This window comes from Gossypium raimondii, chromosome 1, assembly GCF_025698545.1.
Source record: "Gossypium raimondii isolate GPD5lz chromosome 1, ASM2569854v1, whole genome shotgun sequence".
Classification (NCBI taxonomy): domain Eukaryota; kingdom Viridiplantae; phylum Streptophyta; class Magnoliopsida; order Malvales; family Malvaceae; genus Gossypium; species Gossypium raimondii.
This window is the reverse complement of record NC_068565.1, coordinates 38,852,717-38,915,595: the sequence shown is the minus strand read 5'-3', so window position 1 is coordinate 38,915,595 and position 62,879 is coordinate 38,852,717. Positions and strand designations below refer to the sequence as shown.

General features: G+C 32.2%; 1 protein-coding gene across 2 annotated transcripts; it reads left to right on the top strand.

Annotated features, from left to right (window-relative positions):
• Positions 1–38,663: 38,663 nt before the first annotated feature.
• Positions 38,664–47,977, top strand: LOC105785783 (phosphatidylinositol 3-kinase, root isoform). Of its 2 annotated transcripts, XR_008197936.1 has the most exons (18): positions 38,664–38,960; positions 39,231–39,327; positions 39,457–39,553; positions 40,268–40,426; positions 40,517–40,726; positions 41,718–41,896; positions 42,171–42,318; positions 42,884–42,979; positions 43,960–44,095; positions 44,644–44,765; positions 44,987–45,181; positions 45,280–45,450; positions 45,538–45,675; positions 46,092–46,246; positions 46,398–46,541; positions 46,699–46,846; positions 46,939–47,324; positions 47,530–47,977. XR_008197936.1 is itself a non-coding variant. In XM_012611940.2 (17 exons), the coding sequence occupies exons 1-17, from the start codon at positions 38,849–38,851 to the stop codon at positions 47,074–47,076; spliced, it is 2,445 nt and encodes an 814-aa protein (XP_012467394.1). In that variant the 5' UTR covers positions 38,664–38,848; the 3' UTR covers positions 47,077–47,528. The 2 variants fall into 2 exon arrangements, 1 of the variants encoding a protein (XP_012467394.1); XM_012611940.2 differs by lacking the exon at positions 47,530–47,977 and having other exon boundaries at positions 46,939–47,528.
• Positions 47,978–62,879: the final 14,902 nt, after the last annotated feature.

Genomic DNA, 62,879 nt, shown 5'->3' with positions numbered 1-62,879 from the left:
ATGCGGTTTCAGAATCCCATTTCCATAAACCAAGTCTGTAAGATGATAATAGGAGTATTTACGGAGTTAGTATGAAAATATGTTAAAGAATAGTTAAGAAAATAAACCAATGAAATTGTTAATTAAAATTCAGGGGATAAATTGAAAAAGTTCAATTGTTATTGAATTTTAAATTGGAAAATGCTTGAGGGCTGGCAATCAACCAAAGAACCAAAAGTTTACTTAATTATTAATTTGGAATGAGTTAGTGGACTTTGATGTACATCCACTTGCCTTTAATTAATTAAGGTTAATTATTAAATAAACATGATTAATAGTTAATAAACTAAGTTAATGAAGCTTAATGACACCACTAATTAAATATATTAACCAAATGTTAGGGGAAAATATGAAGTATTCATCTTTCTTTATTTCATTATTGTTTTCTTTTGCAATTTGGGCCAAAACCCCTAAGGTACTTATGTCATTTCTTTAAAATTATTATGTTTTCATGACAATCTAAGCTTGATGAAGCTTACCCATGCCTTAGAATTATCAATTCTTAAATGTTTATCAATTTTTCATTAATGGATATGTAACACCCTGTTCGGTAAAGCCTTAGTATTCAGGTGTTGTTTTAGAAGTAAGAATTTTGGAATGATTTCTAAATAAGTAAAGTGATGGATTTATTGAAGAAATAGAATTTCACGAGTACGCCTTTAGGTGAAGTCCTGAAAGTTTGAAATATAGTCCATAGGAATAAGGCTTAAGATTATAGTTTTAAGTGTCCATTGCTAGGATTGGATTAAGTATAAGTTACTTTCTGAGCGCGTCTGTGACACCTTATTTTGGTGTATTATAGAGTAACGAAACTTATGGCTAAGTTAGGTATGACGATTCAAAGAATAATAGTAAGAGTGTGAAAGTCTCAGAATTAGACGTATGGTTATATAGAAAAACGATAAGCGAAGAAGTGTTCGCCCAAAAAGGCTCATCTTGGCTTATAGAATAGGCGAACCAAAAATGTTTTGTTTATATAACCCTCTATAATAAGAATGGTTAAGGAATCATAGGGAGGAATATTTGACTAAGTAGTGGTAGGTAGTGGCCCAAATGCATTTTTTGCGTATAGAATAGGTGGACTCTGATATAGAAATAAGTAAACAAGGATTTCTAGTTAGATTAGGATGATAAGTGAAACGAAAGTGATGGTCACGAAAAGGATGATTATGACGAATGAGGCCATGCTGAAGGCATAATACCTCTAGTGACCAATGTGGTCCTATACTAGTTGATTTGTAAGGAAATCTGGTTGGGAACTAACCAAACATGAAGTTTGACAGCCTTTTAGGTTATTAAGTGAGTCCCTAAGCCGACTCTTGCAAATGTATTATGCATGTTCAAGCCTTCTATAAAAATAAGCTAAAAATGCATGATATGATGATTCTGTGAGAAATGTATGTCTAATTAACTTGTATGAATGATTCGTATAGAAAATGGATATGATCTCTGAGGTTAATGATTAATGTGCCTGAGTGAGTAAAATGTGTCTATGTGTGTTTTGAGGATATGAACAAATTAGATGTCACTGAGTCTGTCAAGTATGAGTCTGTTTGATGTGTCTGTGTCTATCTTCAGAGTCGTCTAAAGGGGTCTGCCGAGACTAAAAACATGAATCTTTAAATGGAAAAGTCTATGGCACTTTGAAGACCATATAGTTTAAGACCATGGATGGGATATGGCATCATATGGAAAAGATTTAAAGCACGGTTGGGTGAGTACCAAGCGATGAGGGCCAAACCTCACAATGGTGAGTTTAGGCGAATCCCTATCGTAAAAAAACCAATTTCCGTAAAAGGAAACCTTTGAAGCGGTCTTTGTTAAAAGAAACGCCCTCATGGCATAATCTGAAGAACAACTCTCGTGATGACCATCTAAAGAGAACGCCTTTGGGTAAACCCTATATAGTTACAAGGGACAAGGCTAGTGTGCAATAGAGTATGTGGCGAGGCAAGGTTATATGTTAAAAATATGTATAAAGTGTGCACAGAAGTAAGGAAAATCTGGGTGAATTCTGAGTTAAGTATTGGGCATAGTCTACCTCGCTTGAAGAAAATGGTAAGACTAGTAAGTATGGAAGAAGATGGAAGAAGATATCAAGTCTGATAATAAGGTAAAGTTTTAAAAAAAGGATATAGAAAGTAAAGAGATGTTAAATGTAGTATGCTTGTAACAACCCATTTTCAATGGTGTTAGAAACAGTAGTTCTAGAACCACGATTTCGACAACAGAATAAATATTTTAATATTTATTTAATGTCAATAGGATTAATTTAAAATAGTATTAAATTTTCATTAAGAAATTTTGAGGTTTAAATGGTTAATTAGGTAAAAGGGACTAAATTGAAAAAGGTGAAAAGTTGAGTTCTATTAGTTAAGTGGATTAAGAAGCTTTAATAAGATGAATTAATGGACTTATATGGTAAATATACCACATTTAAAATTAATGGATGTTTATGGATAGGTACTATGGTAGTTTAAATGATTTTTAAGGGTAAAAAGGTAAATTAGTAAATAATTAAACAAAGTAAATAAAAGATGAATGAAGTATCATCTTCTTTATTTTTCTTTCCCGAAAATTGATTGCACCATTAGAGAAGGAAGCAAGTTTCGGTCAAGCTATTTTCTAGTGCATGGCATGTAAATTTGTCATGTTTTTAATGATTTTTATGTTTTTGAGCTCGTTTTAGCTTAAACTACTTAGCCTAGGGGTTAATTTGCAAAACTATAAAAGGTTGGGGGATATGTTAGGAATGAAATTGATGAATTTGTGATGTTAATTGATAGATTATTAATTTTAGTTGTTAAATGAACATGTTTTGTTAAGTAATTTTTGATGAATTTTGGATTAGAGATTAAATTGTTGAAAGTGTAAAATTCATTGGTTTAATGTGAATTGTTGGTAATTATAGGCTGTTCAAGACCCCTAGTAAAACTGGCTAGCATGTTTTAGTTAGAAAATGGTGAAATTGCCAGTTGAGAATTTAGGGTCTAAATTGTAAGAAAGTTAAAGTATTGGGGGTATTTGTAAATTGATGATGAAAGGGTTTAATTGCATAAAGTTACTTATTAAAATGTTGGAATTATAATAATTGAATGAAATTGTTTATTTATGATCAAGATAAATAACAATGGGACTTAAATCGAGGAAAGGCAAAGGTTTCGGATTAGTCTCTAACTTTACTTTTGAAACTATAGTTAATGAGGTAAGTTCGTATGAATTAGAATCTTACTAAATATAGTTTGATTGATTATCTATTATATTATGTTAGTTATAAATTGACTTGAAAATATATATATTGATGTTTGAAGTAATTGACAGATAAATAATCTCGTTTGAACCTTAAGAATTCTTAAGATATGAATGACATGTCATTAGGGATTTCATGTTTCGAATGCTAGTCTTGAATGTCCTATCGATGATTGAGGTCCTGCATTTGTTGCGGATTCTTCACAGCTCGTGTGAGTAGCATCCAATAGCTAATATTCCGACCCATAGCTCATGTGAACAGGCCCATTTCACAGCTCATACGAGCACTATTGAAAAGGAATGGTTACGACTATATGGAAAGGTACACTATGTGTGAGCATCCTTGGGTATCCAAAGAAATTCTAGATGGTTCCAAGGGTAAGTAAAGGTAATTGGCAAGGCATGTGTTCAAATGGATAATTGCTCATAAACTTATGAAAGGTAAACTTGGATGAATGCAAATGAATTGAAGGAAACTAAATGATTATGTGATGAATGTTATGTTCATGAAGATTCATTTGTGAAATGGTTATATGCATTATATATGAGCATACTAATTTGTGAGTTTGGTGATGCTTATAGGATTGTATTAAGCTTATGAGTATGGTAAAGATGTTATGCATATTTTATAAATTGAGTTTAAGAATGGTAAGTTATGTTTGAGTTTATACGAGCTTACTAAGCACTAGTTGCTTACGTAATTATTTTCCTTTGTTTCGTAGATTATCAAAAGCTCGATAGGTTGGAAGCTTGTTGGAGTACTATCACACTATCCAACAATCATCTCGGTAGTTTTTTTGAGTTATTTTGGCCAAGGTTATAAATGACATGTATAGGACTTTATATTATGGTAGTTTTGAATATGTTAGTGATCAACTTGGTATGAATATGTCTTTGGAGTAGGTATTTTGTATGTTAGACTTCTAATGCTTAGGCAAGTTTAAGTCTTTTGGTCACTTTTAAGTACTTGTAATATATGTTCCCTTTTGGTATGTTTATTTTGAAAAGTGAATGGTTATAATTGATGTCATTAGGGAGCTAAATTGACTATGTTTTGTGCTTGATATGTGGCATTATAGCCTTGTTTGATTGAAGTTGTTTTGGTATAAATGCGGTACCTTTGCATGACATATTGGTTACATGAAATAAGTTGTTTGAATTGGTATGTTTAGATGTGTTAGAAGGATGTTTAGGTCTATTAAATGTATGCACAAATGGAGGTGGATGATTGGGTTTGTTTTGGTCTTCAAATGACTTGTTTATAGGGTCAAATCATGGAGCACACGACCTGGGACACAGGCTGTCACACGGCCGTGCATGGCTACACAGCCGTGTGTCACTTATTATTTTAGGTGTGAGTATCACACGGCCTAATACACGATCGTGTGTATCAAGTCAGTGAGTTACACGGTCTAGCACACGGTCGTGTGTCACAAGTCAAATAGTTACATGGTCTGTCACAGGGCCTGCGACACGGCCGTATTACCTAACTCAGTGAGTTACACGGTTTAAGACATGGGCTGGGACTCGGTCGTGTGTCCCATTTTTTGAACACTACATGGTCTGGGCTATGTCACACGGCCGTGTGACCCTTGTTTTCAAAATTTTCAATTTTTTCCCAAAGTTTCTAAATTGTTTCAAAATAGTCCCAGATTGATCCCGAACTATTTTTAGGGCCTCAAAGGCCCGATTTAAGGGCCAAATATATATTTTTGATAGGGTTGTAATGAGTGTTAAGAAATTGATATTAAACGACTTCGTTATTCTGATTTGTATGGTAATGCTTTGTAACCCTAATTTGACGACAAAGATGGATTAAGGGTGTTATAATGCTCAAGAGAAGGGAAAATGGTTCGGAAGAAAGAAATATGGTAGCCTGAGTATTGTACCTGCCAAAGAAGGAGCAAAGGTCAAGAAATACCCTAAGGATATGCATAATAACACATGCAATGTAGAATGAATGAAAAACGTATTCTAAGGTTTATCTCACCAAGTTCTTATGAACTTACAAAAGTTGTTTCTATTTTTAGGTCTGTAAAGGAAGATGCATCGAAAGACGACACCAAGGTTATGCCAAGGGAACGGCGTGTTAGGTTGTTATAAATACAGAGGAAGGCAAATGGCCAGTTCGAGTTTGTACATAAGTTCATTAAGTAGCAATCCAAAATGTACTAAGCAACATAAGAGATAGAATAGAAGTAAATAGAATTTTATTATTCTGAAATGTAAATGAAACCATACAATGTACGCCATAAGAGATTCTGTTACACTCATAGATAAATGTTTACATCAATGAATAAGAAATAAAAATTTTATTTTACATTTATAAGGACGTAACACTCGAGATTTGGATCTAGTAGATTAGGTCGGGTCGAGGGCATTATAGGATATTTAAGGAAATTGAGTTTAATTTTGATGAGAAATTAAAGTATGAGTTTTGAGCATGTTAGGACCAAGTTGAAAAGTAGAGAAAACTGCTGGAATTGATTAGAAATTTAACTAAGCTTAATAGTTTTTTTTGACATTAGAGGCTAAATTGAATAAAATGAAATTTGTTATGAAATTTTGCTAAATTGAATAATATGATCTCAGATTTTGGTCCGATGTTAACTATAAAAAAATATGAACATTTGGGACATTATGACTAAAATGAATAAAATGCAAAATAAGTTTGATTATATGTTTTTCATGTGATTGAGTGTAAACCAATACCATTTTTGTAATTGAATTATCCAACGTAGCTAAACACAGCATCGGTCCATTCTAAGAGAAAGGAAAGGCGAGATTCGTGGACAAGTAACAATTACGATTTGTGCTCGTAAGATTGGAATTAAATGCATATACATGTATTCATATGACTTGTTACAACTAGCTTGATTGAGGTAATGTCTCTACTTGTCTCATTAAATTGGTAAGAATCGCACGGTTAATCACTTGTGAAAAATATGGTGATATGTATGCGATGATATGAAATTATATAAATTTAATTGGATTGAGTATAGTATAATTGCAATATATGAAACTATGATAGGTGATCTTCATTATATATATGTTTGAAACATTGATTACACTGTTAATTGTCTCGAGTAAAGTCGGGTAAAGTTGACATACCATAGGATTGAATTAGTGTACGAGATTATACTTCAATTTATACTGATGAGGCGCGAAGTACATATTATACTTCAGGCATTCCGATGAGGTATGAAGCACAAATTATTTCGATTTGTACCGATGAGGCGCGGAGCATAATTTATACTTAAAATGTTCCGATAAGGCTGTAACGACCCGATTTTAACGATGTCTTAAAAATTTGGATTTAGATAGGATTTACCAGACCAAGTTAGTAAATAATTAGAATAGAATAATTACGAGTTAAAGTATGGATCGAAAATGTCGAATTATTAGCTGTTATTAAATGAAATTGGTTAATAAAAAAAATAGTACAGGGACTAAATTGATTAGTGACAAAATTTGAAAGGAAATTGATTTTCAAATTGGCAAATGCCTTAAATGGAAATTAAACTAAGGATTAAATGATAATTGGGCCAATTAGTGTTAAGTTAGTGAGATTACATGATTAAAGCCATTCATTATCATTGAGGTAAATTATGCTAATTAAATGTTTTGTTTTAATGTATTAATAAATGTTACTTAAATTAAACATGAAATTATTCCTATTATATATATTAACATGAAAGTGGAAAGAGAAAAGCTTATCATCATCCTCCCTCTTTCTCCATTAAAATCTCAAATGAAATAAAAAAAAAGGAGGCTTCAGCTTTCTTATTTCCTCCATTGTTGCACCTATGTCAACAAGATAGGTGACTTCTTTCAAATTTTTAATTCAAATCTTGTTAACTAATGATGGACTAAAGTAGCCCAAACGTTTAATTGTAAAGTTGTTAAATTTTGAAATGAATTTCCATGGTTGTAAACGTAAAGAAATATTGAAATTTTAACACCTAAGTTCATGCACATAAATAGTGATTAAGGTTATAGTTAATCATGTTGAACTTTAAGTGAAAAGTGTTGATTTAGTCTAGAATTAAGCACAGATTGTATAATTATATTATGTGCTAGTAAGGACTAAATTGTATGAGATGAAAAATTAAAGGTTTAATAATAAATATTGATAGTATGAGGTCGTTGTATTATATTTATTAAACCAAATTTAAATCCAATAGAGTGAATTGTGGGATACGACATTTCAGGTATAAGGACTAAAATGAATAGAATGTAAAATATGTTGATATTTTATTTTAATCCGATTTGAGTTTGAACTAATATTGTTTTTGTAATTGAATTATCAAACATAGCTAAAGATGATATCGGGCCGTCTCGAGAGAAAGGAAAAACGAGAGCCATAGATGAGTAACAAAAACTATAGTTTGTACTTTTATGATTCAAGTTCAATATACATATGTTGGAATACATACATTATTGTTGCAAAACTGGTTATCAAGGTAAGCTTATTACTTGTCTTATGACTCAATTTTTACATGACGATATTGGATGTCGAGAATTTAATTTAATTGAGTTGAACATAGCATAAATGAGCATGATATGAACTATGATATATGTGGTCATGAATATATGAGTAATTGGAACATTAGTACCCTATTAATTGTCTTGGGCAGAGTCGGGCATAGTTGGCATACAATAAGATTAGATTTGTGTACGGGATTATACTTCGGTTTATATCGATGAGGCACGAAACGCATATTATACTTCGAGTGTCTGACAAGGTGTGAAGTACATTTTACTTTGGTTATATCGATGAGGCGTGGAGTGAATTTTTACTTCAGACATTCTGATGAGGCACTGAGTGCTAGACTGGTGTGATGGTTGGATTATTCATGGATCCATCTTGAGTCCATGTCCGATTAACAGGGATTACAAAACATAAGCTGACTAAACGATTATTGATATAAAATGTGATTGAAATTGGTATATTATGTATATATATGAAATGTAACAAATGACAACATGTGAAAGATTATACAAACAAGTTTATACAAGCCCTAAGAGCCGATTTGGATATGAACGAATCAACAGATTCAAGAAAGAATGAGATAATGAAATGAACAATTGGTATGTTATGAAATGAATGTGGAATAGACTTGTTATTTGAAAGCATGGTAATATATGTTCATGTGAATTGTCAAATGAAATTGTGCATAAGCTTAGTACATGAGACATGAAATGGTTGAAATTACACTATGCATTGATTGTGTTTATACATGTTAAAGTTATTGTTTTGTTTACTTGAATCATGAAAGTACCATTGAGCTTTATCGCTTAGCGTACAGTTTGTTTATTTCGTGTGCAAGTATCAATAGATCTTAAAGTCTTGAGGACTAATACAACATCCAACATCCAACCTGCAACTTTCGACTCAGCAATGTTTGTATAGTTCATTTATGTTCTAATATATGACGTAACGCCCTCAATCGACCCGATTAACCAGGCCGAGATCTTGGGTGTTACTACACATCACCCTTAACCAATTCTTCAAAATAGTTATCACATAACCCTTATTTAAAATATTATTTTTTTAGTTGAAAGATTTAATATCTAAGAACAAAGGAAAGTATTAAAATAAAACATTAAATCAGACTTGTTACAACTCATTTCAATATAAAAGTCTGTTAAAGACAAACTCTTAGGGAATAACCCTAAACAACGCCACATTTCCACTGTATGCATAATAACCCACTTCGTTGCTACCTAGATGCACTCCTAGCATCGTCCCTCCTGACGCATTCTCTTAACATCACCTGAAATAATAACAAACATTGTAAGTTCAAGGGAGCTTAGTGAACTTTAATGCAAAATAGCTAAGGTTCCACTTTGTTTTGTTTATCATATTAAGGGTTTGGTTTCATTACAGTTGGGCAGACACGTTAATTATCCTGGTCTCGCACTTATATGCCAACTACCATACTCTTAGCTTACCTATGTCTTCTTAACTGACTAACTTAGGATCCTTCCTAACACTTCATCAATCTTTTCTTCCACTTAACCACAAAATTACTATTTCAAAGAATATATCTTTAGAGCCCACACAACATAGACCATCTTTTCACACATACATATTCCAAAATGGTTTTTAATTGATATCAATCACTAGAGGATACATACATGCTTGGCGAATACTTACACAAATCTAAATACCATCAATTTACTAATAAAATCATACTCTGGTTTAATATCGTATAAACTCATACTGATAATGTACTACATAGATCATTCGGATGTATTTCGTACCATTTTATTTTAGGACCCCAGATACTCAAGATAACAATTACTCAAATTCTATATGGTTTTAGAAGAAGACATAATACAATTCAAATATGGTGGATTCCAAATAACTTAGATTCAACAACTACATAACACAGACGAACTCACATTAACAATTTCTTATGTCTCTCAAAACTATGAATACACCAATATTCAACACTAACAAATTATCATGGTAGATACCCCTCTTAACCTACAGATACGCACTTCCTTTCAAGAACTTTCTTAAAAAATTATTTGATTACTTCACGAATCTATTTCATCCAAAATAAACTCAGACATATCTTAACCTTATCTTAGTAATACCTATTACAGAACAATCAAATTTTATCCAAAACTTACCATAAGGGCGAATAAACAAATTTTGCCAGAGAGACTTAGCAGAGTACGCCACAAAGGGCCAAATAGAATACGCCACAAGGGCAACATAAAAAATATGTCACAAAGGCATCATACAGAGTTACGTGTTCACCGTCCTAACAGAATTTCACAGAAGGTGCCATAGGTATTTCCCGTATGGACTTATACATAAAATTCATATATTGTGGTCTGCCAATTCGATTTACATTGTTAAAGGCTACACCATGAACATTCATACAGACATATCTTACCATGGGTCTCAACCAAATGGATTTACATGCATTCATGTATCGTGATCTGTCATTCCAGTCTTCATCGTACTAGAGGCTACACCATGAATGTTTTCATATCATATTAAGATGCCATGGGTCTCAAGCTCATGGTCTTACACTTGTTTCCATATCATGATCTGCCAATCTGGTTAGCAATATAACTACCCTACTAGAGGCTTCATAGAAGGACATTGCTTAGCATTCACTTACCCAGAATTGTTGAAATTTCTGACTGATTTGTACTATTTATATATCAAACTTTACCTCCATGTTTACCAATCAACATTCTTTTCAACAAAACTTTATACATATAGCACATATTTCATCTTTGCTTTACTCATACACTTAACAAATTATTACAGATATCATCATCCTTTATATATATACTTCCACTTGAACAATCCACATAGAAGAGTCAGGATAGAGATTCAACTAACACTCACCTACTGTAGTTCGAAGTTCCAGACTCAAACATCCTTTTCAAACTAGCAGCAACAACTGTTTAAAGGACATAGATTCACTATTCCAACTCTTATACATACAATTTATTATCATCTTAATCACTAACAACCCCCATGCAAAGCCTTGTTCTTACAACTTACTGTTCATTTACCACTTATAGATTTACTCTTTCAGAACTTAACATGCAAAGCTGTCATACTTATTCGAAGATGAAATGACCACTAATTAAACTAAGAGCCATAGCTTTTAGCTTAGGGAGGAAGAGATGCAATTAGACTTAAGAAAAAGAATCAGTGACTAATATTGAAAGAAGAAGAAAAAATCCTCTACGAACCCTTCTAACACTCATATATACGTATGACCCATTTCTTTATAATGGAACTTAACAAGTGTCACAAACTTCAGAATTTTTCCTCCTTAATGTTCTACAGTTTCCGAGAGAAACATAAATGGGAATCCAACATCATAGATATCAGACAAATCTATCCAATTGGTTCCTAACCAGGTCACTTATAACCTAACCAGCACCATACTAAGACGAATAGGGTGTCTATACCTTTAGCGTTAAATCATACCATAATTACCTTTACACTTAACAAATTTTTTCTTTTTAAATAGAAGAATAATTTGATATAAAATCTTCACTTACTTACATGGTGGTTACTAAACGTCCACACATCTGTGCCAAAAGAAACATATAGGCGGATTACACTTTGCCAAACAGATTATTTCACTACTATACGCCAAAATCTTGGATCTGCCAAACTTGGTGTGTGGTATATGACATGTAGCTAAAGTTGATTCGGTTTTATAATTTAAATGGTCATTTTGGAACTTTGAATAGTAGATGTCAATTTGAATTCAAGCATTCGATTTGTTAAAGTATTCATGTAAATGGTAATAGGTTTAAATGGTTGAGAGATGAAAATGGTCATATGTGTTGAGTTGATGTGTATTGATGCTTAAAGGATGATGCGCGTAACACCCCATACCTGGCCCGATCTTCGGGTCAGAGTTATTGGATGCTACAACCATCGATTTAATAAATTTGAAACATCATGTAACATATCCTCATTTAAATACATAAATAAATAACATTCAAGTACATAATGTAATACACAATTATTTTTGGGCCCTACACAAGCTTCTGAAAGTTTTTTTGTTAGATCGAGCTTGAATTAGGACCAAATTGTAAAGTTTTAAAAATTCAAGACTGATGTCGCGACTTCACCATTTCTATGTCGTGATTTTGCCAACTCAATAAGTTATGACATGAATTCAAGCATATCGGTGTTACAACGTCACTTACAGTCAGTACCACGTTGTGACGTTGGGTAATTGTGATCGTGGCGTGAGCCCTGTTTTTGGTAAAACATGCTACTTTGAATCCCAATTCAAGATGTGCCGAACAACCTATACGGTTTATACAACTTGGTACACCAAAAAACATCCCAAACTCATATCACTTCATACCAATCAAATCATTTAACCATTTCTAATCAAAACCAATTCAAAATAAGCTCAACCTAATACAAATCTATTCATTTTAATACATTCAATCAAATGTAAAAAAAAAACTATGTTAAAACACAATAAGGCATTCTATTCAAACTTAATACATACTTTTCTTTACCCTAAATGTATCATTGTCTTATAAGCCTTTAATATGAACAACAACAATCAAGTCTTAATTACATATTCTTAGCATACTTTCAAATATGCCAATTTCAACCATTCATTAGCTTAGCTATCTTATCTACCTCATTATACATCATTCCACATTTTAAACATGCAAACATATATTATCATATACCCTAACATAAAACATAACCAATGCCATGCATTTACCAAACCACAAAGGCAACACATTATACAAAATGGGCTATATCATACTTGTCAAGTAGTAAACTCTTCCAAATAATAAGGTACACACCATGAACCTTATATATAGGCCACAAAACTAGACTCAAAATGATTGCATAACTATCTTCAATGATAGTGTAAGCTTTGAGACGATCTGACTTGATGAGTTTTGCAAGGTGATGATATACAAGGAAAGGAAAAACAAACAAGGTAAGCATATAGGATGCTTAGTTAGCTCATATGTATTATACAAAACTTACCTTATTCATACCTAACATTTTTAAGTTACTTTAGCTTGGCACGATATTTGGCTAGAAATGGTAAAACACCAACATTGTAAGTATTGACTTATAAACAAAACCATATAATACCACAAGTACTTAACATGCCAATTCATGTCAAGTTAGGTAACTAATCTCAAAAACAAATTCAATCAAGGGATAATACAATCACATACATGTCAAAGGCATTAATCTAATCAATTTTTCTTACTAAATTCAGTCAATAACTTATTATTTGAAAATCAAGTTCATTTCATCCTATTTCAATTTCTCAATTTCATATAAACTGTTTCGTCCAATTAACCCTAGTAAACAGACTCGGATACACAGGTACTTACACCACACTAGTTGCTCATCCGAGCTAAATATATATACATATCAGGTTACTCGTCTAAGCTAAACCATTATATTGAAATATAGGTTACTCGTCCGAGCTAAACCTACGTCACATAATACTTGAGAGTTTGTAACAAATGATGGACCCCAATAACATCTGAATAAATCTCTTACAAGCGCTCACAAGACCCTATTGGCATGCCAATCATATCCTAACCTTTACTAAGTTCATCCAGGCATCTTTTACACATATAAACGTTACATTTCAATTCAGTCTAATTCTAGCCTTTCATACCAATTTATAACTAAAAAAATCTTCAATCAAAAATACATATACAGATCAAATACATAACAACCTAAATAAATAAGTACCATATGAACTTACCTGATCAAAACACCAAAGAAGTTGATTCTTCAGGGACTATTCAACAATTTTATACAATCCATCAATACCAAACATTTTCATATTATGCCATCACATGAATGAGCCTATATAATCTCATTTTTTAATACTCCTAAAATTTTAATTTTTATTCAATTTAGATCCTGAATTCGAAATAGCCATAACTTTCAAATTTAAACATCGGTTTAAAATCCGACTTCACATATATTCATTAGGGACCCTCTACTTTTCATTTCCACCAAAATTTCACAATGGTTTTACATTTATTCACTTTAGTCTCTATGTACAAAACTAACAATTAAACTTAACAATATTGTAACACCCCCTAACCCCAAACCGTCGCCGGAACAGGGTTATAGAGTATTACCGGACATATCGGATAACTTATAACTAATTCACAAATAAATAACAGACATAGCATACTTTAATCAAATATGTCATATTAGTTCCATTTCATACTTATAATCAATTTAAAACATCGTTCTAAAACCACAATCACAAAACTCTTATACTTAACCTATATATCACTTAGGTACATGCCACATTATCAAAACAAAAGTACATCACCAAAATTTCTCGAGGTCGGGATTACTCGGATCTTTGGACCGAAATCAAGCTTCCTACTAACTCGCACGGAAACAATCAGACACGAGTATGGGAATACTCAGTGGTATTACCATAATTCAAATTAATAACATTAATGGATAAATTATATACATTTAATTTATGTCTACAATTATTCATTAATTATCCCATACTTTAAATCAACTTGATCATTAATAACAATAAGCAATATTTCAGTCTTATATTTAAGTGTATTCGAACTTATTTCACTATAAAAAATTTATTAGATTTTTCCACATCTCATTCTAATAACTCATTCCAGTTCATACAAATCCAATCAATTTATCAACTCATTCATTATCATTTCTATTTATATTCAATTTATACTTTTAATCTTTTAATAAACATTTAATATATTAAATCAACTTGTTTCAACAACAATAATAATAATAACAACTATTTTTCGATTCGATTCGTTCATTTATAATCAATTTACACTTATAATCTTCTAACACTCAATTTATACATTAAATCCATAAATAAATTTCAATAACTTGTATTCAATTAAATTCACATATTATTTCACTATTTCAAATCATTTTATTTTCATTTTTCATTTCTCATTTCTCAACAATGGCTATTTCGGTTTGCTTCTCTTTGCTTATATTTTTACATCATCTCATACTACCAAAACTATTTCATGAACTATATCATTATCTATTTCTTGAACCCATGGTTCATACATTTCATTTTCACATCTCAATTCAATGTCTTATTTCAATTCATATTCAAGATCATGCAATAAAATTTATATTATCAAAATTATTCATTTACCCCTATTAACTTGACTCGGACTTTGACGGATACACGGATTCCAACCAATCACACCAATACGGCACATAGTGCCTAATACGGTACATAGTACCGATCAAGAACAAGAATTGAGTAGCGAGAATAAGAATAAATGATAAAGATTCAACACACAAAGTGCTGAATCATGAATAAGAATAACAATATTCGACACACAAAGTATCGAATCGATAAAGATATGATATGATGAGTCGGCACATAAGTGCTCGATCGATAGCAAGCAATAACCCGTACTCTTCCATATCCTATGGCATGCCAACTATATCCGACTAGCCCGACTAGTTAATAGGGTATTTAATTTACTTTCCATAAAATTTCCATATTAGTTCAAGATCAATTATAAATTCATTATTCCAATCGGTTTCACAAGATTGCAATAATTCATTGCTTCAAGATTTTCACAGTTCAATGCAAGACACATAACAATATTAAGTATTCCATAATTGATTCGATGTCGTTTCACATATCAATCTCCACATTCTCAATTTCAATTCTAATAAAATCCATATCAATCACCAATTTCAATATTCCAGTTCAATTCAATAATTCAATTCAAACCATTTCAATTTCTATTCAATAATCACATTTCAATTCAAATTTACTTTCCACTTTCTAATCTACCAATAGATATTCCGACATTCACATGTAATCATACTTGATTCATGTATTCACACTTTTCATATTTTAATTCACTTTTATTCAATTCATATTTTATATTTTATTTATTTATTTATTTAATGAAATTCAAATCACTAATTACTTTTCAATCAACATACAATTCAATATCGCATTAATTCTTTTAATTCAAATCATATCACTAGTAATTTCCATTCAATTCACATACAATTCAATTTCAATATTCACCTTATTTTTATTTACTAAACATATTATTCAAAATTCAACAATTGCTATTTATAATTTCAATACCAATACGTATTTTCATTTAATTCAATCATGATTCTTACCTCAATTTGCTTTTCATGTATATTAATTTAAATTTTAACAATTAATAATTAAATTTGAATTATAGTAATACTAACCGAAATTTCTCTCGAGTCAATCCTTGTCCACCTTCTCCTTTCATTTCTCGGACAATGACTCTTGCACGACATTAGCAATTGAATTTAGAAGTTTTGAAACCCCTGAACCGTCGCTCTCTTTCTTTTTCTTCTTTCTCCCTTCTCTGTTTCGTTTTGCTCTCTGTTTCTTTCTTTCTCCTTTCTATTCTTTCTTTTGATATATATATATATATATATAATATAATATAATATATTAATAATAATATAATATAAAAACATAATCATTACTATAATATTATAATATTTTTTAACACATAAAAATCTCGATTTTTATACTTATGTCCGCCTCAACTTTGGAAAAGGCATAATTGCCTATTTGGTCCTTTTAACTTTTCTTTAATCTATAATTAAACTTTTATCCCTATTGCAATTTAATCCTTTTCATAATTAACTATCGAAACGTTAAAAGTTCTTAACGAAACTTTAATATTATCCTATCGACACTCTGTAAATATTTATAAAAATATTTACGGCTCGATTTATGATATCGAGGTCTCGATACCTCGTTTTGACCCAATTTACCTAATAATTTCTTTTAAATCACAAAATTCATTGATTCAAAAATATTTCTAACTTTTCATCGAATTTAGTGATCTCAAATCATTGTTCTGACACTACTGAAAATTGGGCTGTTACAAATATAGTCCTTTTTTATAATCTAAGCTTAAAATCTATCAATTTCAAGCCTAAATATTCAAGAAATCAACAATGGAAACTTTAAAAAACTTCAATGGTTTTGAAATTGGTACATGGGCTTGGTAAATCAAGCTCCCATGACCTCAAAAACATAATATATACAAGAAAAGGACTTGAATTTGCCTACCTATTATATAGTCGAATGTTTGGGCTTCAAAAATGGATTTTCCTTAGGTTTTCTATGTTTGGTCAATTAGGAGAAAATGATGAAGATGGAATATCCCAATATCATGTGTCTTTTATAACTTGATTAGTCTTTAATTAACCTAAATTAACTAAATCTTAATTACCATTAGCCATAATAGTGAAGATTAACACCATCATCCACCATCTTAGGTAACCAAATGGTTTATTTACCATTTTGAACCTTTTCCTAATTTTAATTTAAGTCCCTAAGTTTTTGGCCGATTAAAAACCTCTAGCTATTGGACTTTTACAATTTAGTCCCTACACCTAAATTAACTATTCAATAGACGAAATTGATGGACTAAACATCAATATAATTTTATACCAACTTTATAAATATTCTTACTTAATGTTTACGGACTTGGTTTACGAAAATGGAGTTCTGAAACTACCTTTTTTTACACCACTCGAATTGTTATAATGTGAAAATGACACGCCTTTAACATCACGACAATAAAATAGATAGAGAGTGACATCACGACCATATACCTCCGATGTCACGATGACACCCACTATTTTCTCAAATTCTATACGTCGTGACGCCAATTCGATAACTTTGAAAATGTTACATTTTTGTCCTTAACCAACCTTAATTTATTAAAGGAGCTTTCGTAAGCTTATTTAAATGTCAGATTTGATTATATAACATATTGTAATTATTTATTGAGCATAATAGCATGTATAAATTGTTTAATTAATTTTCTAATGAGATCGTAGTTGCTCTGGCAACAAATGTGGCATGTCGTATCTAGGATGCAACGATCGGGTCAGGTAGGGGTGTTAAAGAGGCACTGAATGCCAAATATATTGGTATGATGGTAGGATAATCTGTGTATCATTCTTGAGTCTGTTTTTGGTTAATAGGGATAAAAAAACATATACCTTGCTGATCTGCCACAACTCATGGTGGCAAATTAGGTTCTTTCAACATTTAATAACCTTGTTTTCAAGTAATTTAACATTGCTATAAGTTAGTTTTTTGTTTTAGTAATTTTCTAGTTAAAGTTAATAAAATGAACATTTTTATGTGTTTTATGTCCATCTAGGCCAATCTAGGCCTAAAGGAAGACTAGCATGTTCATTAAGTGTGATGGACATCAATTCAAGCCAAAAAGTTAGTGGACTACCTCCGATGTTGCAACACCCAGCTTGGATGTCGCAACACCACCTTTAGACTACCTAAGGAGCATACTTTCTGTTATGCCGTAACACACACTATAGGATGTCGTGACACCGGTCTGAACATGCCAAAAATAGTATACTACCTTCGATGTAGTGACACAGGCTTGAAGGTGTCACGACACCATTGCGACGAGGTGAAATATCATCGAGGGTGTTTTCATCTACACAACCTAAATTAACATGTTTAGCCATCTCTACTTGACCTAATTAGGTCATAATACATGAAATCTATAAGTAATTGCTTAGTACAACACATTAGACACACAAATTTAGAGAGACAAATTATTCTTTACATTTTTATTAGTTTTCAGCTTTTACTTTGTTTATTTTATGTTCGTTTAATTGGAGATTTCTATTCCGACGTAGAGACAATTGCGAGCGAAGATTGTTCTAGATCGACACTTTTATCGATCTATTAATGAGCATTCTCTTTTCTCTATTCTTTTATTTATATCTCTTTCATTGATATTATTGATCGAATATTTGTATAAATATTAGAATAACTTGTGCTTCATCAATATCTCACATGATTCAATTGTTAAACTGATTAATTGGCTAAGTAAATAATCATCTAAGATTAAGTATTTATTCAAGAGAACTTATTACACTAGGAAGTGATTCCCCTAGTAGAAGATATAGACAAGTGAGACCGAGAGGGTATCATGCTCAGTAAAACTTGTGCCAAGCGGTGAGACCGAGAGGGTATTCATATGCCTAGGTAAGACCGAGAGGGTATTCATAAATAATGGTGGTAAGTACTTAAATCAAGGGTAATAATTGATAATACTTAGGGTTTCAATAGATTCTAGGCTAGAGAGCTCACATTGTCAAAACTAGGAATAAAAAAATTAGATAGTTTAACCTAGGAGTAGTTTTTAGTTTAATTTAATTATTATCTTTCTTTTATACTGAATTGACACTACTAATTTTTGAATTAATTAGATTAGTAATTATTTTGGGTAATTGATTTAATATTTATTTTCTCCAATCTATAACCCTTTGGGTATGATCCTCAGAATACTTACCAGTGTTTCGTTGTAACACTTAAACCATATTAAAATTTGACCTGTTCACTTGCAGAAATCGCACTTAACTCTTATCTTTATATTTTTGCATGAATTTACACTCCCGACGTTCGCATGTCGAGAGGCGGTCACTTTCCAAATGATATTTGATATGCAAAGTTAATAGAAAATGATGCATCTTGTATATAAATACCTAAGTGACAAAAGATGGCATGTGAAAGATCATGCGAACCAGTTAGAACGAACCCTGAGGGCCGATATGGATATAAAATGAATTAGTGGATTCGAGATGGAAATGAGAAAAGAAATGTACATGATGATATATTTTGGCACACATGTAGTGTGATATGATGATTAATGAAATTATATGTTCATATATGGTTTGTTAAATGAAATATGGTATGAGATTATGCACATGAGGAATGAAATGTATACTTGACACTATTTGATGATTTGATCACTTAATGGTTGAATTTGTTACCTTACTTTGATTTGATTATTGATTCAAATCATGTTAGCACCATTAAGCTCTATTACATAGTGTACAGTTTGTCTATTTCCATGTACAGGTACCATCAGATCTCAAGGTTTCGAGGAGTGAAAAAAATCCAAAACACAGCTTCCGAGTCAACCAATTTTGCATAAGTTTACCCAAGTATTCATTTCTTTTGATTGGAGATGATTTGTATTTACCCAAGTATTTTCCATAACTGCGGGGCCTTACCAAAATAAGATCTTTTCCTTATATCCTCTTTCCCTTGGTGAACTAGGGCTTACAATGTAACCCTAAAGTCCCCACTCTTTTATTCCATTCCTTTAAGATGCTCCATTAGACATATAGCTCCCAACATACTATCTCTCACTCAAGTATTCCGTAAAGTTTCCACCCTTAGTAGAATAGTAACATCCTTACCATGTTTCATGGTCTTGACAGACTTCTACTTTTCACTATTCTCTGGCAAACCTTATTGATCGTTCCGCCTTGAGCTGGCATTTCCTCCTACGAAGATTTTAGTCGATCTACCCAATCTTTTAGCTACCTTATTATTAATTTACAAATTAAAATTGTATTTTCTTAAACAATCTGGGATTCACTGTTTCCCTAGCAAACTTTTATTTATTTACATTACGCTAACCTCCTTATCTAAGGCGTCTCTCCCTTCTTTCACACATAACTGGGTTAAGGTGCTTCCTTGGCTCCACTCATCATCGTCTTTGGTGAATTCTCTTATTATCCCGTTAGTATCTGTTCCTAGATGCACCAAGTTCATTTTTTCCTGTGACTTGTCACACATGTCACACCAAGACTTCTAATTTATATCTTGCGGGTCCCCTAGTATACTGATCTGCGGACTTCACATGTGTAACCCCATGTTTTACATCTTGGTGGATTACCCAGTGTTTATTGTCCCAGCAGACTCCCCATGCTGCCATAGCATAACTATGGTCTTACACTTGTAACCCATGTTTAATATCCTAGCGAACTCTCCAATGTTTATTGTCTCAGCAGACTACCCCGTGTTTACTGTCCCGATAGGCTCTCTATGTTGCCACAGTCAAGCTATGGTCTTACACATGTAACCCCATGTTTAATGTCCTGGCAGACTCTCCCATGTTTATTGTCCCAATGGACTACCCCGTGTTTACTATCCCGATGGACTCCCTATGTTGCGATAGCCAAGCTATGGTCTTACACCTTAAACCTCTTCTGAAGTATCAGGTAATTCCTTAAACCTGACCTGATTTATCGAATCTGGATTTTGGGTTCTACCACGTAAAACTTAACCACAAAGCAACATTATTTTAATATTTCTTATTTCTTTAAAAAATTTTCTGTGATCTTCCAGTTGAAATGCTTCATAAATGAGAACAAAGATTAATACCTTACAATAGTTTACCCTATGAATTTAGATATAAAACCTTTTAATACGAAGTTTAACAAAACAAACTTAAAAAGGCGTATTCCAATACTACGCCAAAATTCCACCGTATGCATAATAGCCCACTTCACCACTAACTTGGCAAACTCCTAGTGTTATCCCTCTAGGTGCAGACAATAACACCCCTAACCAGTCTTCGTCACCGAATTAGGGATTACGGAGCGTTACCAAACAAACAAAATATTTAACCTCAAAACAGAATAATAATTCAACTTACAAATTAATATCTAATTATTGAATCTAATCATGGCAATATTACACATTTGGGCCTTAAACCGAGCATTCAGGGCACTAAAAATAATTTGAGAATGATCGGGGAACAATTTCAAATGAAACAGAAGTTTTGGCAAAAAGTTAAATATTTGCAAACAGGAGTCACACGGCCGTGTGTCTGCCCATGTGTATATTCGAAATAGGGACACACAGCCGTGTCGTAGGTCGTGTGAAACCTAGACCTATTAATAATAAAATCACACAGCCATGCAATCAGGTCGTGTGTGACACATGGTCGTGCGATTAGGCTGTGTGTCGTGTTTACCAAAATGTACCTTAAAACACTAGTTTACCTAAAATGTTTTCTTGAGACACAAGCATACCAATTTTCAACCTTAAATATTCAACACAACTTCTTCAAGCCTCATTGGTACCACAATATACACATTCAAATAATGCAACTATACAACATGGTTTTATAACTTCAACCAACATCAAATATCTAATATCCAACCATAATAGCCTCATATGAACATAGTTTCAAACATAGAGATAATTTACACATAAAAGTAACCAAAATGATCCATACTTACTAAACATTAAAAGTCTCATCACCTATTTACACAAAAGATATGATCATATCATGGTAACAAAATAACATACACAAGAGCCTTATACATGCCATTTTATACCAACCAAAATAACTCAAAATCTACCGAAATGATTGTTGGATAGTGTGATAGATCTTCGACAAGATTCCAACCGATCAAGTCTCCGATGATCTACAAAATAAGGCAAAACAATGCATAAGCAACGATGCTTAGTAAGTTTGTTTAAAAGAACTCAACTTATCGAAAACATGATTTCATGATTAACCATTCAAGCATTTCAATCACTATATGTACAATTCTTTCTATACACACCACATCTCGAGTTAGTAACTAAATACATAATCAAATCAAAATTTCATACAAACCTTACTTAATTGGTTCTCACCATAAATCCTTTTCAATAAACATTTTCAAATGTTAACCCTTTTAGGGTAACAACCTTTTGAACCTTTTCATTTGACATCCGTTTTGGATATAACTTTTTCATTTGATACCCGTTTTGGATATAACCTTTTCATTTAATATTCGTTTCGGATATAACATTTTCATTTGGTATTTGTTTCAGATATAACCTTTTCAATTAATATTCATTTCGGATATAACCTTTTCTTTTGATATTCGTTTGGATATAATCTTTTCAATTAATATTTGTTTGGATATAACCTTTTCATTTAATATTCGTTTGGATATATCATTTTCATTTGGTATCATTTGGATATAACCTTTTCAATTAATATTCATTTTGGATATAACCTTTTCTTTTGATATTCGTTTGGATATAATCTTTTCAATTAATATTTGTTTTGGATATAACCTTTTCATTTTATATACATTTGGATATAACCTTTTCAAGAATTCAAGAATACCGATCGTATTTCAATTCCAATCTTTTCTTTTAACAATTTAAGAATTTTCGCACATTAAACATAATTAAATTATGAGAAAACTATCACTAATTTTACCAATTGAATTGAAACATTTTAAAAAGAATATACGTACTTACCTCGATAAAACAATTGCAAAAACGAGGCCGATAACTAATCCATCACTTTAGCTTTTCCTCAGTCTAAGTCCGGTTGATTAGTACCTTGATCCAAATATGAATTTTATTCAATTAAGTATTTCTAATAGCGTAAAACAACCAATTCCATCTTATAACCCCAATTTTTATTAATTATAAATTCACCCCTAACATTTTAACTTTTATACAATTAAATCCTTAAGATCATAACTTGCAAATTCACCATTTTTGATCCAACATACGCTAACTGATTTTTTTCTTTTACCTATATCAACTCATATTTTTCCTTAATTCACACAATTTATAAGCAATTTGCCATTTAATCAAATTAATCCCTAAGCCCTAAATTTACTAATATTCACTTAACAAAACTTGTCCATATAACAACCAAATTAATAATCTATCAATAAACATCAAAACACACTTAAACTCTATCATGGCAAGTCTCTCAACCTTTTATAATTTTGCAAATTAACCCCCGAGCTAAGTAAGTTAAGATAAAACGAATTCAAAAACATAAAAATCAATAAAAACAGGACTCAAAATCTTACCATGCATGAGCAAAACCACAACCGAAAGCTTCCTTCTTCTTAACAATGGTGTTCGGCCAAGAAAGAAAAGAAAATGATGAAGATGACTTTTGTTTCATCTGTGTTTAATTAATTTTAACTTAATTTATTTAATTACTAAACTAACCTTTAAAAACTACTAAAATCACATAAAAACCTTTCCATCACAATCCACTATCTTAATATATGTTTTAATTACCATTTAAGTCCACTAAATTAAAATTTCATAGCTATTTAACCCTTTTAGCTAATAGAATTCAACTTTTGTACTTTTACAATTTAGCCTTTTTTACTAAATTAACTACCTAAACATTAAAATTTCTTAATGAAATATAATACAACCCTAAATAATCCTATAGCATTTAAATAAACATTAAAATATTAACTCACTCATCGAAATCATGGTCCCGAAACCACTATTTTCGACACCGCAAAAAGGGTTGTTACACAAACTTTCCTAAAACCTGAAATGAAATAACAAACCTTGTAAGAACAAGAGTACTTAGTGAGCTCTATAACCAAACCTTTGATAGATACTTTGCAAATCTTATGAATTGCTATGAGTCTACTATTACTCTACAACATTCACTTAAGTTGGCACCATTTCATTTTATTAATCTTATATATATACCAATCATCATATCCTTGCCATACTTAGTCTTTGGTATTTAATAAACTAAGGAATCCTTTCTATCGGTTCATAAACCTCTTATCTCTTAATACTTTCTTAACGAAACATACCTTTAGAAAACATTTCTAGCTATCCATGTCTTAACACATATTCCTATTTTAAACAGCTAATCGTTGATATTTATCGCAGGTTGATACTCATGCATGTTGACGAATACTTATGCAAAAATGATAATATCAAACTATTTATTGAATCATATCTTGGTTCAATTCCACACAACCCACGCTGATAATGTACTACATAAATCATTAAGATAAATTTCACACCCCTTTATTTTAAGACCCTAGATACTCAGGATAACCAAAACTCATATTTCATACAAGTTCAGTAGAAGCCTTTATACAACCTAGATATGATAGATTCTTGATAAATCTAATTCAACCATTACATATCACAGTCGAACACGTTCATATTCAACACTGGAAAATTACCATGGTGGGTACCTTTTTTAGCATACAGATACACATTTCTTTCAAGAAATCTCCTTTTTGGGCTTATTCAACTTACGAACTTGGACATATCATAACCTTCTCTTATCAGTAATTAATATAGAATTATCAGGATTTACCCAGAACTTACCATAAAGGAGGATAAGCACATCTTACCAGAAAGTCTTGGTAGAACACGTTATAAGAGTCACACAGAACCCGCCACATGGGCTATTAGATAGAGTATGCCATCAAGGCATTCCTTTAAAGTCTGCCACAAAGGCATTCCCTTTAAAGTCTGCCACAAAGGCATTCCTTTCAGAGTTCGCCATAAAGGCATTTCTTTCAAAGTCTGCCACAAAGACATTCCTTTCAGAGTTTGCCACAAAGGCATTTCTATTCATATATTGCCACAAAGGCATTCTTTTTTATATATTGCCATGAAGGCATTCATTTTCATATTTTTCCACAAAGGCATTCATTTTAATATTTTGCCACAAAGGCATTCCTTTTTATATATTGCCACGAAAATATTCCTTTTTTTTGACGTGTTTACGATATGGATTTGCCTAAACTCACATTCCGTGAGGTTTGCCTATCATTGTCCTAGGACATATAGAAAACCCTATTAGGTAATCTTCATTCGTAGTTCCTTTTCAAAGGGTACCATACATGTAAGATTATCAGTCTAGGCTAAACCTTTAAAACAACAACAGATTACCAATCCAGGCTAAATCTGTGTCACATATATCTTCAAGTCCGCAACTAATATTAGAGCTCAGTTTCTAACCAGATTCACTTCATGTACTGAACAAACTAGCACAATCATCTTAGGTTACTAAAAACAACCATACTTTAATGTTTTAATACTAAAACCAAAATTGGTAAATACCTGAACTTATTAGATTCACTATTAGAAATACATTTTATACTCAAAAAACATTCATACAAACATTGATATAATTCATCATCACAAATACCCATGTACTCAGGCTCATCTAACCTTTCACCAAACTACAAGTCTAATTTATACCTTTTTTTTATTAGACCTTACTTGCATACTCGTCATTCTACTTTTCATTCATGTAATTCTGCATAGAATAACTTTACTCGTGCGCAATTACCTTATGTTTTACTCATTTAATTGATACTTAAGCTTTATAGTTAATTAATCATCTATACCCATAATTTACATGCAAGTATCAGAGTATAAATTCACATCTAGGTTGACTAACTCATTTCTTTAGCCAAGCTATACTTCAATACATAATTCAACCATATCAACAATGTCACATGTCACAGTATACATTCCAAACAAACACATACATAGTCATGATTAAATGACACAACACTCATTCACTATTTTTCACATACTTTGACTCATCAGATTCCTTATCAAATGTTCTTACTATCCTCAACAATCATTCATGCACTCATTCGTTATTTCTGGAACTTAGATCATAAATATTTATTTGAAAGATTCACATGAACCCATATAAAAGAACTCACATTCAACTAGACTACTTATTCCTTAACTCAATACCCATTCCTTAACAAATTTAGAATCACCATGTCTCATATCCAACACATATACCATCAAGTTCAATCACTCCAGTACACTATTAATCCTAACATAACTTAATCTCAATAGTCGTATAAGTGTCGTTTCTATACTGTCTAAAATTTTTTATTCACATTTTGATCAATCTCATATAGATATATTTGAGTATGAACAAGATATATATGCAAAGGTCAGTGTAGAAACTCATTCGATCCTCACCTAAAGCAGTTGGAACAATAGATCCAACCTTTTGACTTGCAATCACTGTCCAAGGAACATAGAAATGCCACCAGAACCCATTCACGTACATTTAACCATTTTTCTCAAACATTACCAACCCTGTAAAAAACCCCCTTTGGTATTCTTTAACTTATTGTTCAACCAAAATCAACAAACCTACTCTTCAGGATTCCACCTACAAAACTGAAATACTCGCCAAAATACAAAAAAATATTATACTTTAGATCAGATCTTTTAGTTTCGGCTTAAGGGCAGCAAACCCATGTTCCCATAGAAACTTGACACGTGTCACACCATTTCAAAATATTTACGTTAATGGTCTACAACTATAAAGAAATATAAATAAGAATCCAATATAGACAATATTCGGTTACCCTAACCAAAGGGACCCTAACTACTATACTTACAATGCAACTAGCATTGTAACTCTAACAACATGGTGTACTACATCTTGGAAATTACTCCTTTCAAAATCATTTATCTGTCTGGCTGATATCTCATAAAACAATAATCGGATACAAGGACTTTGTCGGGTGAGCTGTTACATACTTTTAACCACTTAACACAGACTTCTTCTAAATATATATCAAAATATCAAGAAATCAAATTCTTACTTACTCTTGTGGCGATTACTAAACATCCACATGTATATTCAAATAATTATTTGGGCGGATTTTACTACGCCAGACAGAGCCTTTACTACTAAGCGCCAAAAGTTTAAACCTACCAAAATTGAGGCATTACAACTCACCATGAAGGACCTTACCAACTTCACGGTGTCACTCTAGCTAGCCAGTCGATAACATTTCGCCTCATTTTTAACCTTGATGCTCAAACACCGCAGTTTCCCCTCTGCAAGGCCCGGAGCTTCACACATCACTGTTTGCAAATAACAACACTAAATTGTGGAATCCAACAAAAATTCTATTTTCCCATCCATCTGCCCATTCCTTCTTTTCACCAATTATTCCTAACTTCATCTACCCGATCAAGGAATTTTCCCCTATACTCCGCATATATTATATATAAACATATCGCTCAAGACATTACACTTATCATTATATCATATAGTACGTTACTGATTACTCAGACGAGTCGCCTACTTTTAGCATCAAGTGTACACACTTACATGGTATCATTCATTATTCAACATGATCATTAACCTTTCCTATTCACAACCATAGCTTTAGACAAATCAGACACAGACCACCATACAAAAATTATCAACGACCACCATGAGGCAGAGTTCAGAAAGTCACTTGGATTCCTCTATCCTCATCAGCTTAGCTTATCCAAATGCCAGAGCCTCTTTCGTCTTGGTAGCTAAGCATGACAACCATTTATTGGTTAAACTAAAGGTGTTCAAACCTTAAAAACCCAGAATCCCTAATTATATAGAAAGTTACTTTTTCCTTCAATCCATGAGTATAGAAAGGTAAGGAAGCTTACCATTTCCCCAATTTCTCTACTTCCAAGCTTCAATTCATATGACGGTTGTAACATGCAAAGTTTCCTTCAGTTATATCCTCTTCTTCTTCGGTGCGAATGAAGAAGGCGATACTATAAAGAGAGACAAATTGGTAAATAGAATTGAGAAGAATTATGTTTCAACACACATATATATATACTTCATTAGAACCAACCATATATATCTCCACAAACCAATACAACCACTCATTCCTAATCATTCTATCTCCCACTATGGAACCAGCCAGTTCCAAGCTACTAAACCAGAACTAAAATTCAATCATTCCCAACTAGCTACTTAAGTTTCTAAATATCTATGTAGTGCCTACCAATTTATATTTTTATACAATTAAATCCCCGAATCTTCTTTAGATTCGAATCCTTAGGAGGACTGGGTGTGACATAAACAATTTGAGTATTGTATTTGGCAAGATTGAGATAAATGGACTAAAACTTAGGGAAAATTTCATTCAAAGTTGGGACACTCCCCTATCAGTGTCGCGACATAAAGCTTCTATTTCTATAGTCATGATTTTCCCCTGCTAAGGTCACGACATCAAATCCCCTGTCCTCAAGGTTGCACCATTCCTCTACTGAAGTTGTGATGTTACCCTCCTATCCTTAAGGTCACAACTCACCTCGGTTGAAGTCAAGACATCATACTTCTACCCTAAATTTCGCAACATGACTCTTGACTTTTGTAATCTTTACATTTTAATCCCTCATCCATCATTAGATTAGTATGAGAGCTTTCGTAAGCTCACTTCTAACTCAGATTTGGAAGAATAATGTTTTATAATTAAGTTTTAGAACCTAATTGCAACACCCTTAACCCATATCCGTCGTCGGACTAGGGTTAAGAGGCATTACCGAACAATTCACATCATTATACAAACATTTCATATAAATTGATCATGTATCATCATATTAAATTCATTCATAATCACATTGTCCCTTAAATAGGTCTATGAGATCTAAAATATACTTTTAAGAAGGTTCGGGACTAAACTGGTTACACATAAAAATTTCTAAAACTTTAAGAATTTTCTAAGTAGCAGACGTCTCGCGTCCGTGTGAACAGCTGCGTGGATGAATATAAGCCATTTGCAAGGCCAATTCGCCAACCATAAGTGTCAACCCTACACAAGTACATAATATACCATTATTCATCAATCGTGAATATCAATTTTGAACACTTCCACTAATGCATCAATAACTTTAGTAAAGCTTACCACATAACCAAAATCACATTCCAATTATAGGGCCATCTACATATCAAACCTCACATTATAAACAAGTCAAATCTCATGGCTCAATACATTTCAAACATATAGGCACCAATAGCCAAAATCACTTATACACTTAACAAACCAACTAGCCTATACATGCCACATAACAAAAATTTCAAACCTTTTAAGTACCGAAACTATAGTTGGATAGTGTGATGGGATCTCTGACGATTTCCAACCCGAGCGAGCCTTCGGAACACTATAAACATAGAAAAATAACACAAAGTAAGCTATAAAGCTTACTAAGTTGATATGTAAATAATAACCAATCTGTTAACCTGCTTTTACCAATCCTCACAACATGTTCTTAATATAATACAATCAAAATTGCAAATAGTTCCAGTATTTACTCATTTTCAAATCAAGCTGTCTCCTCGACTCATAGTCACTAAATTATTTATATCTTGTGCTATGGAACTCCAAATTAAGATCTGCTTGATTTTCCCGAAACTAAACTCACATATCTTCTTACCATAAATTTTTTAGAATTTTTGGTTTAGCCAATAAGTACAGTTAATTCTCAAAAACGTAGAAATTATTAAAAATAGGACAAAAATGCATACTACACAAGCTAGGAAATAGTTGCCGAATGTAAAAGCTCTCAAATGGCTTTTCTTGCCCTAAAATTCGATTGAAGAGGGAGAAGAAAAGATGATACCTTTACTTTATTTTACTTAATTTATCATTATTAATTAATTTACTTTTATATCCTTTAAAACATTTAAAATTTACACAAATGCCAAGCCATCACATTCCACTATCAACATTAATTGTCTAATTACCATATAAGGAATTCAACTTTAAAGCCCTATAGCTATTTAATACCTTTAGCTATTAGAACTCAAATTTTACGCTTAAGCGATTTAGTCCTTTTTACCGAATTAAATAATTAAACGATAAAATTTCTTTACGAAAATTTCACACAACTCTAATATCATGCTGTAAATATTAAAATAATAAAATAAATTTTATGACCTGGGATTTGTGGTTCCAAAACCATTGTTTCGATTTAGCTAAAACCGGGCCATTACAACTCTCCCCCTTAGAGATTTTCGTCCCGAAAATCTTACCAGCAAATAGATTAAAAATTTGCTTTCACATAATACTTTCAAATTCTCACATAGCTTCGAATTTCATAATTCCTTAATCTTTCGAACTAAGATTCTGATCTGTACTTTACTCTATGACATAACGGATTGTTTCTTAATCTCGGTCGAAAAAATTTTATGCGGAAAGTTTGATTTTTACCGTCGCAGCATTGATACATATAGTACAATATGAACCTTCCCAAGTTAGTTAAAGAAGTCATTGATCTTACCTTTTTTATAATTTCATACAGCCCAAATAATCACAAAACTAACTTCTCTTTATAGTTAAGTCTAGAAGTTCTATTCCCACAGTAATAATTTCATGAACACTCAATCCATTAACTAAAATTCAATACTTTTACGTATCAAGTCTGCATAAGTTTTCTGTCCATGTGAAACGGCTTTCTAGCTGTTACAAATTACTTTCACTTTCTCTTCAATATCTCTGATGAAATTAATCCTGTTAATCTTTTTCTTACAAAGTTTGATCCAGTACAACGGATTTCGGTAACTGCAATCATACAATACCTCATACAATGTCATCTTTATACTCACATGATAACTTAACCAATAGTACTAGTCGTTCTTAGTGGCTTCCAAACTCTAAAACACAGTGACAAATCATACTTTCAAGAACCCGAATCACTTTCTCTGTTTAGCTATTCTTTTAATGATGAATTACGATATTACAATGCAACCTCATACCCAAAACTTACTGTACTTTCTCCCAGAATCACTATATAGACTTCGGATCTCTATTCGAAACAATAAAGACTGGCACCCTGTGCAAACTGACAATCTAAGAAATATATAATTTTTCTAGTCTATCAAGAGAGAAAGCCGTACATATGGAGATAAAATATATAGACTTCCTCAAACATCAACAATAGTTCAGATAACATCTATCTTTTTCGATGATAAGAATAATCCCGATACAAAATTTTATCAAAACTCTATTTCATTACTACTCTGATGTCAACACATGCTATAACAGTCCCGAAGACACTTAATAATCAATTTTAATTGTTGATAACTCAAGCATTTGGTTACAAAGTCAAAAATATCACATTTCATACTCATTTAACCGCATAACTGTCTCAAATCATTATACATATTATTACTCCCGTATGAACAGACTAACTGCCACTGTGAGCCACCTGTAATAATTATTATACAATCTCTGAACTCTTCGGTATAAGCACTCTATCTCGAAACAACAAGTAATCATCGATTCCACATCTAAAATTCTGAATCAGAAGTCGTTGACACATTTTTTAGCTTCACAAATTCACCGAATAAACACTAATTTAGCTTCTAACTCAACTAACAACTATTCATCATTCGATAAGATCAATCACGTAATCATCGCTCGTAAGGCACACAAAGGTTTCCTGCTCAGAATATACATGATTGTAATTGTTTTCCCTGGATGAAAATCAATTAATATCTCTAAACTCTTCCGACATTTCAAGCTATCTTTGATAACCCAAATTTCAGATCTTTCTATAACATCAAATAAGTTACATTATTCACCAGTCAATTTATGTCGCTAACTATTCAGCACAAATACAATGTCAACCATTTCCAATTCACATGTTGAAAAACTCTTTTCATGCAGCTTTAACTGATTCAAATAGAACTGATGGTTCAGTTAACAATGCTCTCAACTACACAATTTACAAACAAAACAACTTTCATTTACAATCACATATCTGATTTAAAACTAATCCAATGGATATAATTCTGTATCATGTCTTCTAGAATATGAATTCTGCATTCAGACTATTCATCTATTTACTTGAGAACGATCAAAATTTATTTTCAAACCCGATGATAAACTCAAACACATATAAATTAATTAACCCTTCAAGTAAGTAATCTCATCAAGCTAAACAACTGAATCGATCCTGGATGTCAAACAATAACTTTTCAAAGAGAACCTTTATTCTTGTTATCAAGATAACTCAGACATACAATTTGTCACAATTTCTTCAGGGTTCTAATCAAAGATCTTTAAAAACTGCATAATTCAAACATAACATTCCGTCTTTGCTCATTGACAGATATCAAGATTTACATGGAAATGATAACCATTATACATATTTGAACTTGATCTTCTATCGTTTATGCTTTTGTCGATGTCAATTCCCTTTCAAGAAAACTAGAAATGATTATATAATGAAGATATCTCAACCATTAATCAACGAAGCATTGAACTATACTGAAGCCACCTCGTACGTATAAATAGTTAATATCTCAATTATCAGTAATGCATTATGAAGCAAAAAGGAAAATCAAATATAGTTCCAAATACAATCAGTGTAGAAACACAATATCTGTAAATCTTAGATCTATACCACTGTACTCCCATAATCAAACCAGAATTTATAATCATAGAAAAAAACCGAGATATCAAAATCTAATATGTAGAACTTTACTAAATTTTAAAAAACACAATCCATATCAGATGAACTTTTTTTTCGATGATATCCCAGAGAAAAAAAATCCAAAAGAAAACATCACTCATAAGCACTGAAATCAACTGTGACAGAAGCAATATAATCTTCATGTATATTCAACAAAACAATAACCAGTAGGAACAAAATACTATCATCACACAGATTCTATCATCAATTTTTCTTTAACAAAAAGAAATGGAATACCAATGAAAGATAGAGCAATCGAACATAACCCAAACAGACCAACAATGCTTTCGTCTATTAGTATATTTAGCTAATGTTCTCATACGATAAGAATTTCCTTTTTTTTTTTACGAATCATACGATAAGAAATTCATTTGAAGATATTCAGCCACATATACCTCTGAAAGTAGACAAACACATAGAGTACCTAGAAGAAATCGTCGTAAACTATTCAACTATAACTGATGTACTCAACTATCTTTACAATTCAAACGTTATTCCACTGTTTATCTCTGACATTACTGATTTCTTATTATCCCAACATTAACATAAATCAATTCAGAAGAGCTTCCAGTCAATATATTCTTTAGATATCATACCTGAATATTTTGTTTCATCGAATTCAACTTCTTCTTTAACAATGGCTTTGCATAATCCGAATGGCCTTCAAAACAATCCACTATCTCTTCTGTACTGTCTTTACTTGCTGACTCATTCTCTTATCTGATCACCATATTAATCCTTCAATTTCGAAACTCTGTAATTCCACACTTGTGAGCATATTCAATCTAAATCTTACAGATTTCATTGTAACACTTTACTAATGAGGGGTGAGGGTCGTAAAGCCTCAAATTTAACTCTCACATATACATGCACATAACATAACATTTATCAATAAAAAATACCATGCACTCTCATTCATACCTTTATGAATTTCAACTCATCATAATCACATTTCCATTCAAATATTTGAGTACCACTTTCTGCACTATTGGAATTAGTTAGGTTGGAAAACACATCTATCTAATTAAAACAATTCTTGTCAGAATCGGGAGATATCACACTATCACAGCTGGCATGTATAGCTAGACTCACATATGCTACGTTAGTCCTATAATCGACTAAATTGTAGCTTTGATACCAATAAATGTAACACCCTTAACTTGTATCTGTCATCGAACTAGGGTTAAGAGGCATTACCGAACAATTCACATCATTATACAAACATTTCATATACATTGATCATGTATCATCATATCACATTCATTCATAATCACATTGTCCCTTAAATAGGTCCACGAGATCTAAAACATGCTTTTAAGATGGTTCGGGACTAAATTGGTTACACATAAAAATTTCTAAAACTTTAAGAATTTTCTAAGTAGCAGACGTCTCACGCTCGTGTGAACAGCCGCGAGAACGAATATAGGCCATTTGCAAGGCCAATTCGCCAACCATAAGTGTCAACCCTACACAAGCACATAATATACCATTATTCATCAATCGTGAATATCAATTTTGAACATTTCCACTAATGCATCAATAACTTTACTAAAGCTTACCACATAACCACAATCACATTCCAATTATAAGGTCATCTACATATCAAACCTTACATTATAAAGAAGCCAAATCTCATGGCTTAATAAATTTCAAACATATAGGCACCAATAGCCAAAATCACTTATACAATTAGCAAACCAACTAGCCTATACATGCCACATAATAAAAATTTCAAACCTTTTAAGTACCGAAACTATAGCTGGATAGTGTGATGGGATATTTGACGATTTCCAACCCGAGCGAGCCTTTGGAACACAATAAACATAGAAAAATAACACAAAGTAAGCTATAAGCTTAGTAAGTTGATATGTAAATACTAAGCAATCTGTTAACCTATTTTTACCAATCCTCACAACATGTTCTCAAGACAATACAATCAAAATTGCACATAGTTTCAGTATTTCCTCATGTTCACATCAAGCTGCCTACTCGAGTCATAGTCACTAAATTATTTATATCTTATACTACGGAACTCCAAATTAAGATCTGCTTGGTTTTCTTGAAACTAGACTCACATATCTTCTTACCATAAAATTTTTTGAATTTTTGGTTTAGTCAATAAGTAGAGTTAATTCTTCAAAGTCGTCCCTATTCTATTGTCTGACAGTTTCGACCCTTCTTCTCTAAAAATTAATTATCTCTTAGTACGGGATTCGGATGATATTCTTATTTCTTTCTATTGAAAATAGACTCATTAGAATTTTAATCATATAAATTCTAACCCGTAATTATTTTTGTACAATTTTTAATGATTTTCCAAAGTCAAAACTATGGATTCCCAAATCATTCTGACCTTATCTCACAAAAATTCAAATATCTCATAATAAGAGATTCTTTGGCTTACACCATTTCTTCTATGTGAAACTAGAATCAATAAGCTTTAATTTCATGTCTTATTCAACCTCTAATGTGATTCCCACAATTTTTAGTGATTTTTCAAATTTATACAACTACTGCTGTCCAAAACTATTTTACTGCAAATTTTACTCTTTCATGATTTCTTTCATACATTTCATAAAATTTCGTTTCCAGTTCCATACATCCTCATAACACATATCATATTTCATCTATGTAATTCACATCGATCAGATTTGATTTCATTCTCAATCATATAATCATTTACATAGCTAACCTTAGCTTTCACAAGTTTAATCAATTTAATTCTTATATAACATTCAATTCATACTTCCATATAGCCAAATGAGCACATTTTGGTATACAACATATTTAAACACTTATCTTTCTCATTTCAAATACATGATACGGTATGAACTCACCAATTCACTTTCATTCAATTCTCACATAGGTTATGTACGTACCTGTCTTGCTTAACTCTATCATACTTCCATTCTCAACTTTCTCTTACTTGTTGATTTCTGTCACGAATACTTTGTTTTCGTTGTACCATCACTTATAACCATGTTTCATCCACTTTTCCCGTTGAACCATTTGGAATACTAAAGGATACTCGGGGATCTCGAACACATAGTACCGTAACAATGCCATATCCCAGATATGGTCTTACATGTAATCTCGTATCAATGCCAATAGCCCAGCCATGGTCTTACACGAAATCACATACCGATGCCAATGTCCCAAACATGGTCTTACACGAAGTCTCATATTGATGCCATATCCCAGATATGGTCTTACACGTAATCTCGGTAACCCTATTGTCATGACATTTGTATCCCATCTATTCCTAAAGTTCAACCGGGACTTTTACTTTGTCGAATCTCCGTCGAACATTTCCAAAGTATTGTAATCACAATTAAATTCAATATTTAAGCATTCACCATAGTGATCTCAATTAAGAATTTAAACATGTATAATTTAATGCTTATTAAATATACGAACTTACCTCATTTGTTGAACCGACGAATTTAGGTCGACTAATTCGATACTTTGATTTTCCCTTGTTTCTAGGTCCAAATCTTGTTTTTTCTCAATCTATATAATAACAAAATTTACTTATTTAATCACTAATTCAATCAATTTAACATAATTTACTCATTAGGGAAATTTTACACTTTTTCCCCTATACTTTCACATTTTTGCAATTTAATCCTTATCACAAAAAATCACAATTTCATGAAATTAAACACAAACCCAAGCTAGCCAAATTTTTATAATTTCCATAACAGCCCACATTTTTAATTTATTCACAATTTTACCACACGATTTATCATTTTTCTCAATTTAGTCCAAAATTGACATTTTTACTCAAAATTACTTTACCAAACATGTAAAACTATCATCAAAATTTCATAATTCATCATCAAACATCAATTAACACATGTATTCAATAATTACAACTATCAAAATCTTTAACAGTTTCGAAATCGGAGGTACGGGCTAGCTAGATTACGAAGCAACAATCTCAAAAACGTAGAAATTATAAAAAAAAAATGGGACAAAAATACATACCACACAAGCTAGGAAATAGTTTCCGAATGTAAAAGCTCTCAAATGGCTTTTCTTGCCCTAAAATCCGGTTGAAAATGAAGAAGAAAAAATGATACCTTTACTTTATGTTACTTAATTTATCATTACTAATTAATTTACTTTTATAACCTTTAAAACATTTAAAATTTACACAAATGCCAAGCCATCACATTCCACTATCAACATTAATGGTCTAATTACCATATAAGGACTTCCACTTTAAATCCCTATAGCTATTTAATAACTTTAGCTATTAGAACTCAACTTTTATGCTTTACGCGATTTAGTCCTTTTTATCGAATTAAATAATTAAACAATAAAATTTCTTTACGAAAATTTCACACAACTCTAATATCATGTTGTAAATATTAAAATAATAATAAAATAAATTTTACGACCTTATATTTATGGTTTCGAAACCATTGTTTCAATTTAGCTAAAACTGGGCTGTTACACTAATGGCTTGCATTGATTTGTTCATAAAACATTGAAATAAAAGCGTAGTTGCTTTGGAAACGAATGTGACATTTCATGTCTCCGATCTGACGATCGGGTCAGTGTGGGGTGTTGCATGACAAGAGATGTCAGGGCATCACGTCCTAGTTATACGCATGATTGAGTAGCTGCCAAGGCATCGTGCCTTAGTTACATGTGTGATTGAGCAACAGTCGAGGCATCGTGCCATAGCAGATGTTGTAATGAGTAAGGGGCCGAATCTTTTCACCACGACAAGCGCATGGCAGTTGCCAAGCATCATGCCCAACCAAGCCCCGATATAACAAACAACTGATTAGGGCCTCGGACCCCTACCAATTGATAATTGTTGATTACCATCGAACATGCTAGAGGCTTTACACTCAAAGCCAGTTGAAAGGCTCATATCACCTAGGGGATTCTCCCCTTGCGTGTGAAGGCTACATAAGATCAACAACCGATACCACCTAGCCGACCAGGCGAGGTGTGCATGACGCATGCAGGTGAAATGTTGTGATCGGGAGAAGCATTAGACCAATGTGCTAGTGTCGGCAGTGGTGAAGGCATGATAGTCGAGATAAGGGAAACAACAACTGGAACACGGGCTTCCTAGGGAAATCGTTTGTGGTGATTGACGATGATTGTGGCTGACAGTGGCGACGGTGACTTTGGTTCTATATTCAAGATTTGGTTTTGGCTGACAAGTTCTTTTTGGGAAAAAATATGTATGTTTGGCTTTCACCCAAAAGACCCAAAGAATGTTTTGAGAAAATTATTTTACTTTTTAATTATCTTATCTTTCCCCTAAGATGAAACTATGAAAACTTTTAGTTGGTCAGAGTCGATTTATTATCTATTTATGATTATGATATGTTAAATATTATAAATAATTAGATGTTGATAAATTGAAAAGTATATTCATGCATATATGATAAAAGCATGTCCTATAGTTAGGAGAAGAATGTTGGTTGTACTTGTTTGCATTTTCAATCATTCATGAAAGAAATAAAAAAAAAGACCTTGCATATTTTTTTAAAATATTAAGTGGAAAAAGGTCCCCAAACAAGACTTACACCTGTGTCGGTGGTTTCTATGTTGGTTCAGTAAGAATACTTCCTTTAAAAAGACAATTAGTCATGCATTTTACTCATTGATATTATCGCACGATAACTCATAAAAAAGTTCATATTTTTTTTTTGGTGTTGAGTTGATTGTTAGACACTTAAGACCATCTAGTTTAAGTACCTTCCTATGAAGACCATCTAGTTTAAGTACCTTCCTATGAAGCTCTACTCAAATTAGAATAATAGTGACTTAAATAAAAACTTTCAAATAATTTAACGACCATTTTGTAACGTTTTAAAATTAATTGACTAAAACGTAAACCTACTAATAGTTTAGTGACTTGGGTGTAATTTACCGTAATTGTTATTTTATTTATAAAAAAATCCAATTTCAGTTTCTGTTGGATCGTCTTCTACGCGAACTCTTCTATCTTCTTTATCACGTTTTGGCTGGCAACTTAGACTTACAGGCAGAAAAAGAAAGAGAGATAGAAAAAACCTTTTTTTCTTTTAGAAAATTCCATTGTTTGTTATTAGTTTCCTACTATTTAATTCTGAAAATTCAGAGCTAATCGAAACCCTAAAAAAGATATAATGAGTGGCAACGAATTTCGATTCTTCTTGTCTTGCGATATCAACCTTCCCGTTACCTTTCGCGTCGACAGATTGGAGGGGACTTTGCCTTCCCCAAATTCTCCTAATTCAGGTTTGAGTCCAAATTCAGTTACTATTGCGGATTTCAATCTTCTTTTTTCTTAACTTGTCACTTCGTAAGCCATCTTTGCCACCCAATTATACTAGCAGTTTTGATGATAATTTCACTACTACAGTTAGTATAAGAAGTTTGGAAGTTTTACGCTGCAGCGTAGTGAAATTCTAGTTTTCTTTCACCTTCAATTTGAAAATCTGAAAGAACTGGAACTAGTTTTTTAAAGATCGGTATGATTGTTTATCCTCGGTTTCGATTGCTTTTCAGGGACCGATTCCACTACAGAGGAGAGGAAAGGTGAACTCTATGTGGAGTGTGCATTGTACATTGACGGTGCTCCGTTTGGTCTTCCAACAAAAACAAGGTTTTTATGAACCTTTCCTTTAATCAACTAATTAAAAGATTTATTTACTCGTGTGCGAAGTTTTCAATGTGTTTCCCCTCTCAAATAATTTGCCAGTGATAGGGAATTGATAAATTGTTCTGATACCAGGTTGGAGTCTGCAGGACCGTTGTATTGTTGGAATGAACTAATAACATTGAGTACTAAATATCGAGACTTGACTGCACACTCACAACTTGCTTTGACAGTGAGTAGAAAAAAATTGTTCTTGCATTCTCATTGCATAGTTGTGTTCAAGTTGAATTCTGTTTTTGTGGGTTGGTAATGAGTTTGTAAATGAGTGTGAATGAAACGAGTCAAAGAATGTTATCTTCATGGCATGTACTGTATCAACTTCCTCCTTATTTGGTTCTTTCTAGGCATGTTTGGCAAACCTTAGTTGTGTCTCTTTTAGTTTAAAATATCTTTGATGGTATCTCTCTTAGCAAGAATGTCATTGATGTTATGGTTTTCTTTTTCTTTATGAGACTTCAAAAACTGTATCTAGTCACGTATTTTATCAAAGGCTTTAAATTATTGATCACCAATATATCTTGGTCTAAAGACAGCCATAAAAAAGCTAGCTTCTACAAATGAATTATTTGCTCTGGAGATTGAACTGCAATGCCCCTTAGATGTTACATGGACATTTACTACACTACATTTAGATTTTCTTTGGTAATTTTCATACAGATGGTAGATAGAGATTGCCTAACTTTAACTGTTTTAGCAGTGGTCAAGATTTAAACTTGTAAATTATATTATTGCTTGCATGGAGATTTTAGCCTCTATTATGTGAATTTCTTAAGACAATGTTATTATGCTTTATAGCGCCTTTCCTTTCCCTCTATCTTTTAATAAGAATATAACTACATTACCTGGTTTGGCCTTTTACTTATTGCCATTCTCCTGGAATGTTAAGGTCTGGGATCTGTCATGCGGAAAAGATGATGGGCTAATTGGTGGCGCTACGATTCTTCTATTCAACAACAAAATGCAACTCAAAACAGGGAAACAGAAGCTTAGACTCTGGTTAGGGAAACAAGCAGATGGATCGTTTCCAACAAGTACTCCTGGAAAGGTTCTGGTTGCTGGTGCATAATGTTTCTGGTTTGGCATTTGGTTATATAGCTACAATTTTTAATGTATATGGTAATATATCCCACTATAGGTCCCCAGGCAAGAGCGTGGAGAATTGGAGCGTCTAGAAAAGCTTGCAAATAAGTATGAAAGGGGACAGATTCAACCTGTTGATTGGCTAGATCGACTCACATTCAAGGCTATGGAAAAAATCAAGGATAGGGAAAGCTTGAAAAATGGAAGTTCCCATTTATACTTAGTTGTTGACTTCTGTAGTTTTGAACATCGAGTTGTTTTTCAGGTACGATCCTGATCCATGATCATCATATAATTTGCTTGCTAGTGGCTTTTTGTTTAATCTTAACATTTGCTGCAATATGATTTATTTCATTTATTTATTATTGTTTTATTTTATTTTTTATTTTTTTTGGGGGGGGGGTTTAAATTGCTAAAACCCATTCTGTAGTTCAGGGCGGAATAAATCAATATGCCCCTTATGGTTTAAGAAGTGACAGGTTTTTTAACATTAATTTTGAAGCTTTTCCCTTTTTTTGGTCTTTTTTCTTTATGGAATTTTATTTTTGTTTAAATTTCTATTCCTTCTCTCTCTAATAGTATGTCATTTTACTTTAACAGACTTGATTTGAAATTTAATGGAAAAATCACATGTTGGTAAACATGATGGGTTCACTTAGCTTGAACCACATGGCTCTTCTTTTTTCTTAATTTTCTTTTTTCTTTCTCATACTAATCATATATTGTTTAATCTTGTTATTACAATTAACCATTAAATGATTTAGTATTAGTTCAAGCTAAAATTTGACATGTAACAATTTTTCCTTACTTATTCAGGTAAGTCTCAACATATCATGGTATCCCTGGCCATTTCTATAATATATTTCAATGAATACTTTAAGGGTTTGTTTAACTAGAACTTAAAAGGAATAGTTATGATATCAAATTTAGTATAAGTGGCAGATGTAAATACGATTTTCTTGATTATTTTCAAATTCATTAATTTGTTGGTTCTCTATTTAGTAGTGAGTTTGGAATACCTTAGATTCATCTTCTGATACCCTTTCAAATGTGTAGGCATATTGAACCTTAACCAATTAGTGCATATTATGTGCGTTTTATTTGGACAATTTATTCATATTGCAAACTAAATCCAAACCCACTATCTGTAATTCATCTATTCAAACATAATATACAAGAAACTGCATTAACCCCTTTTTTTTGGGTGAATTTATGGTTTGCATTCAGAATAGTCCCACCTTTGTTTTGTTGTGCAGGAATCAGGGGCCAATTTCTTATTACCATCTCCAATAGCTTCATCAAATGAACTGGTCACTGTGTGGGACCCTGAAGTGGGAAAGATAAACCCTTCTGAGCACAAGCAATTGAAGCTTGCAAGGAGTTTAACTCGTGGTATTATTGACAGGGACCTCAAGCCTAGCTCTAATGAACGAAAGTAAGTTTGAAAACAACTTAAAGCTTCTCCTACCCTCTGCATTTGTCAGTCAGCGTGGTTTTTTCTTTCTAACATGCATACTCTGGTTGAGGTAGATTGCTACATCAAATCATCTGACTCTGCATGGAAGTTTATAGTTCTGTACCAAGTGTTTGCTGAAATTTGGTTGTGGATTGACACTCCTTGGAGATTCTCATGGATGGTTCTGTTATTCCTACAATATGTACTTTTCTGAGTCTTTCTTTGATATTGTGTATTTGTCTTTAATTGTAAGGTCAATACAAAGAATTTTGAAATATCCTCCTACAAGGGCCTTGAGTGGAGATGAGAGGCAGCTTCTTTGGAAATTTCGCTTCTCATTGATGTCTGAGAAGAGGGCCCTCACAAAATTTCTTCGATGTGTTGAATGGAGTGATGTTCAGGTTTGCATTTCTTTTTTGTTCTTGCTTTTCTTGTGAATTCCAGCATCTGGTCTCTTGCATGAATACTGCTCCTTGATTATTCTTGCATCTCTTCTGCCTTAAACTTCTCTCTTTTGTTCCCCATCAATTTCTTCTAATTCATCATGGCTGCATCTTCTGATTCTATCATGTTATTTTATCCAATACTAGAGCATAAATGGTGTGCCATAGAGTCTACCTTGAATATGTTCATATTATAAGAATTCTGTTTTTGATCTGTTTTATCACTTTTAAACCATCTAGTTCTGTGAAATTATAGAAAGATGTTAGCTAAGGACTGAAGAAGAAAGAAACTCGTTCTGTGTGATATGATATTCATAAAAGGGTCTGTTTCTGTAATTGGTAGGCATTAATGCACATTAGCTCAGATTTGCTGGTCTGAACTGGTAACCTTTTGTGCCTTTGCTGCTTTTCTCCACCTACTGTTTTTTCTTTTGATATCGTTTCGGAAAAAAGAAGAAGATAGAAACTGTTCTAATTAAACTAAAATGTTTATGTATGAAGAGAGTGGTCCCTATGTCTGCAGGAAGCAAAGCAGGCAATTGAGCTTATGGGCAAGTGGGAAATGATTGATGTCTGTGATGCATTGGAGCTTCTATCTCCACTTTTTGAGAGTGAAGAGGTAGGTCTAAGTAAGGTTTGCCTGATACTTTGTAGGCATACCTTTTGGAACCTCTGTAATAATCAGAAACCGTGTAAGATTCCCTTAGATCTTAGGTTGCTTTTTTAACCTGTTATTATAATTAAATGTCTTAAATTACTCTTGATATGTATCACACTTGAGTTGGTTTCTCGCCAACTTAGGCCCTGTTTGATAAAGTGTTGAAAAAATTTAATCAACTGAAAATTAATATTTTCAGCAATTTAATTTTTTAAACACGTTTAATAACTTACAATAAAACTACGGATAGAATTTTTTCTACAAGTGTAGAAAATGATAAGTAGACGGGACCTACTTATCACTTAATAGAGAATAAATTCAATGGTTATTTTATTTTACTTCATTTAAGATTATATTATCCTTTATCAAACAATCTAATTATATTTAATATTTAATTTTAAATAAAATTTCAAACATATTTTATAACTTAAATTCAACAATTAAATTTTCAGTACTTATTTTTTCAACACTTAATTTTTCAGTTTATCAAACATAGCCTTAGTTTCCTTTTAAATATTTGAAGTGAGTTTGACCTTTTTTCCGTGATGTATCCTTTCTCCTATATGCTTGGTCTTTATACATTATAAAGCTGCTGCTCTCTTACTAATTTTGTCCCCTCTTATTGTTTCAATGTGATTTCCTGCAAGCTTTCTTAATTATTAAAGTATGTCATTTTATAGATTTAAAGTTAGGGGGCAAAATGATATCTGCACAATGTATCTACTTGTACCAAAATCTTTTAATTCATACTTGGCTGATCTGGAAAGAGTCTAGCTGAAGTATCCTTGTATCATTTTGTCCAAAAGTGTAGGTTGAATTGGATACTCTATAATATCTTATTCTATCATCCTAATAGCATTTTTTCTACAGTGTAGATTGAATTTGATAATCTATAACATCTCAGTCCTGCTATAATGACTGACTGTTGATCCTCTTAACAGGTTCGTGCATATGCTGTTAGTGTTCTTGAAAGGGCTGATGATGAAGAACTTCAATGTTACTTGCTTCAACTAGTTCAGGCACTTCGATTTGAACGAACTGATAAATCTCGCCTTTCTCAGTTCCTTGTGCAACGTTGTATGTTCCTTTATGCTTGTGTGAATGTCATGTTTGTGTTCAAATACAGCTATTGACACTTATTTTTAATTGCTACTTTTTCTTCTCCTTTAAACAGAATATATACTACGTCTTCTTTCTCTCAATAAATGTTTTCGGCAGAACTTTCTTTTCTCTCATACTCTTCGGCCAAATGCTCTCATTCTCTCAAACCTTCTTTTGCTCTCCTTTCATTCTGTAACTCTATACTTTCTTTCCAAAGGAAAAATCTTCCTTTGTTTTTTCCTTCTCTTATTGATAAGGAATTTGGGATAAAAGATTGGAGATAAACATTTTGAATTTCCCCCCTCTTGCTGAATATTTTTTGTTAGAGTGATTCATAAAAATTATTCTATAATATTTCTCCACTCTTGAGAGTAAAAGATCCATTTACCATTTACTTAATTAGATTAAAATTATCTGTTGAAAGTAATTAAATTGGATTTTAACTTGTTATCAAAAAATTCACCTTCAATAATACTCTTAATCAGTTAATAATAGCATCTGAAAGTATTCTTGAACTTTTACAGCTTTACGTAATATTGAATTGGCTAGTTTTCTACGGTGGTTTGTTGCTGTGGAACTTCATGATCCTGCCTATGCAAAACGGTTTTATTCTACCTACGAGTTCCTAGAAGAAAATATGATTAAGGTATGAGCTCCAATTTTCTATTATTGCTATTGCCATTTAATATTCTGTTTAGGAATAGAAATAGTTTATACAATCATGATAAATAGTTGGTTTCTAATTTGCATATTGAAAAATGCAAGTTACAATAACATTGTTACCATCATTAGTTCTACCTTATAACATGCAACACTGATGAGCTTGAGTTCTCTTTCAGCGATTTCTAATCACTCATGTTGTTACAGCTGACAGCTGGTGTAAATGGAGAAGAGGATGGATTTAAGATGTGGCAGAGCTTGGTTCGTCAGACAGAACTGACAGCCCAGTTGTGTTCTATAATGAGAGACGTGAGAAATGTGCGTGGCAATACTCAAAAGAAGATTGAAAAGCTTAGACAGCTCCTTTCTGGTCTTCTTAGTGAACTTACTTATTTTGATGAGGTATTTCTTCGACATGAGTTTCCATACTAAATAACCTTCTAAGGGTGTCTGCTTAGTTTTACAAAGTTACCTTACTTATATTTCAATCTTGTTTTCAGCCAATTCGTTCACCCTTGGCTCCTAGTGTCCTTATCACTGGAATTGTACCTTCGGAGTCGTCAATATTCAAAAGTGCATTACATCCTTTGCGACTAACTTTCCGAACAGCCAATGGTGGACAAAGTAAGGTCATATTTAAAAAGGGTGATGATATTCGGCAAGATCAATTGGTAATTGATAAAAAATTCTAGTAGAAAGCTCAGAAAAGGTGGAGAAAATCCTTCATGTGGTTAATGTAACTCATGTGGTTCCTGTAGGTTGTCCAAATGGTGTCACTTATGGATAGATTACTAAAGTTAGAAAATCTTGATCTTCACTTAACTCCATATAAGGTGCTGGCAACTGGACAAGATGAGGGCATGCTCGAATTCATACCATCCCGTTCTTTGGCACAGGTATATACTCTAGAAAAGATGCTTCTCCAATGAGGGAAGTGCAGACACAGAATCATTAAATCCTTTTGTTTTCTACAAGTTTAGCTGCAAAGCTTTGTTTTTGTTTTCTATACATGCATGCTCTATAGATTTTCCGTAGGCCTAGTGTCATGGTTGAGACAAAATGCAAGGTATTGTTTGCTTCAACCAATTGGGCCCTATAGTTCTGTCTGCAAAGCTCACAGATTCAAATGGTGCGAATGCTTAAATACGCAATTCTAACTCTAGTACAGTCATTGTGGAGTTTCAAGCTCCCTTTTAGGACCCTGACACACAGACTTTGTGAATTATAATACTCTCTCTTGAGTTTATCATAGTGTTCATAATGGTTCTGATCTTGCTAAGGACTTTTTGAATGTATTTCTTTCCTTGTGCAGATTCTTTCAGATCATCGTAGCATTATAAGCTATCTACAGAAATTTCATCCTGATGAACACGGACCGTTTGGGATTACAGCCACTTGTCTTGAAACCTTCATAAAAAGTTGTGCTGGCTACTCTGTTATCACATATATTCTTGGAATTGGAGACAGGTGATCTTTTATTCATCTATATATTCATATAGTTCCTATGCACATTGCTTTTTTCTTTTTGGCAAATTGTTCCAGATTGGCATCTAATATTAGCCATAGATTTTCCCCATATAGTTTGCAATTTCTGAAGACAAATTTTTATGGGTTGCAGACATCTTGACAACCTTCTGCTTAGGGATGATGGACGCCTTTTCCATGTTGATTTTGGTTTTATTCTTGGCCGAGATCCTAAGCCATTTCCACCACCAATGAAACTTTGCAAAGAAATGGTTGAAGCTATGGGTGGAGCAGAGAGGTAATTTTCTTCCTCCTTCTCCTCCCCCTCCCCCTTTCTTTCCATCTCTTTCTGGTTAAGTATTAGATTATGCATGCCCATATTTGTTCATGACCAAGGAAATTTAATTTCTTTGCCAAGACATTAAGGGGTGCATAAATGGCTTTTCATTTTGCAGCCAATATTATACAAGGTTCAAATCCTATTGTTGTGAAGCATACAACATTCTCCGTAAATCCAGTAACCTTATATTAAATCTTTTCCATCTCATGGCCGGTTCCAACATTCCTGACATAGCATCTGATCCTGAAAAAGGCATCCTCAAGGTGGGTTCTTTCTGTTCTGAATCCAATGATCATTCTGGGACCTGCACTTTTTTTTTTTTAAACCCATTTTGAACTGTTCTCTTTTGGTATAGCTCCAAGAGAAGTTCCGGTTGGACTTGGATGATGAGGCCTGCATACATTTCTTCCAGGATCTTATCAATGAGAGTGTTAGTGCCTTGTTTCCTCAAATGGTTGAGACTATTCATCGGTGGGCTCAATACTGGCGCTGATCTCAAAATCAAGTTCAGGATGTTGAATACCTGTTTTAAATACGTAGGGGTATATTTAGCTTGCCTCCTCTGCTCTCACCCCCACTTGGACTAACCCTTCAATATTTTGAGGTTGTGCCCAGTTAGTTCGTTGAGGTTTGAGGCAAAAAAGATCTCACAGTGGATGAAACTGACTGGGCTATCAACCAATGATAAAATCTGACAGGTTTATGCCAGCTGGTGTGCTCTCTGCGACGGTCACTGAGGAGGTAAACCCGATCTGGTATTGTGAATGATTGCAAACATACTCCTTTATGCTTGGGTTGTATGCTCTGATATAACTTAGAACTGTGTCCATGAACTGGATAGTTTCAACCAATGCGATGTATGATTTTTTTTTTTTTTGGTAGAATAAACAAAGGATTATATAGAAGTGTTCATAAGTAAATTGCCAATAGTGTTTTCTTCTTTTAGGACCATTTCAATCTCCATAGGGGATCATCAAACATGTGCAATTCTTCATCATTCAAGAGAGCCAGTTTTGCTGAAGCATCTGCAATCCTATTATTCTCTCTAGGAACATATCTCAAAGTCCACTTTTCTTCATTAGCTAGTATTTGTTGAATCCTCTTGATTAGGGTAGAGCTTGATCCTTCAAGTTTGCTGTTACTAATAGCTACAACAATCTTGAGATTGTCAAATTGGATGGTGACCTCATCGTATCCTTGTTTGCGATGTATGATTTTCATGCCTTGGATTTGTGCACAGGGGGTCCTAATTTTGGTAAAGATGTGGACACATACTTTTTCCCACACCCAGAGCGTCTTATATTTATTTAAACTCAGGTTATGACTTTGTTGTGAATTTGAATCTTTAGAAAGTGTAAAGCTGAGAAATGGAAATAAAATCTTAATTTTAGTGATTTGAATATTTCATATTATGCGTTTAATAAATAAATAAAACACCTGAATGGAAGTAGTAAAATCATTCAACACATTTTTCATGGAAATAAAATCTAAACATTGTTTCTTTCGAAAAATTATAAAAATCAAAGCAAACGACTGAAAAAATAATAAAATTATAAATTTACGCAACTTTTCACAGTATTCTTAAAATCAACATGCAAAAATCTTCTATATGAAAAATTGTATGAAACTTTTACAACTTTGATGACATCATAAGGAAATGAAAATGTTTAAAACAATATATAATTTTCGTTCAAAAACGTTGATACAAATATTCAAGAAAATATATACCTTTGAAGTACGGATGATTAAAAAACAAACAAACTAAGTTTTTTACACTTATTTACAAATTGGGTAAATTGCTCTTTTAGTCATTATTTTTAATTTTTAATTTATTTTATGCCTTTTGTTTAATTTTCTTTCTTTATAATTTTATATGCTAAATATAATATCCTTTTATTTTAAGATTTTACTTAATTGAGTTAACTTTTATTATTATCATATTAAAATTAATAAATATTAAATTGTTAAGTTTCAAATATAATTTTTTTAAAAGACACATATTAATAGCATTTATCAAATTAAATTTATACTTTTCAAATAAAAATAAGAGTTATTAACATTCATTGATTTAAGTTAGTAAAAATAAATGTAAAATTACAAAAATCAAATATCAACAATTTTACCTGTAAGAAATTATTGATAATATAATTTAAATTATAACGTATTAACATTAATAACAAAACCATGATAATTTTTGTATTATTTTAAAATTAAATAACATCAATATAGTTGATTCTAAAATAGTTAAATATTTTTAAAACATTTTGTAATTACATTACCTTTTCCAATTTATTAATGATTTTTTGAAAAATTCATTAAAAATTTCAAATAAAACTAATGTTATAAAAATATTATAAATTTAATATACACAAACAATCATGCATAGAACGAAAATAAAACTAATAAAAAACTATACAAGTGAATTTAATATTATATATCATCACATGTACTTATAATTTAAAAAAAAGATAAATGGTAGCTTCATTTGCAATATATAGAATAATTATCCATATACAAACTATTATAATTTTCATAATGTTTTGTATAATTACATTACATAAATTATTATATAATTTTTTAACATTTGTAATGTTTTTATATTATTTTATTACACAAATTATTACAAAAAGCTTGTAATTATACAAATTATTAGAAACTTTAAACTCTAAACTCAATTACTCTAAACTTTGAAGGTTTAAGGAATTGCTCAATAGATTAAATTGAGACACCAACTTCACAACACAACTCTATTACCAAGTGAGGAAAATATATTCCTATCCTTGGCTCACTAACGCACTTGCGCATAAACTTGTTGATCCATGTGTTAGAGTATGCCCAAAGACCAATTATGAGATGGTTGTAATTACATACTCGTTTTACCTTGTTTATTAATATAAGACAATGTCATTGTTATTTCAGTTTCTTTTTCTATGTATATAAATAAATTGATCAATAATAAAATCCTAAAAATAATATGATTATTCTTAAAAGGCCCTTAGTCAAGTATTATTGTGGTATTGGACAATAATAATGTATTGAGACTAATGTGTAGTTGATTGATGACAAAGTGTTGTCATTGACATAGGGATGTTAAAAATTAATACATGAGTATGTGTTAGAGAACAACATACTGGACTTTCCTACCATGACTATGTTTCTTGGATTATTATGCAATAGTCATAAACATTACTCATAGTGATAACTATGTATATGATCCTCAGACTTGAGATCATCATTGTCCCAACATTGTGAGTTGTATATTTTGATATAGTCAAACGTCTACCGTAATAGGTTGAACTATAAAGACTAATGTTGATATGAGATATCACACTTATTTTTTTAACATAGTCTACTCAGATTATCAAGAAATATGATATTGAACTATACAAGGGTGACTACACCATGACTTGTATCCAATCTAGATATAAAAGATAGAAGGATATAATACATGAAAAGTTTATCAAAGAAAAGTTATGTCGAATCACAACTTCTTGTAACTTGGGTAGCAATGATGCATTGTTAGACGCCACTTATTGCTTGTAACATTAGAAATGTTCGAGTATTACTACCAATGTTACAAGAACCTACAGGGTCACACTCTATGGTTAAAGCAAACAGACTTCATGCCAATAGAATGGGTGTATACCCTCCTACATACGATTATGATGTATTCTTATCCTTGGTGGATAAATATCGCTTGGTGGACAGAATAGCTTGGCGGACAGTATTGCCTGACGAATAGTAGTGTCTGGTGGACAAAATAGCTTGGCGAATAGGATTGCCTAGCGGATACGATTCGCAGTATATTTCCAAAGTTAATATTTATGGAAGTTAATGTTCTTTTGGAAAGAATATAATTTCAATATCTTTGATGATTTTATCTGAAAGTAAAAAGGGCATTATTTCATTTTTATTAATATACATGGTATTAATAAAAGGAATGCAATGCTGGATCATGTAGAAAAGGGTTAAGAAAATCAAACTAGGTCTAACATCCAAAAGTTTGTATTCTCTCTGAAAAGTTCAAAGAGTTTTGTTGTTTGTGCTTAACTGGGTGGACTATGTAGAGCCTAAGACATTTTATTGCGTCTAGGATTGACATCGCGTAAAGGAATCCAACCAATAGCCTTACTCACCATTCTTCAATTTTAAAAGGTATAAATTCAACACTATTTCAACCCGACTCATTCCTCGTACATGAATCCGTGGTTGACAATCATCAGGATAATTTTTCTGCTATGGCATAGGACGTATCAGCGATCCAACACCATGTCCCCAAATTAATCTTCTTTTTCTGTAAAATGGCATACAATAGTGTAGCTCAAAAAGTAGTCACATTAGAAGCGTTTAGAGCAAGACAAACTTAAGTGCATATTAATTGCATCCATATTTTATCAATAGGGAACATAATGACTTGATTAAAGGTTAGTGGTAAGTTAGTGTTTTGTTGAACTTTCCATGCCCCCCTCCCCCCTATTTTTAGTTAAGAAATTCATCATATCGTCCATATTGATATCTTGAAAAAATTTCAAATCATAGGATTCAAGATAATCAGCCTTATAAAATGGGACAATATATTATCTACAAATGTTGCTAGGGGATAAGTCAACATAAGTTCCCCGAATGAATACTATGTCCTCCTTGGTGTCTCTTAAGTTAGCATAAAATTCTTAGACCACCAAAATGATAGCAGTTTCCTTTGGGGTAAGTCAAAAATCATACCAGTCATGATGGTGGACTAAATCTCATATTTCGTCGCACAGAGACAACGCCGGATTGAAACCTCGTTCAAGAAAGAACGTTTTTCCTTAAAGTTCTAAAAAATATTTTATTCAATTTCTTTAGTTCAAAATCTAAATTCATTTAGATCGAGCAATGATTTTTTTCTTTTTTTGCTTGGTGATATTTTGCCCTTTCTGTGCCTTTAGAAGCCATGTCACTATTTTCACTAAGTTTTAAGATAAGCAAGAATTGTGAAATGCACTAACCAACTAATCTACCATAATAAACATAATTTTACCAACTCAAATAATCATACAAGACTGACTATGACTTCAATAGACAATAAGTTTTCAACAAATAGCAAAACTACTCATCAAATAACCCAATACGACCATTAAAATCCTAGAGTTTTACAAATCTATTAAAGTACATTAAGAGGTAAATATTGAAACCCTTAAGCTTAGTTGTTGTTGAAGAAGATAATGATGTTTGCCCTTCCCTTAGTTGCTTCTTACCTTGAGATTGAATCACCTTTCTAAAACTTGAAAACAAAACGAAAACTAAAATGTAAATTTTTTTTAGAACAAGTGCAGATTTTTAGAGGAAAGGATTTTTTGAAACCCTAGAATGAGAAAAGAGGCAAGAGGGAAAAAGTTTGAGGGGTTTTAGAACTTGAAAACTGAAATAAATTGAGTAAATAGGGATTAAAATGGAGGGTTTAATGTTATAACATAACCGAGTTGTGACTTGGAACTGGGTGTTTAGTTGTACCCGACTTAGCGTTGTGACATCAAGGTCTTGATGTCGCGACATAGTTTGCTTGTAGTGTCGCGACTTCAATAGCATGGTGTTGCGAAACTGATCCTGATTTTAGCCTAAAATCTCAAACTCCATATTGACTTTCATGTCGTGATTCTGGCTCTATTTTAATCCACACACCATCACTCAAGGTTGTTGCTAATGTCGTGACACTAATACCCTGGTGTCACGACTGTTGAGAAATGTGTCAATATTGTAGTAAACATGTAACTGTTTTCCATTTATTTGAATGATGAATAAATGAATAAAGTTAATTTCACATTTCACTATTATATCTTTTGTATTTTTGTCTTTCATGTTTTGCATACATAGCTGTTGGGGATCAACCCAATTAAGTAACGAACAAGTAAAAATATAAAAGAAATTGAGAATTTGAACACACAAATTTAACGTGGAAAACCCCTTCCAAAGAGAATAAAAAATCACGAGTAAAGATAATTTTACTATAATGGCAAAAGAACGAAGAGTGCAAAAGATGGAGATAAAAACTAAAACCCCGAAACTCAAAAACAAAGAACTCTCAAAACGTAAACAAAAAAATTCTCCAAAAGTGTTATGAGTTCTAATCTTTAATGTGTTTGTTTTACAAGGTTGTAAAATAGCCTATTTATAGGCTAAATTCGTAGGTCAAATAATAATAAAATAATCTGAACTAATCAGAGTTCGACTGAAACAAATAAACAGAGTTTAACTGGGAGATTATCTCTCAAATTTAACTAAAATATAAGTCATACTCAAAAAATCTCCACCTTGACTTGTATTTCCACAATGCCATCTCTGCTAAAGCTCGTCACGGGCCTATCTTGAACTATGCAGGGAATTAACTGATTTGAATCTGTGCTTAGAAGCTAGAAGACTTCCAGCCTTCAACTTGTGCACTGCCAAATCAAAACTAACTTAGGTCTGATTTTCACGAACATAGTGTCCCAACTTTTCAAAACCTGCATCCAAAAGAGAACATCTCTTCAACAAAACGGTCATACATTTTTTCTCTCCTATGACCAAGTTGCCTCTACTCCAAACGAGTTGACTTCAACACATAACGGATGAGAGACATCTGATTTCACCGGTCACTGCAGAAACTTTCAAAATATAAAGATTATTCATTTTTTTACCTTTTAACAAAAAGAGAGCCCCATAATACACCTTAATATTGCCCAAATCGATGCTGATTCTGTAATCTTTCGAGTCTAAGATACTCAAGAAGATGAGATACTTTCATAAATCAGGTACATACCTGACATCTGAGAGTGTCCTAATCCTCCCATCGTGCATATTAATTTTAATAGTACCAATACTGATTACCTTACTAGATGAATCGTTTCTCATGCTCACAACTCCACCTTCAACCAAACTGTATGTGGAGAACTATTCTCTGTTGGGACATATATGGAAAGAATATCCCAAATCTAGGATCCACTCAGACGTAAGCTCGGAGCTATCGCTCGCTAACACTAACAAGAAATCATCACCGCTTTCATCAGCCAAATTAGCTCGAGCTACATCTTCCTTGTTACTCTCAGCAGCCTTTTTATTTCATAGTTTATAACAATCTATTTTGACATGGCCTAACTTCTTACAATAGTGACATCTTTTGTCTCGCTTCTTTGATGCTACCAAAACGGAAGTTTGTCTGTCTGCCTTGCTATCCAAACCAAACTTATCGTCGAGCCTTTAATCAACAAATGATCCTTCACATCCTCAAATGAGAGTTTGTCTTTGCCATAACTCAGTGTCTTCCTGAAAGACTTGTTTGAAGGAGGTAATTAGCACAATAATAGCATAGTCTGGTCTCTATCGTCAATCTTAACCTCAACATTCTTTAAATCATTCAAAAGAGTAATAAATAAACTAATGTGATGTCTAAAAAGCTCACATTCATTCATGCGAAACGTAAATAGACGTTGTTTAAACACTAAACAGTTAGCCAAAAACTTAGTCGCATAAAGAGTTTCTAACACTTTCCACAAGGTGAATGAGGTTTTCTCCATCAATACATCCTACAATACCATATTCGCGCAGCACAACAAGATTGCAAACAAGACCTTTTCATTAAGCTCTTCTATTTTTATCTGATCTAGATTCTTAGGATTTTTCCCGGTAAAGACCTTTTTCAGGCTGGTCTGAATTAGAATTGCCATCATCCGAACTTGCCACAGATTGAAGTTTGTGACACCATCAAACTTCTCAATGCCAAACCTTACACCATGTTTGGTTTGGTGTAATGGATTAGCTATTACACCCCTATTCCGTGGGCCCCACTAATCCCCACTTAATCCCGTGTTTGGTTTGATGTATTGCCTATTACAGGCCTATTACAACACGGATGTATTCTTTATTTTCTCTGCTTCAACAACGATTAGCCATTCCGTTCCAAAAGTAAGGATTAGCTAATCGTCTCTGTTTTACCCTCCCCAGCCAAAATCTGCTGCTCCACCCCACCCTCTCCCTCCCAACATCAACAGCAGTTTTCTTCGAACCAAATTTCCACCGTCTCAGATCGCCTGTGAGAAAATTGATGCTTCCTTATACTGCTCTCAAACTCAAGCCAATTGATGTTAATCTGAAACTCTTTTTCGGTCGACTCAATTGCTACAAGAAATTTCCTTCGTTATCTCTTCCGAAGGGTTCCTCTCTCTCTCTCTCTCTCTCTATTTATCTCAACAAATTTGATCTGAAAGAAAGAAAAAAGAAAACTATTTCCTTTCCATGAAATACATACAGATCTTTTCTCTACCAAACATTTTTTCTTTGCTAAGGGTTCTTACTTTTCAAACCATTTTTTCGCCATTTTTCTTGTAATTCTTTTTCTTGTTAGAGTTCAGATTTTAGATTTTTTAAAAAAGAAACAATTAGATTGTGAGGTTCAATTAATTATTAGGGTTTTCTGTTTTGGGTTTCCCTGTTGCGTGGTAATTTTGAAGTGCATATAAAATGGATGCTTCTGAGGATCTTAAGCAATTCAGCGATACTGATAAAGGTTGATATTCGATTCATTTTGCTTTAATTTACTTGGTTTATGCATTTTGGGGATAAAATTAGCTTTGTTTTCTTCTCTTTTGGTTGGCTTTAAGCTTAGAGTAAAATTTGAAACCTTTGTGGTGGAGGAGTTACCGTTCTTCTGAGATCAAATGTATAACAAAGTTAGAAGGAAATAAAATTAGATCCTTAAATATTGTGTTTTCAATGCTAAGGCGGGCTTTTGTTGCTAAAACAATTGTGGTAACACTGTTTGATTCATTAGAAGTCAAATGTCGTTTCCATATGTGAACAATTTCGGTTTTTAAGTAGCGACTTTGTTTCATGTTATCTGGACATTTTCAGATTAGTAATTATAAGTTTGAATTTGGCTACTAAATCACGCCGATTAATGATTTCAGTGTCTTTGGTGTTTGACTTTCAGTTGAATTGACTTTGGTTTGAATATTTTAGTGATGGAAATAAGCACGATTTATTTGAATTATGATTGAATTGGAGAAGTCGCTTTTGTACATTTTGAGAAATATCGTGCCCTTGGATACACAAAGGGTGTTAACTTGCGCCCATCTCAATTACCCCATTCCTGCCCATTGAATTGGAGAAAGTTCTTTTTAATGATTCTGTGTTGCTACTGATTTTTAGTGAAATGATATTTTTCTTATGATGTGTTTTCTTATTTATGAAGAGCTCATTTCAGTAAAGTTAACCTTTCTATTATGCAGGAGGTGCGATTTGATGCATCATAATATGCATTTTTGGAAACGATGTTCTCGAGGAAGTTGAATTGGGGGGGCTAGATGATGAGGATGAGGATTTACCTGCAATTGGACTTGATGAAGAGGAGTTTTGTTTGATCAAGAGGAGGTTAATATTCTTGTTTCTTTCAGTTTTATTTTTCCTGTTCGATTGTTCTTGCAAGTTTCGCATGAGATAGCACAACCAAGTGACTATTCGATCGGAAAATAAATGTCTCCTTCCGACGTCATGCTAAAAATAGCCTTTTGGATTATTGTTGGATTTTTCTCCATGTTCTTTAATGATAGATTCCATTGCATTCAATTAGTGGTTGGCATGCGAGTTTTATTTGTGGAATAAAGCTCGTGGGAGTTCATATTATATATTGTTCTATTTGTCATGCAAAACATTGTGAACCTTGTTCTCTGTATTTATAAGTTGACAATGTAACCATCTTGGTTGGCTGCTTTCCGAAGTCAATTTATTTGATTCGTTCTCTTTGCTCTTCACAATGAGAGGTAGCTCTTTTGTACTTTTTTAATAAGATCATATTATACATGCTCTTTTGCAGTGGTCTAGTGGTTTAGTATCTTGTTAATAAAACCATATTGTATATTTGAATAGTTTGGAGTTGTGTTAACTGTATTTGGTGCATCTTGAAGTAATGTTTGTTGTGTCTTATATGCTTCCTGAATCAAATATGGAGAGAAGGTAGTATATGGAGTTTATATTTTCAAGTATTTTTCACACAATTGATTTATTTGTTCCCTTCATTGAGGGGAAAACATGGAATGAATTGACTTACACCTCACTTCTTCCTCAAACACCTTTTGTACCACTTATTTTCATAAAATGATAAGAATCTTTTCATATTACAACTTCCAGAGGTCTATGTCACCTTCTTGACAATCAGGTTTTTAGGAATCTTTTTACCCATCATGCAGAAGTTTTAGACAAAATCTTGTTCGTGGTTGCTGCTAGATGCATGATACTGCCTCATTTCCTCTGTGGTGGTTCTTCGCTCTCCCCCTTCTTAGTATTTTTGGTTGTTGAGTCTTGGAGGCTGTTGTATTCAGTAATGGCCGGATTGCTTTGATGCATTGCTTCTGTATATAGAAAACGAATCTGTATCTATTATTAACACAAATTTGATTAGTTCATGCCAATGGATTTGTAAAGTTAAATTAGTTATTGGCGTTAGAAATTCACTCTTATGCTCGGAAGGAGATCCGCTTACGATCAACTCATGGAGTTAATTGTGGAAATTTGTTCGATTTGGTTTCTTATAAAATTGTTACCCTGTTCTATTTATGTTGGAGTAGCTGAAATCTGATGTTGCATTTGTCATTAACAAATAGAAATCCAAAAAGAGAGGAAAGTGATATCATCCCCTCCACTTTTTCCTTGGAATTGCGTACTCCAAACTTTTTAAATTGTATAAATTCATATAAGAAAATTTATTATGATGTTGTAAAACTATATAACGTATGGATTATGATGTAGAATTTCATTTTCATCTAACATTTTCTTAATATAAGTTAATTATGTTTATGCGAATATAATTCTCAAGTTATTTTTGATTTTAGTAAATTCATATAAGAACATTTTATTATTAAATTATATTTAATATTAATTATTTTAAATTGTATAAATTCATATAAGAAAATTTATTATCAAGAATTTTATGAAATTATATATCATTATTAAATTATATTTAATATTAATTATTTTAAATTATATAAATTCATATAAGAAAATTTATTATCACTAATTTTATGAAATTATATATTATTATTAAATTATATTTAATAATAATTATTTTAAATTATACAAATTCATATAAGAAAATTTATTAGTTATAATTATTTTAAATTTTATTAAATCATATATTTTAATTAAAATATTTTTAATATTAATTACTTCAAATTATATTTTATAGTATCATATATTATGATTTTAGTAAATTCATATAAGAATTTTGATTATTAAGAATTTTATTAAATTATATATTTTAATTAAAATATATTTAATAATAATTATGTTAAATCATCTTTTATAGTATCATATATTATGATTTGAGTAAATTCATATAAGAATATTAATTTTAAGAATTTTACTAAATTATATATTTTAATTATAATATATTTAATAATAATTATGTTAAATTATATTTTATAGTATCATATATTATGATTTGAGTAAATTCATATAAGATATTGATTATTAAGAATTTTATTAAATTATATATTTTAATTATAATATATTTAATAATTATTATGTTTAAATATGATTAAATGCTCTATTATTGATATTAATAATCTTATTAAAATTTAAATAACAATAACAATAATCATTTACCCAAACAAATTTATGCTAAGGGTATTCTAGTCATTTTAGTTTTTTCCATTATGCTATTACACCTCTATTCCATTCAACCAAACACAAGAATACTATTACGCCTCTATTTCATTACATTCAACCAAACAACTGATTTGCTATTACGCCTCTATTCCATTACGCCTCTATTCCAATACAGCGAACCAAACGTGCTCTTATTGTTTCTATCTCTAAACAAGCTGATCTACGAAAATTGAACTATCTCTAATACAACTTATTGGGGATCGACCCGATTAAGTAACGAACAAGTAAAAATAGTGAAAGAAATTGAGAATTTGAACACACAAATTTAACATGGAAAAACCCTTCCAAAGAGAATAAAAAAACCATTGGTAAAGATAATTTTACTATAATGGCAAAAGAACGAAGAGTACAATAGATGAAGATAAAAACTAAAACCCCAAAACTTGAAAACTAGGGGTGTTCAGTCAGTTAACCAACCGGTTAACCGACCCGAAATAACATTAACTGACCTTTCAAAATTTTTAACCGTTAACCGAACCGAAATTTTTTCAAAAAAATTAACCGAACCAAAATTTTTTCAATTAATTCGGTCGGTTAACTGAATTAACCAAAAATTATATGTTTTTTATTTTTAGTTAAAAATTAACCGAATTAACTGAATTACCTGAATTAACTGTATTAACCGAATTACCCGAATTAACCAAATTAACCAAATTGAATCACTACATAATTAAAAACATTACATAAGTCTTTGAATTTTATTTTTATTTATTAAATTATTTGTTTAGACTTTTGGACTTTAGTTTTAGTTTTAGTTTTAGTTTTAGTTTTAGTTTTAGTTTTAGAATTTTATTTTTATTTATTAAATTATTTGTAATTTTTATGATTGGGTTGGGTTAGGTAATTGGGTTGGGTTGGATACTTGGGTTTGGATTGAGTTTAGGTGAATAGTGGGTCTATTTATATATTATCATTTTATTTATTAATTTTTTCGGTTAAACCAAAAAAATTTGGTTAACCGACCTGTTTCGAACCATAACCGTTAACCAAAAAAATTAAAAAATAATTAACCGACCCCCGACCGAAAAAATTCAGTTAACCGATCAATTAACCAAATTCGGTTGGTTAACCGAATTTTTTCGGTTTTACCCAAATTTTGCACACCCCTACTGAAAACAAAGAACCCTCAAAATGTAAACACAAATTCTCCAAAAGTGTTATGAGTTCTAATCTTTAACGGGTGTGTTTTCTAATGTTATAAAAGAGTATTTATAGGCTAAATTCGTAGTTCAAATAATGATAAAATAATCTAGACTAATTAGAGTTCGACTGAAACAAATAAACAGAGTTTAACTAGGAGATTATCTCTCAAATTTGACTGAAATATGAGTCATACTCAACAATAGCAAAATTGTGACAAGAAAATATTAGATCATTGATTGTCTAAGTTCAAATTGATGATAAGTGGCACTGTAAGAATGTTTACAATTCAAGAACGACAACTTACTTCAATAGATAATCTAAACGAGTTCGTAATCCCGTAAAAGAATCAAAGTGAGCATTTGATTCAAATACTTAGAAGGATTATTATGTCGTCTACAATTCCAATTAAGGAGATGACTAGTTTTAGCTATCGAAGCAGTTGACTCCACGAGTAAAGACATAGATGTACTCATTAGAAGAATGATACATTGGATTGAAACCAAATTGAATTAATTCTGTATCTTTTTGTGAATTAATTCACTTGTTACGTTCATGGTGTGACTTACTTAAATCCTATGTTAGCCACTGACCATGCGTATATAACTCATATGCTTTGATATAAGAGGAGGCTTATGCTCTAAAGATAATCAAGTCAATAACCAGTACGTTGGGTACATGACTTGTGTATAACGTGGCTTTACTATCAACAATGGAATTCATAGCTCGATTATAGAGTTAATAATATCCTCTCATTGGCGTTGAGAGGGATTGATAAATATGGAGCGTGGCCACAAGTTGCTTGTTCTTGAATGAGCAATTTATCATAGCCATTAGTTAACAATGATCATATTAATCATTAAGAAGACACAATGGTGACAGTGAAATAAAATAGGATTGTACTGAATGAACAGATTTAACTCAAAGAAATCAAAGATATCATATGTGTGTAACACATACTTGGCTATGTCATTGGACAAAGCAGTTGGATGAATTGCTTTCATAAAGATTATACAGTAAGGAGTTTTCAATCATGGTACATCTTGTAGACCGACTCCATGATTTAGTAAATTATGAACTATAGGAACAATGCTTTTGGACATAATTGCAATTACTCGAGCCTAATTGTATATGTCTGATTGGTCCCACAACTAGCTCAACAAAAGCTCGATTGAACTGTATTTGAATCAGAAGAAAATTCTACGACTTTAGAAATAATTTAATTGAGTCAATTTATTCAATGTGGAATTAAATTAAGCGGTCATGAGAATTGTTCAACTAGAGAATTTTATTAAAGAATTTTCTTGAAAAATTAATTTGAAAAATCTCAGTGATTTTCGAAAAAATTAATTTTGATAAAGTAAAATTAAAATAATCAAATTAATTAAAATAAATATGATGTTTTTGGGAATTAATTTTCAAGTCAGACAATTGGCCCAGTGGGTAATTGAACTTGAAAATTGGATCCGAGATAAAAATTGAACCCGATAACCGAAACCAAAAATTGGTTGAACTGGGCCCTTTTACGAAACTTGGTGGCTGGACTGAACCGATCAAACTATCACTGGCTCCGATTGAACCGACACCAGCCACGATACCAACAACCTCGAGAGGAGGTGCTGAGCCGACCAAGCCCATTCAGGCAAAATGGAGACAGTTCGGGGTGTCGAGGGATTGCATCGGCGATGGCACCGCTGGGCACGGCGGTTGCAATGGTGGCGATTTGGGCAACTGGCGGATAGTCGATAACGGTTCTTCAATGGTAGAATAGTGGAAAAATTAGACTCCTAGTGAAACTCTACTGAGTAACTTGATTTCAAATTAACTTTTCTAAAGATAATATTATTTTAATAAATTTAATATTTAATTTAATTTAATATTTATCTAGATAATATTTTATTAATTTAATATTAATGTGATTAATTCTAATCATAGTTGAACTCTTTCTAAGCTATCCATATATAAAGAGAGAATGGGTAATTATTCTCACAGGTGATTTCAAGAAAAGTTGTAGAGAGAAAATTCTCTGAAAATTATTTCAGAAAATTTTTAGAGATATTCTTATTATTTACAACTTGAACCAGAATTTAAACAAATTATGAAATTGCCCCACTAGTAATTTTGCGAAAAATTTTCTGATTCGAAGCAAGCCCAAACTCTACAGAGTGAGCTTAAGGATAACGGAGAATACTACTCAGTCGAAGCGTTCATCATAGACGAATCATAAAAGTACGATTTTGATTAAGTGTTTATTATTTTAGATAACACAACCAAGTTCTTGTTTTTAGAAAAAAATTTAAAACTCTGATTTTCCCTTAAACCTATTTTTTGCTGCATTTTTTAAACCCGATTTTCCAACAGCGACACTGACCATAGTCTCGGTATAACTCATTTCAAATTTAGTTCTTCAACCCTTCACATAAAATCTTTATAAACTAATAATAAAATTTAATCCTAATTGCAAAATTTAAAATCCAATAATCCACAAAAAATCCAATTACAAATCCATAAATTCAAATAATTTACACAACCACCAAATTGACAAATAGTTTAAAAATTTTTCCTAGGGCAATCATTTGTTCCTCTGTGAAAATCCATTAAGCCGGTGCCCCATGCTTAGCTACTCCACTTCTTCCTCAAGTGGGTCATTTGTCATTTCTTCCTTAAGCATCGCCAAATCTTCAAATCTTTCCAAAGTTTCCTCTCTTATGATCGTGAACGTACACCTGAAATCCAAACCAGTGCAAATACCTTCAATCAAATTTATCAATATGATGAGAAATTGAGGAATTAAGTGAATAACAAGCATGAATAGTGCTTTTTACAACAAAGACCAAAGCTAGGCACAAAACACTTTTTCAATTGGTGAATAGTTTTATTCCACCTCTACGAATCGCCGGCTTAAGTAGTATAATGCATTCCCATTTCCCTGTTCATTCTCTTGTGCTAAAATTGCTTCACTTCCAGAGAATGTTCGCAGGCGGCGAGATCGCTATAAAGGATTCAAGGCTTTTTTCGGCGCGGCCAATACCGGAGTAGAGGTTTCTTAAGAAGTTCTAGTTCCTTTTATGTTATGGTATAAGGCATTCAAATAGGGGTGAGGCGCAACTCTTATTTTAATCCTCTGTCCCAAACAAAGAAAGAACAAGGATTTCATCCAAGGTGCTAGCACAAGCACAAGAAGAAATATTTCCATCTTTTAGCCGCTAAAAGCTGATTGATCTGTTCTCCACTTGTCACTATAACCGTAAAAGACTCTATCTTAAAAGCTGCCTTCTTTTTTATCAGAGAATTCTGCCTAGATAAAAGAATAAGTAATTAATGGGGTGTTTCAATCATAAACAGAAGAGGAATCTCAGACACGTAAGTTACAAGCATTAACAACCGCTTTCGTTTAACCTTATGTAAAAAAGAATCTTTATTAGTAAGGTAGGTAAAAGCCCTTTCTATGTTATTTATTAGTAAAGCGCCGCAACTGCT

Excerpts from the sequence above, each read along its gene's own strand:
- LOC105785783 (XM_012611940.2), top strand. The coding sequence starts at position 38,849 with ATGAGTGGCAACGAATTTCGATTCTTCTTGTCTTGCGATATCAACCTT. Across the intron at positions 40,727-41,717 it reads AACATCGAGTTGTTTTTCAG|GAATCAGGGGCCAATTTCTT; the intron begins GTACGATCCTGA and ends TTTGTTGTGCAG. Across the intron at positions 44,766-44,986 it reads TAGAAGAAAATATGATTAAG|CTGACAGCTGGTGTAAATGG; the intron begins GTATGAGCTCCA and ends ATGTTGTTACAG.